The sequence below is a fragment of the Vigna unguiculata genome, chromosome 10 (genome assembly GCF_037176805.1).
Source record: "Vigna unguiculata cultivar grain cowpea cultivar isolate G323 ecotype 2 chromosome 10, ASM3717680v1, whole genome shotgun sequence".
NCBI classification, from domain to species: Eukaryota; Viridiplantae; Streptophyta; class Magnoliopsida; order Fabales; family Fabaceae; genus Vigna; species Vigna unguiculata.
The window spans coordinates 1883692-1953254 of record NC_140801.1 but is presented as its reverse complement, the minus strand read 5'-3'; the positions used below and the strand labels follow the sequence as shown (position 1 = coordinate 1953254).

The 69563-nt window shown below is 32.2% G+C and overlaps 6 protein-coding genes and 1 pseudogene across 6 annotated transcripts; 6 read left to right on the top strand and 1 right to left on the bottom strand.

The window, feature by feature from the left end:
* The first annotated feature begins 8383 nt into the window (after positions 1–8383).
* On the top strand, positions 8384–15378 carry LOC114167201 (hydroquinone glucosyltransferase-like; annotated as a pseudogene).
* Positions 15379–18670: 3292 nt separating this feature from the next.
* LOC146881991 (hydroquinone glucosyltransferase-like) lies at positions 18671–20521 on the top strand. The gene is made up of 2 exons (XM_085667700.1): positions 18671–19366; positions 19451–20521. Exons 1-2 carry the CDS (start codon positions 18712–18714, stop codon positions 20224–20226), a joined length of 1431 nt encoding a protein of 476 aa, XP_085523826.1. The 5' UTR covers positions 18671–18711; the 3' UTR covers positions 20227–20521.
* An 8811-nt stretch (positions 20522–29332) lies between these two features.
* LOC114167518 (transcription factor bHLH18-like) lies at positions 29333–34451 on the top strand. The gene is made up of 4 exons (XM_028052619.2): positions 29333–29488; positions 29629–30207; positions 32777–33145; positions 34258–34451. The coding sequence occupies exons 1-4, from the start codon at positions 29453–29455 to the stop codon at positions 34330–34332; spliced, it is 1059 nt and encodes a 352-aa protein (XP_027908420.1). The 5' UTR covers positions 29333–29452; the 3' UTR covers positions 34333–34451.
* Positions 34452–36184: 1733 nt separating this feature from the next.
* Positions 36185–45715, top strand: LOC114166628 (protein ENHANCED DOWNY MILDEW 2-like). Its single transcript, XM_085668084.1, is given in 19 exon segments — positions 36185–37704; positions 37786–37882; positions 38570–38626; positions 38713–38753; positions 38755–38859; positions 38957–39053; positions 39411–39509; positions 40066–40313; positions 40516–40605; positions 40929–41456; positions 41567–41714; positions 41843–41944; positions 42245–42337; positions 42859–42900; positions 44176–44286; positions 44453–44524; positions 44624–44742; positions 44826–44889; positions 45117–45715. Coding segments are annotated over 19 exon segments (2946 nt in total). The 5' UTR covers positions 36185–37297; the 3' UTR covers positions 45543–45715.
* Positions 45716–46130: 415 nt separating this feature from the next.
* LOC114167289 (ATPase, F1 complex, delta/epsilon subunit) lies at positions 46131–48543 on the top strand. The gene is made up of 2 exons (XM_028052335.2): positions 46131–46485; positions 47969–48543. The coding sequence occupies exons 1-2, from the start codon at positions 46237–46239 to the stop codon at positions 48311–48313; spliced, it is 594 nt and encodes a 197-aa protein (XP_027908136.1). The 5' UTR covers positions 46131–46236; the 3' UTR covers positions 48314–48543.
* Positions 48544–55655: 7112 nt separating this feature from the next.
* LOC114166931 (uncharacterized) lies at positions 55656–56477 on the bottom strand. The gene has a single exon (XM_028051818.1). The coding sequence runs from the start codon at positions 56475–56477 to the stop codon at positions 55656–55658; it is 822 nt and encodes a 273-aa protein (XP_027907619.1).
* A 10366-nt stretch (positions 56478–66843) lies between these two features.
* On the top strand, positions 66844–67383 carry LOC146881990 (uncharacterized). The gene has a single exon (XM_085668128.1). The coding sequence runs from the start codon at positions 66844–66846 to the stop codon at positions 67381–67383; it is 540 nt and encodes a 179-aa protein (XP_085524254.1).
* The last annotated feature ends 2180 nt before the right edge of the window (positions 67384–69563 follow it).

The following is a 69563-nucleotide window of genomic DNA, read 5'->3' as shown; positions in this document are numbered from 1 at the left end:
TTTGACTATTTTAGATATAGTTCTTTAAATTATACATCATTCATCTACCTTATTGATTAATTGATTAAAGAAGTTTCCTTTTCTTGATTGTGAAGTATAGAAGTGCACCTTTTCTTCTAACACACTACAAGAAAAAGTAACTATAGTGATACTAATATTCATTACTAAAAATTATAAATATGTTACTAATACCATATAATAATTAAGATGATACTAATGTCATTATTGTACTTGTGACAATAATATTAAATGTCACTAAAATCAAAGTTTATTGTGACAAAAGTAATTATCACTAATAATTTTATGTAATAGTAACAATAATAAAATATTACAAATATATAAGACAATCGTGATACATTTATTATCACTAGAGTATTATATGTAAGAGGGATAATAACTAGATATCACAAATATAAAAGAAAATGAAAATAAATTGGTTGTCACTATTATTAATTATAAAAATAATAATAGTTATTCTTATTATTATTATTATATCGTAAAACTTTAAGTGATAATTATTTTTAATTATTAATAGTTTATCATTTATCATTAACATAAAATATAAACATAAAGTATCCTTTACATTTAAAATGATAAACTAAAATGTTGAACAATAAACCCAAATAATATGTGAAATGAGACCTAATTGTAACGTAGAACAATTAAATTAAATAGTTACTTAAAAATAACAATAAATGTAGTGTCTTCAAGGATTTTGTTCCTGCAAAATAAAACAAAGTAAATAATTAATATCAATAAAAGAATTAATTAATAATACTTCAGAAATATATAAAGATGAAATTATATACACATTAATTAAAATTTTTAATTATTAATTATACAACTTACTTCATTTTGAGGAAACATTTGATCCACTAAATGATAGGTTTCCTAATAAATTAGTCATTTGACGTTTCATCTCTATTTCAATATCTTCTTCATTTGGTCACGTTGAGTCCTCAAAGCAAGTTCTTGATCTTCAATTAATTGTCGTTGAGATTGTAATTCATCATGAAGTTGAGTGTTGGTTTCCTCTTGATTTTGAATGATGCTATTCAACTTTTGAACTTCTAACTCTAGATCACTTGCTCTTTTTTGTGCAATCTCACTTCATTTTGTACAATTTGTCTCTCTGTATTTTTCTTTGTGATTGATATAGTTTCCATACCTTGTGATTGACATGATAAAGAAAAGAATGGCATAATCAAACAGGAGAGTGTTAAATTGAAGAGAAAAGATCAAAACTTTTTAGTGAGTTATGAAATATGTATTTTTAATTATTTATTTCATGATTTCATGGATTTTGATTATAAGATTTTATTTGTTCTTTACCATGTTTAGTAGGAAGTTTTTTTAACTTGATAATATTTTTTTTTTCATTTGATAGGTTTGGAATTGAATAAAAGTTGGATGGATGCAAACTACTGATCGAACAAAATCTATATATGAGAAAGGAGTTCTCGACTTTATTGAATTTGCATTTACCGATCTTAAGGAGAGTTAATACGTTGTCCATGCAAAAAGTGCAACAATAATCTCTTTCGGTCTAAAAGAATCATATATGAGCACTTGATCACAATTGGGATAAAAAGAGATTATTTTATATGGGATCTTCATGGAGAAGTAGCGAAGAAATGTGAAGAAAATGAACACAGCCAATGAAGCATGCCAAGAAAATGAAGATATTGACTCAATCTCATTTATATCCAATGTGTTTGATAAAGAACACGTCTTTTCTTTGGATAGAAAAGACCTAACCCAATCTACAACTGATGAAAATCCAATGATGCCTATGGAAGTTATTAACAATGATGATAAAGAAAGCAATGATGAAAATATTGATTTAAGGATGAAGAAAATGATATTATTGTTGAAGATGATAGTGATGATAATTTATTATTGTTTTATATAATTTTGTAACACAAACTTTGTTATTAGTTATGTTTATTCTATTTATCTATTTATTTTCATCTATGAAAATATTATTTACTTTATATATAGAGAAGGACATAAGAGATAGGGAGATTGAGAAAATAATGTAGGCACCACTTTATATTTTGCATACTAAATCTAAATTTGTAGTGAATATATTATTTACTAATATTAATAAAAAGTATATTTGATTACTTTATATTTTGCTTACTAAATCCAAAACTTTTTATTATATAATTGTAGTAATGAATTTGTGATATGTATCTTTGATCAATTTTAATAAAATTCAATTTGTCACTATTAACTATATTATTAAAAAATAAAAATAATATTGACTAAAATAACATAAATTTAATACTTTTCCACTTATATCAAATTTGTAAAGTATTATTAATTTGTCTATAATAATAAATAATTATTAGTTATACATATTTAATAATTTTTATATCAATTGTATTCTTATTACAAGAAAACTAATTTTATAATGTAATATTTTTTTAACATATGATTTTTTATTTTTTTGAAATATAATTATTGTGACATTTTTTTGTTTTATCATTATTGTGAAAAATATTTGTGATAAATATAAAATTAGTCACAATTAATATGTAAATAGTGACAATATTTTATTTATCGCTATTAATTGCATTTTCACTAAATAAAATAATAACTAAAAAAAGATTTCACATCTAATTTCGTATACATATATATAATTTCTTTTTAAATATAAAATAAATTCATTATATAAATTATTCAGACAAAGATTTTAGTATTTTAATAAATAATAATTATTAATTTACAAATTACTAAGATGTATTTTAATTTTATAATAAACTTAATGTAACATTTTTTCCATGTAAACAAATAAAAAAATTGTCACAACTAATATATTAATAATGATAAAATGTATCCTCAGCACTTTTGTTTGTTACATAAGGTTATATTTCTTCTGGTGACAGAAACCCCTTCTCAATCAATATAAAGAAGTTCTCTCTAGTTGTGAAGTATATAAGGTTTTTTTTATTATTATTATTTTTTTTTTCGAAAAAAAAAATGTAGAAAACTTAGATTAAAGTACATATGTAAATAACAAGGGTGGATCAAAGAGAAGTTTTTAGGTGAGGCAAGTGTACTGCTGAGGGAGGTTCACGTCTAACAATTACTTTCAACCTAAGACTTGAATTCAATTTAAAAATACAATCATAAAATATGCTTATCTAGTTATACGTGTTACTTAATAGTGAAGGTAGTTGAAAACTCTACAATTCTTCTCATATCATTTATTCAGATTCAGATCCAAAATTACATATTTTAAAGTCAACATTAAATTACTTTAAGAAGAACACATACACATGCATGGAAAGTGTTAGCAATCAGACCACAACCCATGCAAGGCCCAAAAGGATTACTACCACACCAGCTTATCTGAAAGACTACATCCCATAAAAATTCACTACGTCAGCTTGCTTCTAGAAGTGCTCTGTCACAACATTTCTTTGCATAGAATAATTTAGTTATTATTTTCTGTTTGGTAGATTCCTTTTCCTACAAATGAGGAGGACCCTCTGATTGTAACTAATTTTAGTTTTATATGGTTATATATAGCCTTTGGAAGGAATGAAGAAAAGGCAGGCTGAAAATCAAATATTTGTTTCTCTCTCCTATCTTTTCTCAGGGGCTCCCTTAGCCATCAATTAAGGACTAAAATACCTAACAATTTGGTGCTTTCATTGAGTACCTCTATCCCATGGCCAACCGCCCTACCAACGTTGAACGATTAGATGATTTGACCGTCAAAGTTGATTCTATCCTAGAACAACTCTCCCTTTTGATGGTTCGCCCACCCTCCCCACCACCACACATTTCCCCTTCAACCCACACCTCCCCCGACAACTTTCGTCGCCCACACATGAAACTTGAAGTTCCCCGATTTGATGGGAATGACGCCCTTGGTTGGATATTTAAAATTTCCCAATTCTTTGATTACCACAATACACCAGAACAGGAACGCCTTCAAGTAGCCTCCTTTTATATGGACGGACCAGCTCTCAGTTGGTACCAGTGGATGTATCGGAATAATCAGATCCAGACTTGGTTCGGGTTCCTCCGTGCCTTGGAAACCCGTTTCGCTCCGTCACTTTATGATGAACCTTCTGGTGCTTTATTCAAGCTCACACAAAAGGGGACAGTCCAACAATATCTCACGGAGTTTGAACGCCTTGCCAATCGCATAGTGGGTTTACCTGCCCCATTTGCCCTGAACTGCTTCATTTCCGGCCTCACACCGGAAATCCGTCGCGAGGTCCAGGCTCTCCGCCCCGCTTCTCTAGATCATGCAACCCAGCTTGCCAAACTGCAAGAAGACAAAATCGAAGAACGTCGACGTTCTTTCCGTCCCAAATCCCAAGTTCCGACCCCCAGCTTACCTACATCTTCCCCAACTGCCACTACCTCCACCCCCCTCCTACCAGCACCCCCACCCTGTGTCAACTTTCGTCGTCTCAGCTCTGACGACATGGCTGCCCGTCGTGAAAAGGGCCTTTGCTATAACTGTGATGAATTATTCACCCCGTCCCACCGATGCAAAGGAAAATTTTTCCTCTTAACTATCGATGATCCCATCGCGGATGATTTCACACCTGACCCTACTTGGGCCCTAACCCCACCTCCTCAGGAGCCCGTTCTCGAGGACACCCCTTCCCAAGTCAGCTTCCATGCCTTCACTGGCGGTATTGGATCATCCACCATACGTCTCCAAGGTCAGATCGGCAACAAACCTGTTTCCATTCTAGTTGACGGTGGCAGTGACCACAATTTCGTTCAGGATCGGGTAGCCAAATTCCTAGATCTCCCTTCAATCCCTTATAACCCCCTGACTGTTATGGTTGGTAGTGGCAACCTCATGCGATGCGATCGTCTCTGTCCTGACGTCAAAATCAAAATTCAGGATCACACCCTCCATGTTAATTTCTACATCCTCCCTTTGAGGGGTGCCGACATCGTCTTGGGCGCGCCCTGGCTTAAGTCTATTGGGCCTGTCCTCATGGACTACACCCAACTCACAATTTCATTTACCTAACAAGGCCAACCAATTACATTACGAGGAATCCAACACAACCGACCCGCCATAATGTCCAACCCACAACTTAAGCGATGCCTCCAAACCAATAGTGCATCTGAACTTTTTACCATACAAGTCCTACCCATAACCACTCCAAATCCCACCAAAATCCCGCCCAACACCACAACCCTACCCCCTGACATCAAAACACTTCTCCTTCGCTTCGATACCCTCTTTCAACCTTCACCATCACTACCCCCTTCTCGCCCAACGGACCACCGTATCCACCTTTTCCCTAACGCCACACCGGTCAACGTTAAGCCTTATCGTTACCCTCATTCCCAGAAATCTGAACTCGAAAAACAAGTTAAAGAATTGCTTGAAAAGTCCATGATCCAACCAAGCACGAGTCCATTTTCTTCACCGGTCCTACTGGTTCGCAAGAAAGACGGGTCTTGGCGTTGTTGTGTAGATTACAGGGCACTTAATGCCGTCACTATCCGTGACCGTTTTCCGATGCCTACCATTGATGAGTTGTTGGACGAGCTTGGTGGTGCAACTTGGTTTTCCAAGCTCGATCTTCGACAAGGCTTCCACCAGATATTGATGCACCCTGATGATATCGCTAAGACCGCCTTTCGTACTCACCATGGACATTATGAATACCGGGTGATGCCGTTTGGTCTCTGTAACGCTCCTTCAACGTTCCAGGCTACCATGAATACCCTCCTCGGCCCCTTTCTCCGTCATTTTGTTGTGGTATTTTTCGATGATATTCTTGTTTATAGTTCATCTCTTCCACAACATGTTTCCCATTTGCAACAGGTATTTCAATGTTTGTTGGACAATCAGTTTTACCTCAAACTTTCTAAATGCTTATTCGCACAAAGGCAACTCGAATATCTGGGCCATATCATTTCCACTGCTGGGGTTCAACCTGACCCTTCCAAAATCCAGGCAGTGCTGACTTGGCCTCCTCCTGCCAATGTCAAGGCTCTCCGTAGCTTCCTCGGTCTTACTGGGTTCTATAGAAAATTTGTCAAAGGATATGCCACTATAGCCTCCCCCCTTACGGCCCTCCTCAGGAAGGATGCCTTTGCCTGGACTCCGGAAGCCCACCATGCTTTTACCACTCTGAAACAAGCTATGACCCAAGCACCCGTACTCGCCCTGCCATATTTCTCTGTACCTTTCATTGTTGACACAGACGCATCTGGAACAGCTATGGGTGTCGTTCTCATGCAACACAATCGGCCAGTGGCATATTTTAATAAATCATTCAGCCCCAAACTTCTACATTCATCCACTTACGTCAGGGAACTACATGCCATTACTTCAGCCGTCAAGAAATGGCGTCAATACCTTTTGGGATACCCATTTGTTATCAATACCGATCACAAGAGCCTCAAAAAGCTTCTGTCTCAAGTTATCCAGACTCCGGAACAGCAACATTACCTCTCTAAACTACTCGGATACGAGTACACAATCCAGTACAAGCCGGGCCCTCACAATGTTGTTGCGGATGGTCTCTCTCGAAGCCCAGATGTCTCCTCTGGTATATGTTATGTCCTTTCCATGCCTAATTTCATTTTTATGGATCAGTTGAGACAATCAGTGGCAACTAGTTCAGCTTACAATACATTACTTTTGCGTATTCAAAATGATCCTGCCACTCTTCCTGACTATACGTTGCATAATGGATTGATTTTATACAAAAATCGTTTATGGTTGGATCCCGGTAATGCCTTCCGCCTCAAGCTTATTGATGAATACCACAGTACTCCAATTGGTGGCCACATGGGCATAACCAAAACTGTTACTCGATTGTTGGCCAATTTTTATTGGGATGGACTCTGTAACGATGTTAAACTTTTCATCCGACACTGTTCTATCTGTCAACAAGTGAAGTCTGATACACACAAACCCGCTGGTCTTTTGCAACCGTTGCCCGTACCTACAGCTGTGTGGGAAGATTTGTCCCTCGATTTTATCACTGGCTTACCGTCTTCTTAAGGCTTCACTGTTATTCTGGTAATCGTAGACCGATTCTCTAAGGGAGTTCATTTGGGACCATTACCAACACAATATTCTGCTTCTAAGGTGGCCCAACTTTTCCTTGATATTATCTGCAAATATCATGGAATACCACGCAGTCTCGTATCTGACCGCGACCCTATCTTCATTAGTAAGTTTTGGCGCGAATTGTTTCGCTTGAGTGGTACTAAACTCCGCATGAGTACATCTTATCACCCAGAAACGGATGGCCAGACGGAGGTCTTTAACAGAGTTTTGGAGCAATACCTTCGTTCCTTTGTCCATTCCAATCCCCACCAGTGGTCCAAGTACTTGGCTTTGGTTGAATGGTCTTATAACACTTCTACTCACTCTTCCACTGGATATTCACCATTTCATATCATTTACGGCAAACCAGCTCCATCTATCCCTCATTACTTATTGGGTTCATCCTCTGTGGAAGCCGTGGACACATTATTAGCGTCACGCCAAACGCTCTTAGCACAATTGCAGCGAAAACTCCTCAAAGCTCAGGCCACTATGAAGCATTATGCTGACACTAAGCGTCGTGATATATCTTATGATGTGGGTGATTTAGTTTATGTCCGTCTTAGGCCATACCGACAACAGTCTCTCTCTGGTTCCACTTATAACAAACTTTCCAAGAGGTTTTATGGACCCTACAAAATTCTTGCCCGAATCGGTACTGTTGCTTATCAATTGGATTTACCACCTAAATCCACAATCCACCCTGTCTTTCACTGTTCATTGCTGAAACGTCATCATGGCCCTATCTTGGACCCCACTCCAATTCCTTCGGAGGCTTTCAACCATCAGCCAATAATTCGTCCCCTCGCAATTCTGGCTACTCGCATGGATAATTCAACAGATCCCCCGACCAAAATGGTCCTTGTTCAATGGTTCGGACTATCACCAGACGATACTAGTTGGGAAGAATGGGCACAACTCAGGTCTGATTATCACCTTGAGGACAAGGTGATTTTTCCAGAGGTGGACATTGTTAGCAATCAGACCACAACCCATGCAAGGCCCAAAAGGATTACTACCACACCAGCCTATCTGAAAGACTACATCCCATAAAAATTCACTACGTCAGCTTGCTTCTAGAAGTGCTCTGTCACAACATTTCTTTGCATAGAATAATTTAGTTATTATTTTCTGTTTGGTAGATTCCTTTTCCTACAAATGAGGAGGACCCTCTGATTGTAACTAATTTTAGTTTTATATGGTTATATATAGCCTTTGGAAGGAATGAAGAAAAGGCAGGCTGAAAATCAAATATCTGTTTCTCTCTCCTATCTTTTCTCAGGGGCTACTTTAGCCATCAATTAAGGACTAAAATACCTAACAGAAAGCTTCTTCCTTTTCATTCTCATCACAAGCTACAAACAAAACCAAAGATCTCCATGGACAAAACAATACACATTGCAGTTATTCCTGGTCTAGGTTTCTCCCATTTAGCTCCCATTCTCAATTTCTCCAAACTACTTGTTCAGCTTCATCCCCATTTTCATGTCACCTTCATCGTTCCCTCACTTGGCTCTCTCCCAAATGCCTCAAAGGCCATTCTTCAAACTCTTCCTCCAAACATCAACCCCATTTTTCTTCCACCAGTTAACCACAACGACCAGCCACAAGGGACTCCACTAGAACCCCAAATTCATCTCGCAATCACTCGCTCCATGCAATCCATTCGTCACACTCTAAAGTCCATAACTTCCAACACATTGATTCTTTCGCCGCTGAAGCAATAGGTTTCGCTCGGGAGTTCAACATGTTGTGCTACATTTACTTCCCTTGCTCAGTCACCACACTCTCCACCTACCTCTACATGGTAAAGTTGGACGAGGAAACATCATGTGAGTACAAAGATCTGCCACAGCCTGTCCAAGTACCAGGTTGTGTTCCATTTCATGGTCGGGATCTATGTTCCGTAGCACAAGATCGGAGTGCTCTCCCATACAAACTCTTTCTACAACGTGTTAAATGTATCCCTCTTGTTGATGGAGTCCTTGTTAATAGCTTCCTGGAAATGGAAACAGGTCCAATCAGAGCATTCGAAGATGAGGAAAGGGGTTACCCTCCTTTGTATCCTGTTGGACCAATTGTTCAAACTGGGACAGCCACACACTACAAGAAAATAAGGGATTAGCGTCGGCCAAAAACGGACACTAAGGAGCTAAAGCCGACACAAATTCAAATGTATTGTCGGTTCAGTGTCGGATAGAGAACCACGAAAAAACCACCGAAGCTAATTCAAGATGTGTCGGCCAACGGACACTAATTTGAGTCTGCAATAGCGTCGTCCAGCTGACATAAATGAATAGCATTAGCGTGGGTTAGCCAACGCAAAACAATAAAAAAATATAATAAAACATTAATAATAGCGTGGGTTAGAGAACGTTAAGAGCAAATATTATTTTAAAATATTCGGACGAAGTGTGGGCTGACCGACGCAAAATATAAAAGATATTCTAAGGGAGTGTGGGCTAGCCGACACTAAACACATATGGTTGGCACGTGATCGATGTCTATTCTTCATACCATTATTCATCCAAAACATATTCTATCTTTTAAATGCTCCTGTTTCATCTTATACAAACACTTATACTTTATATTCAAATTCATATATCTACAAATCTAAACTACCCAAAGGATCATTATATAAGATTCACAACAAAACTGCAATGGCAACCATTTTCTAAAACTTTGATTCATGCTTTCCCATTCAATTTCCTCCCAGAAAAGATAGAGGATTATGGGTTGTACATTATTAACAAATAAGACATGCATGCCTATATATTCTATGAATGAAAGATTTTAAGTACCAAAATCTATGCATGGCTTAATAATGAAACTCAAGATTTCGGAAAAATACAACCGTGTGTGGTTCTGACATTTTAGAATCACATTTTGAAGGCTAGGAAGGTTATAAAGTTTTGGTGTGTGGTATTTCTTATCCTTCACCTTTTTAGGGGAAACCAATATACTAGAGGCCTATTCTTGGAGTCCTAAAAGAGTCTAAGTCCTAACTGCAGTGTTTTGTTTTCAATTTTATTCACAACTTGTTAACATTTTTTTTGTTCACTCAGAGTATCAGATCAAATAAGATTAGATTTGATTAATCAAAACTAATGATTTTTTAATAATGTTTGTTAACAAAACACCTGCCTTCACTTAACCATACAATTTGAAATTCTTGATGCCAAGAGAAATCAAGAAATCCAACAATAAACCCAGCCCTTAAAAGCATGCCACCATTCCCACATACATTTACATCAATCAATAATCAATAAACCTATGCAAATATATATCAGGGGTTAGGAAGTTACCAAGTTATTTCACAGACCACTGTAATGATGCCAAAAGGGACCAACTTCCTCACCCTTGTGGTCTACACCAAAAACACCACTCCAACATTGCAGGACCACCATTCCAACACTGCAGAAACCTATGCCAAGAGAAATCAAGTAATTTAACAACTGAAATTAGTTTCAGATTAAATCCCAAACACAACATACGGTTCTTCAACATAACATACAACAACAAAAAAACCAACCCTTAAAATGCAACCATTCACATATGCATAAACATCAATCAATAAACCCACATATCATCAATAAACCTATGCAAATATATTAGGAGTTTGTGGAGTTACCAAGTTGTTTCATAGACCACTAGAATGCCAGAAAAAGGGACCAACTTCTTCACTCTTGTTGTTTACACCACAACCACCGCTCCAACATTGCAGTGCCACCGCTCCAACACTATAACGACCTTGTTTTTTCAGTTGGTCTCCCACCACCACGCCTTCACTTGGGAAGATCAAAACATCTGCAAAACAGGGCATTCAATGGGGGCTTAATCAGTTGGAAAAACCAATTTCTTCAATTGATAAACCTAATCAAATATGAGTTATTGAAACTCACTAGCTCATTTCACTATGAACGTGAGAAAACTTCGAAGCCACCAACACTCTTTCGGTGTCCACCAGCCACCACCTCCAACATCGAAGCCACGAACACGAACCCACCACGTCTTCAGGGCGAAAACTCGATAGCTCCATCGCGTCTTCAGCGCCGAACCCACCACATCTTCAAAAACAACGCCTTCACTTTGACTTTGATATCTCAAGCTCCACGTCTTTAGGGCAAAAGTGAGTATTTGGGCTGAGAGCAAATTGAAGAAGAAAGGCAACTCTATCGGTTTGCGAATTGGTCAATGATACTTTGTGGAGAGGGATTAGATGGCAACAAATGAAAATTGAGAGAGAGGAAGAGTTAAGCGCGAGAGATGAACTTGAAAATGAAAATGAAGAGGGAAGTTGAAAATGAAATTGGGAAAGTGAAATTGTCAGCTACTTCTTTCTCTTGGCGTCGGCCATCCGACACATACGATATAAAATAATAGCTTTTAGAATTAGGGCAATCCATCTCACAATGAAATAAATATTTTTTTCTTTTTTAATATTATATTGTGTCGGCTAACCGACCTCTATATTTATAAAATTAATACTATTTTTTGTTCTGTCTCACATTACTTTAATTTTTTATTTATTTCTCTTCATATTGCGTCGGTTAGCGGACAAACAAAATTTTGTTATATTTTTTTAGGATAATGATATTCCAACAAAAATTTTTGACAAGGTTTTGACATAGCTTACGTGGCAGCAGTTTTTTTAATTTTTAATAACTGAAAATCTTTGTTCGCACGTGCAGCTGAGAGGGAAAGAAAAATGAGATTAAATGTCCTTTAGAGAGAGAAAGAGAAGAGAAAAAAGGGGAGAGGTTCGTTCCACAGTGAGAAGTGAAGAGAGAGAAGGTGGAAATACCAACTTGCGACCGGAGTTAGAAAGTGAAGAGATAAAAGGGGGAAAGTGAGGCCTGGGTGGTTTCGAACTCAGAAAGTCAAGACAGAGAAGGGGGAAAGTGAGATTCCGACAACCATTTGGGTTGGTGGTGGTGGTGGGTCGTTATCTGGCAATGCGAGAGTGAGAAGAAGTGGTCGACGATAAGGAATTCGTCAGCCCAAGCGTACAATCGACCCTTTGGCGGAGCCCATTTAATTTGTTTAAGCCAAAGGTAACGTTTTTCGGTCGTATTACGCAGAGGATGTGTATGTGGTTGTTTGGTGTTCTTTTCAAAGATAAACTTCATTCAAAAGCGGGGAGTTATGCATACGTAAGTGGGGAGTAGAGTTTAACTTTTGCAACACTGCTACAATATGGAAGAAAAACTATTCTTAAGTAGCCTCTTCGAACCGTTGACCATGTAGTTGATAGATCACGACGTCTAATTGCCCAATTTAAATTGAATGATCGGAATTAGGTGGATTTAATATGGCCACACAACTGCATAAACAGCTGAGGCCGATGTGGGGAGTAAGGAAGGAGTACGTGGGGAGTTGAAGCAAAGTTTTCTCAACAAAGGTGCAGGACATAGAAAAAAACCTAAGTAAAATGTCGTCAAGCCTTATTCCTATTTCATTCGTAAACAAATAAATTCCTTGGCGTGACTCAAGCGTTAGTCATTTTCAAATAATTTAATTTAATGTGACTGGACCCTCACAGAACCCCAAACATATACTGCATTCAAAAGCGGGGAGTTATGCGTACGTAAGTGGGGAGTAGAGTTTAACTTTTGCAACACTGCTACAATATGGAAGAAAAACTATTCTTAAGTAGCCTCTTCGAACCGTTGACCATGTAGTTGATAAATCACGACGTCTAATTGCCCAATTTAAATTGAATGATCGGAATTAGGTGGATTTAATATGGCCAAACAACTGCATAAACAACTGAGGCCGATGTGGGGAGTAAGGAAGTAGTACGTGGGGAGTTGAAGCAAAGTTTTCTCAACAAAGGTGCAGGACATAGAAAAAAACCTAAGTAAAATGTCGTCAAGCCTTATTCCTATTTCATTCGTTTACAAATAAATTCCTTGGCGTGACTCAAGCGTTAGCCATTTTCAAATAATTTTATTTAAATACCTCATTCATATTTCATGCTTTAAGAAAATAAATATTTGTCATCATCGAACTAAAAAGGGGAGTTACTCACCCGTATGTAGGGAGTACAGTTCGACTATTTCAATAGTGCTTCCACGTTGAATCAAAATTATTCTTTAATCGCCTGAGTCGACCAATGGCCATCATGTAAGTGAACAATGAAGTCAATCACCAAGTCCAGTACAGTAATTAACATTGCATTCGTTTAATTTTGTGCATTGTCAACTACATAAACCGCTAAAAAACATTTCACGCATATATGGGCACTTATGCATACATATGTGGGGAGTAATGGCAAACCTTTTTAACAAAACTGCAGAAAACGTTAACACAATTACTAAAATGTGTAAACACATGATTTGTGTTTCATTTTTCCCAACAAATTTTCCCGTGTATTATCCATTCCAAATGAAGTAATTTGTTTGGATGTAGACTTAGTACATGCAACATTCAAACCTCTGATGGTAAGTGGGGAGTTAGGTGTAACTACTTGTGGAGTGAAGTTGAAATTAATCAGTATTGTACAATGAATTAAAAGTTGTTAAATACGTCTACAATATTGAATTCTGTCACACATATGCTGCATACATTAACTGGGGACTAAATCAGTACTATGTGGGGGACTAGTGCTACCTTTTCCTATTTGCACTGCAATAACTAAAAAACATTTCAACCTGCTGTTGTAACCTGACATACAATTGCCAAAGGGTCGATTGTACGCTTGGGCTGACGAATTCCTTGTCGTCGACCACTTCTTCTCACTCTCGCATTGCCTGATAACGACCCACCACCACCACCAACCCAAATGGTTGCCGGAATCTCACTTTCCCCCTTCTCTGTCTTGACTTTCTCAGTTCGAAACCACCCAGGCCTCACTTTCCCCCTTTTATCTCTTCACTTTCTAACTTCGGCCGCCCCACCCAGGCCTCACTTTCCCCCTTTTATCTCTTCACTTTCTAACTCCGGCCGCAAGTTGGTATTTCCACCTTCTCTCTCTTCACTTCTCATTGCGGAACGAACCTCCTCCCTTTTTTCTCTTCTCTTTCTCTCTCTAAAGGACATTTAATCTCATTTTTCTTTCCCTCTCAACTGCACGTGCGAACAAAGATTTTCAGTTATTAAAAATTAAAAAAACTGCTGCCACGTAAGCTGTGTCAAAACCTTGTCAAAAAATTTTGTTAGAATATCATTATCCATTTTTTTAATATCTGTACCTTCCCCAGTACCACGCTAATATTAGACTAATTTAATTCTTTTATTATTATTTTAAAAATCAAATAGAAGCGTCATTTAGCCGACACTTATGCAAGATAAAATAGTGTCCCATCACCCTTGCTAAGAAAATGATATCATTTTTTATTTAATTTTTTGTTCATGTTGATCAATTAGCGTCCCTAAGCGGATGCTAATGTAAAAATTTTGCGTGAACTAACCAACGCTAAGCCTGATATCTTATTTTGTCTATTTTGTGTCCGTTCTGGGTCATTTTTATGGACTCTAATAGCTTCCAAAAATAAGCCGACGGTAATATTTGGACTCTAACTCAATATATTCTGGTAGTGACAGCTGCTTCGACAACTGGGTTGGAGTGTCTGACATGGTTGGACAAACAACAAGATGGTTCGGTTCTGTATGTTTGTTTTGGGAGTGGTGGAACACTGTCGCAAGAGCAAATGAAAGAGCTGGCATATGGTTTGGAGTTGAGTAAGCACAAGTTCTTATGGGCTGTGAGAGCACCGAATGATGTCGTAAATGCTGGTTATCTTGTTGGAGAAAGAGATGCAGAGCCATTGGAGTTCTTGCCAAGTGGGTTCTTGGAGAGGACAAAAGAACAAGGTATGGTTGTTCCTTCATGGGTACCCCAGAGTGAAATCCTAGGGCATGGTTCAGTTGGTGGGTTTTTGAGTCACTGTGGGTGGAATTCAACGCTGGAGAGTGTGGTGCATGGTGTGCCACTCATCACGTGGCCACTGTTTGCAGAGCAGAGAATGAATGCGGTTTTGATGAGTGAGGGTTTGAAAGTGGGAGTGAGGCGAAGAGTGAGTGAAAATGGGTTGGTGGAAAGGGTGGAAGTTGTTGAGATGATAAAGTGTTTGATGGAAGAAGAAGAAGGAAGAGAAATGAGGAAGAGAATGAAGGAGTTGAAAGAAGATGCTGCTAATGCTATCAAAGAAGATGGATCTTCTACCAAAACCCTTTCTCAGTTAGCATTCATGTGAAAAAGTTTGGCCTGCGAAAACAGGTTTTGCTGAATGCTTTTGGATCTTTGCTTTGTTACTTCTTATGTTTAGTTTTGCTTTGTAATGAATGACACCGATAGTTTTGCTTTGATGATTCATATTTCATATTCATGAATTCTTTCTCCATTATTAATTATCTTGGTATGATGAAATATAAAATATCAATTAATCTTAAGAAAATTATGAGTTCGTTTGCTAATTGATATATATTTTTTTTAATATAATAATCGATCAAGTTTATAATTCATTATATAATCAGTTATCCTATTAAAATATGATATTCATAAAATTCACAATTAATTAATTATCTAAAGCAATTTAAAGAACTGCATTTTTTTTCAAATTAATAATCGGTTGTGATTAATGATAATCTGTTATAATTATTAAAAATAGTTTCTATAATTATTAAAAATAATTTCTAAATTACCATAAAAATATTAATAATTGATTATATTTAAACATAATTTTTAATATCAATAAGCAATTTCAAACTGCTTTAAAAAAACCTTTCGAGTTTTTTAAGAACACTTTTCAATAATTTTATACAGAACTTACTGATTTTCTAAAAAAAAAAATTCTTAGAGTACATTACACATTATATTTTCTTTTCTTGTTGACAAAAAGAAGTGTTCAATATTCATCAAAAATACAATCATGTTATATTTTTTTTTTTCAATTGTAAATTTGTTTTATTCTTATTAATATTTCACTTTTTCTTCTGTATGTTGTATTGATAACTTTGCATGTGCTTGAGTCGTAGGTACACAAAGGAAGAATTTTCATTATTTTGTAAATATTCAAATAGTATTTTAAGGAATGATTTGTATTTTTTGTTATAGTTACGGAAGAGTTCGCTACAAAAAATATTAATTTTAACGATTTATCAACATAAGTTATGATAATCTCTAGTAAGAAATACGTGTACTTTCTCAAACCCCTATATGTGTCAATGTTTTTCTGTAATAAATTGCAATAAATTTTCACATATTCTAATTTTCCACTTCAGTTCCACTTTCTCTCTTTTCTTATTTTTTGTACATTCATTATCGTTGTACTCGAATACCTTAGAATTATTCTAACTCTCTTTGAATCTTCATCTCTCAGTCCCAAGAAAAATTTTGGATGCTTAATTTCCCTTTTCATATAGTGGGGCTTCCAATTGGAAATTGTTTTCCTTTTTTCCTCTTTGGTTTCTCAGTATTTCTTTTCACTTTTCCAATTTCTCACGCTCTAGATCACTTTTTTGCCTAACTTTTAGTGGGTTGTTTGTATTTCTAAAAATATTTGTTCTCCTATATGGTGCGTTTTTCTTTCGATCAAACTTCTTACTGCTTTCAGAAGATCCACTAGAATGGGTTTACTCTACTACCAAACCTCAACTCAACAACACTAATCAAGGGTCATGAACATTTAGATCCACCCATTTTTGATACTATAATGAAATCAATTTCCTAGCAAATATACTAGGTAATTATATAGTACAAGTGTTGTATCTAAATGGATTTGAAAGAATACACAATGTTTAGAACGTCTTTGATATGAATAAAACAATGTTTGAGTTGTATAAAAATGTATTGTAACAGATTTTAAATAAAATATTTGATTTCAATATGATAAAGATGTGTTGAGATTACATTTCACCACTTATCTCTCTCTTGTACTAATTCAGTTTTGATTCCTCTACATGTAATTATTCATATCCTGAGAGTGCTCTTAAGTGTAATTCCAGATTGATTCCTAGCATCTAGAGCCTAAGATCATCAAACTCCAGTATGATTTTTTAGTGATTGTTTGAACGAATCACTTACTTTAAGTTCAGGACTCTATAAGCAATTAAAGCCTTAGATATATTCCTAGAATCTAAAAGTAGGAAGAAAATTAGTTGGACCACAACTTAACCAATGCCCACTCTATCCCAAGCCAGTGAAATAAGATTGGTGATCAATTCATCCAACAACATGTACAAACTAATTCATAAACATGTAAATAAAAGCATACTTAGATAAATAAAATAATACGAGTACAAGAGAGTTCAAAGGGTTACATTAAACCTCAATATAAGAGAGATTAGCTCCTCATGGTGGTTGTAAAGAATACATATAACTTGGGTAGTCATAGCTCTCTTACGCTCTCAAAAAGATATACGATAAATATATAGAAGGATCTTTACAAAGTTCATGGATTAACCTAATTCTCTCTCTAAGATTTCATCTAAAAAGCTATACCAAAAGGCTCTCTCAAAATAGAGTTGCAACTTTATTTTTATAAACTGTCCAGGGTGGTGCTCAGTTACACTTTTGTGGCTCAATAACATATGTTTTCCTTCCATATGTGAGTCTGCTTTGCAGCCCAACCATGCTCATGATGCTCAACTCCTGAAGTAACTTCTCTGGAAAGGAGTATCCATGACTCAACTGCAAGTTTGGTGTTTGAAGTTTTCTACTCATGAAGATTTGCTTTATGTGGCTCAATGCCATTTTTACCACTTAATCACGTCAATTCAGTTTAGCCCAATTTTACAATATTTTTAGTCTAAATCTAACTCTATTGATTTTGAAAAAGAAATGAAAAATGTAATATAACTAGAAAGAGACCTTGCTTAATTGTCTTTTAATTGGAGATTATTTCATATATTAATTCTTTGATAACTAAAACCTTAGTAGTTAATGTTAGAGACCAATTTACTTTTTAAGTCACAATTCAATTATAATTTTTTATTTATAATAGAGACTACTTTAGATACAAATATTTTTTAATATATAAATTTGTATCTAAATTAATTATTTTAGCGACTAATTATTTTTAGACTCTAAATTTAATTATTATTTAATGACCTTTTGTAATGTATTTTTATAAATTCAAATAAATTAAATTTTCAACAATACTATAAAGTAAATGACTTCAATAAAATTTTATCTAGCCAAGTAACTATAGTATTACTTTATTAATATAAAATTTTCTATACTATAAAATTTTCGACACAAGTAAGAATGAATTCAATACTATAAAGTACCTATAAAGTAATATTTAGCCAAGTAATATTGTGTCGAAAATTTTTTGTGTGCAATAAGGACAATGATAGGAGCATAGCATATCATATATAAAAATGGATCTATCAAATAAGATAGACCCGACATGTCGGGTTATTTGGGACGTGCATGATGTAAAAAAACAAAAAGGAAACAACAATGATGATATAAACTTCTTGGTAGTAACCATTGTCGTATATGAGGTTTTCTATATTCTCCATGTGACACCAAAAACAAAAGGAAACAAACTAATAAGTAAAAACCACTCAATTCTATAGCTGTAAAACAGATATTAATTTATTTATCATGTTGTTTGGTTGTAAAAAAAAAAAAAAAAACAAGGTGATGCAATTTTTTTTCTTAATCGTATATATCTTCAATTCTTGGTATAATCTTCTGATCTGCGTGCATGGCAAAAGCAACGCACATAGCAGTGATTCCCAGTGCAGGGTTCAGCCATTTCGTCCCCATTATCAACTTCTCAAAGCTTCTGGTGAACCTTCACCCTCACATTCACCTCACATGCATCATTCCAATACTAGGCTCTCTCCCAGATGCTGCAAAACCCATTCTCCAAACCCTTCCACCAAGAATCTCCACCATTTTTCTTCCGCCGGTGAGCCTCCGTCACCTTCCTCAGGGGGTTCCGGTGGTGCTGCAGATCCAGCACGCCATGACTCTCTCCATGCCCTCCATCCACCACACGCTCAGCTCCATCACCTCCAACACCCCCCACGTGGCCATGGTGGTTGACACCTTCGCACATGAGGCGCTTCATTTTGCTCAAGAGTTCAACATGTTGTCCTACGTTTACTTCCCCTCCGCCGCAACCACTCTCTGCACGCACTTCTACTTGCCCACGCTCGACAGAGAAACGTTCTGCGAGTACAGAGATCTGCCTCACCCCATCACAGTACCAGGGTGCGTGCCCTTTCATGGCAGGGATCTCTATGCTCAAGCACAGGATCGAAAGAGTGAGTTCTACAAAATGTCTCTTAAACGCTACGAATCCTACCGTTTTGTTGATGGAATCTTCATCAACAGCTTCCTGGAATTGGAGACAGGTAAATGCAAATTTATTCTCTTCTGATTCAATTTACTAAAAGGGTCAATTGCAAACTATTTCTGATTTTTTTTTCTGGAAACAGGTCCAATCAGAGCATTCAAAGATGAGGAAAGGGGTTACCCTCCTCTGTATCCTGTTGGACCAATTGTTCAAACTGGGACAGCTACAGCTGATTCGACAACTGGGTTGGAGTGTCTGACATGGTTGGACAAACAACAAGATGGTTCGGTTCTGTATGTTTGTTTTGGGAGTGGTGGAACACTGTCGCAAGAGCAAATGAATGAGCTGGCACATGGTTTGGAGTTGAGCAAGCACAAGTTTTTGTGGGTTGTGAGAGCACCAAGTCATGAGGCCAATGCTGGTTATCTTGGTGGAGAAAAAGATGCGGACCCATTGGAGTTCTTGCCAAGTGGGTTCTTGGAGAGGACCAAAGAACAAGGTATGGTTGTTCCTTCATGGGCACCCCAGATTGAGATCCTAGGGCATGGTTCAGTTGGTGGGTTTTTGAGTCACTGTGGGTGGAATTCGACGCTGGAGAGTGTGGTGCATGGTGTGCCACTCATCACGTGGCCACTGTTTGCAGAGCAGAGAATGAATGCGGTTGTGATGAGTGAGGGTTTGAAAGTGGGAGTGAGGGCAAGAGTGAGTGAAGATGGGTTGGTGGAAAGGGTGGAAATTGTTGAGATGATAAAGTGTTTGATGGAAGAAGAAGAAGGAAGAGAAATGAGGAAGAGAGTGAAGGAGTTGAAAGAAGCTGCCACAAATGCTCTCAAACCAGATGGGGCTGCTACCACGATCCTTTCTCAGGTGGCACACAAGTGGAAAGTTTTGGCAGAGCAAAAGATAAGTTTCGATTAAATGGTTTGGTATGTTCTTTATTAAATAAATTTGTAGTATAGGAAAGACATGCTGAAATTTTCTTCCTTATTCCATGAAGAAAAAAAAAAAATATATATATATATATATATATATATATATATATATATATATATATATATATATATATATATATATATATATAACTTTTTGGATTAGCTAGTTGAGTAGTCATCCGAATATAGGAGGGAAAAGGAAAAGATTTTGGATTATCTTATCTAGTAAAAAGTGACGGTTAACTTACATATCCGTTCATGGAAAATAGGGTTTTTTGCAATGTGGAGTGTTATTTGATTTTCACAATAGAGGTGAAACAGAGAGTATTCAATATTGAGAGAGGAGAAAATATCTTTAATCCATATTAATTCTTGAGTTGTTTTAGTCATTGATCGATACTCAACTTCAGTTAAAAAGGCAGAAACTGTTTGTTATTTATGAGTTTTCCAAGAAATTGGAGTATTACCAAGCTTAATGACAACTTTAACAAAATCTAGACTATGAAATACATATCAAAAGACCACAATTCAAAAAATAGAAAAGCACTAACAAGAAATAAGAACCAAATAAACATAAAAAATGTAAAAAGTAACTTTGGAATTTTTTTTAGCATAAGATCGTCACAAACTCCTATTACAATATGGCACTTTGCCACATCAGCTGCAACTAGCATACAAGTTTCAAACTTTCGTCCACAAAATCCATACCAAGCACAAACCAAATCTTTCCGGAACGAAATACAGCAAACCCTAAGTTTAAAATAAAAACATAAAATACATGATGATTTAATAAGTAAAACTATACCAAGTTGACCCGATAGTGACATTACAAATAGAAAATAAAAAATAAAAAACCAACCATATAACCTTTGATACTTACCTTCACACACCCAGAAGAAACTCAACCCATTCAAAAACTAAGAATGGCAAGATGGGTACCTAGCAAAACAAAGAAGAAACTCAATCCAAAAACTAAAAATACATAGAATCTAAATGAAGAGTTAAGCCAAAAACTAAGAATGGCAAGGATGGGTATATTTTGGAACAAAGCAGAAGAAGAAGAATTAATTTGGATGTTATTATTACACACATAAAAAAAAAAAAAAAAAAAACTTCTTTACGAACGGAAAAGACAAAAACTAAATCAAGACGAAAACCAAATCAAGAAAACCTAATTTGATTAAGAAGATGTAGAGGAAGAACCTTTGATGATGAAGAATAATAAGGCCTTCGATGAAGAAATCATTGTCCGATCAAAGGTTGAACCTTCCAACACTAGTACAAAATTTGCTTTTTATACCTATATATTATATCAGTTTAAATCTTATCAGATATGGAAAAAGAACTTCTTTTTCTATATTTGAATACTAATAAATAAATAAATAAATAATTTTTTTTAGGTGGGTTGGTGAGCCAACCCACTTAACCCACCAACCCGTAGTGGGTTGAGCCGGGTTACAAAATTTCTAGCTCACCATAAAGTGAGCTGGATTGGGTTCACTCATTTTCAACCCGGCTCGTGGTGAGCCAACCCGTGTGAGTCGGGTTGACTCACTTTGACATGTCTAAAAAGAAGTAAGTGCAATCTTATAAATGATATAAGTTCTTTTATACATGTTGAATCTATAAGGGGAATAGATAGTGATCTACTAGCATTTTTTTGACATTGGAGAAGAATTATTATACATGTTAGAAGCTAGAACAAGCATAAACAGTAGTAACATTTTTGGACTGTTCTACATTATAACAGTATAGAATATTTTCTCTGACACTTTGCGCTTCCGACTCACGTTTCGCACTTCACACTCCTTTTGCTCCTCCAAACTTGGTGCTCTCCTTCTTTTGTTCCTTCTCCATTTACTCGCCACATTGGGATCTCATCTAATTCGTCTGTTGTCGTTGAAGTCTTATCGCGTTCGTCGTTTGCTATGACAAGATCGAACCTTCTATATTGTCTGTATCTATATCGATGCTAGAACTGGTATAAAAAATCTTTTTTAACCGGTATAAAAAGCCTATTTTACATTAGTGCAACCTTCAATCGTCAAAATCATCTTCGATTGCCCTCTGCTTTCCATGTTCGACGATGCTTTCATGTTAGCCTTCAACCTTTCAACATAGGGTGCATAAGAAAATGGAAAGGAAAACAAGATTAAAAACCCTAGGGCAAGGGTGGCAAGAAAGAAGATAGTGAGATTGAATAAATGAAAAGAATAAGATTGAAAGAGGGGAATATGTTGATAATGGGAAAAAGATCATAAAACAAACCAGTAGAGAAAATGGAAAAGATGAATACAAGAAGGAGAAAGGTTGAAGGATGGTTCCCTGTCATCCAATACGTAAATCAAAATTGAAATTAAAGGGTTGGAAAAGCGGGAAAGCACACAAATAACGGGAAAAACCCATTGGCTTTATTCTGGAAAAAAAATTACAAACCAAAACAAAGGGTTCAGTGCGTAATTTCCCAAACACCAACTTTAGGAGACCAAAAAGATAAAAAAACAAACAAACAAAAGGACACATGTAAGCATTTCAGACATGGATGTTTGGGTAATATCCCTAGTAGTTTGTTTTCTTAGTTTTTAAGTAGATATGTATTTTTTTTTGTTAGATATGTCTTTAGTCCCTTAACTTTCACTAAAAATTTGAATTAGTCCTTCTTCGAAACTTTGACCCAATTTAGTTTTTCAACTTTAGAAATGCATGAAGTCCTTTGAATTACGAATTTAGTCATTTTAACCAAATTTTGTTAAGTTTATTTAAAGTTTCAAACATGTTTCTCAGCTACATTGAAGTGGAAATGTGTCAAACGGTATAAACAACTCAAATGCTATCATGAAATGCAATTGAAACGTCAAATAAACTTCACAAAATTTGGTTAAAATGACTAAATTCACACATTTTTGAAATTGGAGGACTAAATTGCACAAATTTTTTGAAGAGAGACTAATTCTAATTTTTATTGAAAGTTAAAGATCAAATCATATTTAACTTTTTTTTCAAATCTAAAGTTGTTATTGTTAAATAACATCATCTTGTAAAATTGAAACTTAGACATAATATTATGATATTTTTGGTGTATTTTAAATATAAAAACTTATATTTTTTTAATCTTTAGTATTAGTAATTATATTTATCTAATATTATTTTCTATAATATCTTATTATCGTTATTATTTTCAATTCATTTGCCTATTTAATCATTAAATCTCACTACTAAAAAAACTTCTGCCAATTTTGTTTTGAATTTTTTTTGTAGGAAATACTTATAAATTTTGTTATGAAAAACAATTTGTAGGAAATTGCTATCAATTTTTTTGTAAAATATTTTGTATAAAACACTTTTTGCAACAAGTTTTGTAGGAAATACTTGCGAATTTTATAATTTTGTAGAAAATAATTACTCACGAAGGAATTACTTGCAAATTAAAATTCTTAGAAAAATTAACAGGAAAAAGTCTTTTCTTGCAATTTTTTTAACAAATTTGCAAGAAAATTTCCATGTAATATATGAGAATTTTAAGTAGTGTCTTGAATGACGGTCTTTAACAAATATAATGATTTCAAAATTTAGGATTTTATAATAAGAATTCGCAAGAAAATTCCTATGTAATAAGAGAATTTTTAGTAGTATTTTGAATGATGGTCTACTTAACAAATATAATGTTTTCAAGACTTAGGTTTTTATATCTTCTTGGTAACATGAACAAAAACAAAATATTGAAAATGTTATTAATTATTTTCTTCAAAATTAAAAATAGAAATACACTAAATTATAGAAACTAGAATTATATTTTAATTTTAATAAAGTATTACGATATAATCACCTAAGGGCCTAAACATGATTAATTATGTTTAAATTTTGTATTGATATTCTTGATTTTTATTATAATGAAGATAAGAAAACTTTTCTTTTTCACTAAGGATATTTTCTTAATTTTATCTCATTAATTACTTTAAATATTTGCATGTTGGTCTACTTTTTTTCTTTTTTTAGTGTCACTTGGTACTTTTATCGCCAAGTTATTTTTTAATTAGAAGATAACATTTATTATTCATATCATTCGTTATTCTTAATTTAACTATAGATATTATATTTACTTATTTTTACAAAACTAGACAAAATTAACAACATTTTTAATAAAATTTAAAAAATTATTATAACAATAAGAAGAAGAAAAAAACTATCAAACTTATATAATAAAATAAGTAATCAAAATAATAATTAAAAATATTAATGATAACATAAATATTTAATTTTTTGTATACTTTTACTTATATCATTTATTTCAAAATATTTTTACTTCTCACTTTTTTTTCACACTTTCAGTGTCTATTTTCTAATCCAAATAAAACATTATTTTGTTTATATAATGATAATATGGTATGGTTGCCTATATATAACACTTATGATTCATATTTTTTGCTGATGACATCATTTTTAGTATTTGTATTTTTATCCTGAAAATCATATTAACTACTTGCTAAACTCAAAATTAGTTCAGTATTTGATTTATTTAAACCATGCAAAGTTATTTTTTTAAAAATAATAAAATGTTATTTTAATATTTTTTTCTTAAAAATGAAAAGTATTAATCTTTTTTCCATTCTTAAAAAAATGTGAGTTGTCTTGAATGGAGAAGTCTTGGTAGAAAGGCCACACACATCTGACATTGAAAGCAACAAATGACTCCAAAAAGCTAACAGGCCCAAATCATAAACCATTCAAAATAGAAATACAACCAATCACTTTATAACCATGTTATGTCTTCTATTTATCTGCTAGGAAAGACCAACATAATTTTGTTTTAATGAACGAAATATGTGCTCACTTAGTTTAATCGTTACGTCTATCCATTAAATTTTAATTTGCTAATATTAACTGCAAACTAAAATTTAGAGTTAAATATATTTTTAGTCCCTTAATTTTCAGTAAAATTTAGAATTAGTTTTCTTTTAAAACTTTGGTCTAATTTAATCCTCGAACTTCAAAGATACGTAAATTTAGTTTTTCTTTAACTAAAATTTGTTAAGTTGATTTCACGTTTCAAACGCGTTTCATGATAATATTAAATTGTTTATCTTATTTGACACATTTTCACTACAATATTAAGTGAGAAATGTGTTTGAAACGTCAAATAAACTTAACAAAATATGGTTAAAAGGATTAAATCCACTACTTTCTAAAGATGGAGGACTAAATTGGTTTAAAGTTTTGAAAAAGGGACTAATTCCAATTTTCACCAAAAGTTAAAGGAAAAAAAATTTAGACCTAAAATTTATTGTACCTTCATTCTAGTCTAAAATTGTATATTTTATAAAATTATTAAACTATATTATAATTGTAAATTGTACTTTATTAGATATGGGTAAGATATTATTAAACATTGTTAGTTATAATATTATGTTTTAGTTTTAAATGAAATAGGCTTAGGCTCATTTTTTTGCATTTTTTTAATTTATAAATATATATATATATATATATATATATATATATATATATATATGCTCAACACAATTTTTTTCTATTTTATTATAAAATGGTATATCTAGAGTAAGGGTTACTTTTTTCCTTTTCGATGAACCTACTATTCGTTAGTGTTAATTATTTTTTTCTGGAAATTGTTATTTCTGGCATATAATTAATTGTAGTCATCCCTACCCAAGGTTTGGCCAGAGTTAATCCCAACTAAAGGTTTGCTCGAGTATTCCTTCAAGGAGGGTCATCATGACTCATACCTGAACAAGGGTCAGGCTAAGCCGACCTTGACTAAACGTCGATTGAGTTGACACTGGTCAAAATTCAATCGAGTTGGTCCCGTATGAGGGTTGACCTGAGACGGCATTAACTGAAGGTTGACTGAGTCAGTCCCTGTCGAAATTTGGTTGAGTCAGCCCAGCCTGAAATATGGCCTAGGCAACCCAACCCGAAATTCAATTGAGTCGGATTGGGTTCAAATTCGGTTGAGTCAATCCCAACCACAATGTGGCCCAACCAGCCTCGACTGAATGTCGGGTGAGTCAGTCTTGGTTGATATATATGGAAACATTTATTCAATATGTATTGTTACACCTAGGGATGACAAGAATATCTGTGTCCGTCAGTATCCACAGATAAAATCTATGACGGATAGTTGGTACCCGCGGGTATTTATTACCCACGGGTAGTGTGTAACGGATATTTTAATATTCGCTTATAAGCGGATCGGGTGCAGGTATCATACTATCCATACTTGCATGTACCCGTTACCTGTAAAAAAATAAAATTTGTTTTATTAAGTTAAATTTAATTAAAATTAAAATTAAAATTTAATTTAATTTAATTTGTATTTATATTTTATTTTACATTTTCTTGTAATTTTATTTAATTTTAATTTTAAATATTTATAAAATATATATTTTTTAAAATATTTGCAGTTATCCACGAGTATCCACGGATTTTAAAATACCCGCGTATTTTTAAAATGGATACCCGCGCAGGTAGTAGGGTGGGTAGCGAGTGAATTTTTTTGTTGCGGGTCGAGTTGTGAATAGGCACTATCCATACCCAATTGACCTGTTGCCATCCCTAGTTCCACCCATCTAATCATTATATGGATAGACTGATCTTAATGTGCATTAAGACTCGTTTAATCAAATAATTAATAAAGTCATCTAATGTATTAATAGACTATCTAATATGTGTATGAATAGACTCGTCTAATCAATGTATGAGCAAAAATTGTGACTAAATTGGGAAAATAAAAATACAAGAACTAAATTGAGAATGAGAAAATGACACATAGCATACCAGTGACATGTGACACTGTCACTGTCACATCACACTGTCACTGTCACGTGGCACGATGTTAGCTTGCTGCATGACAATTTTTTATTTTTTTAATCAGAAAATAAATAAATAAATAAAAAAATAAAATAAAAAATAAAATAAAATAAAATAAATTTTAAAAATTTTAAAAAGATCAAAATATTCAGAACCTGACACATGACATCTCCTTAATGCTATTACTACACCATTAATGAAAAAAACTTTATTGCATCAAATTTTTCAAAATAGGAACCAAATTGAGATAAATGAAAATAGAGACCAAATAAATATTTTTTCTATGAAAATGGAGACCAAAGACATAATTTAACCTAAATAAAATTATGCAAAATAAAAAATAATGGAACATGCATTTGTATATTTTTATTAACAAAAAAAAAAGTATAAGACGATTTAATAAACTAATATGAACACACTTAGATAGTTAATAGGTATAAAATCTTCAATTTGGTTTTGTGGAAATATAAAACACTCTCAATTTAATCATTAAAAAAGCACAAAAATATGATTTCGTATACATATATATAATATAAACTAACTTATAAATTAAATATTTTTTATTTTTTTGTCTACCTATAGCATATATATTTTCTTAACATTTTTATAATTTTATTGTTTTTCAAATGCTTTGTTTTCTTATCTTAAATTCATTTAATGTTTCGAGTGTAACATTTTTTTAGACATCATTTTGAGTTGATTATAGTTACATTGAACTATAGTTACATTAATTGAACTCTACACTTCTATGGTCTCATTTTGAATATATAATTTGCTAATTTGAACTCTTGTGCTATTTTTTATGATTTTTAGAAATTGATGTAGGTTTATTGAGAAATTGCAAAGAATAACATGTGGATTAGTTTCTTTTCTTATATTAGCTGACAGAGACTTCATTAGAGTTCAAATTACGTTCAATTAGCTTCATTCATTCAGAGGTTGTATGAAGCTTTTCGTGTACTAAAAATAGAACGTTTTTGCATTATGAAAAGATTATTTCTCAAATTCAAGACCAATTTAAAATTAAAATATTTTCGATGTAATTTAATTTTTAAAATCGTGGTTCATCAGTTTTCATTTTCTGAAGTTTCTTTATTACTCTTTACTATTACTAAAAATAGAAAATTCATGTAATTTAAAATTTCACAATTTATAGAAAATTTATATTCTTTGTCCTTTACAATTTTTTCTTCTTTGATCTTTTTTCGTTATCAACTTATTTATTCACTTTTCAATAACAAGTAATAACAATGAATTGGATCAGATAGGAGAAAGAAGACAAATTAATAATACCAAGAAAACTATCGTACAGTGATCAATTTTATGATAAAAAATTATATTCAGAGATCGATTTAAAAATCAATTTTTAATTATAAACTAATTTAGACATCAATTCTTTTGGTACTTGGTAACTAATGTTATAGTTACCAATTTTAGAAACCAATTCATGATAAAAATTATTTTAGTTATCAATTTAGAAATCAATTATAATTTTTTGAAACTATTTTAGTTATCAATATATTTTAGTTTATATATTGATATCTAAATTAATCACGGTAAAAACTAATATTTTTTATCATTAATAAATTATTTTCTTGAAGTGTAGGATTCAAAACAAAAGAACAAAAGTAATATCCAAATTGTCTATATCTTGATAACATTAGAAGATAATACATATAAACCAAAATAAAAATGGTTAAATATGTTTTTGGTCCCTTAACTTTCAGTAAATTTTGGAATTAGACACATTTTTGCTTTAATGTTAAGTCAAATACTATTATGAAACACGCTTGAAATGTCAAATAAACTTAACAAGATTTGATTTAAAAGACTAAATTCACGTATTTCGAAAGATAAAAGACTAAATTAGTCCAAAGTTTCGAAATAGACTAATTTCAAAATTCACCGAAAGGTAAGAGACCAAAAACATATTTAACCCAAATAAAAATTATTTTAAACACTCAATAAGCAAATTATTTTTAGTAAATATCTGATATAACATTTAAATTTATAAATTTTTAATAATAAAATAGCTTTTGATCTTGTATCATTTTAAAGTGTTTGAGAGAAAAAAAAAAGAATCTAATTCGTGAATCCTCAGAAAGCTGATCTTAAGAGTCTTCACAGCTTATGATTGCATCATGCAGAATGAAGTGAGCCCAATATCTAAATAATTGATTTCCTTAATTTGAAAGAAGACAATGTTGATTTTGGCAACAAGGGTTTGCATCCCCATGACAACATTTTCAACAGATCATCACACTTCATCCAACGGTGGAAATTGTCGTCGCATGAATAACGAGTTCGTCTCTTTTTCCTTGTCTCCATGTTCTTCCGTGTGTACCTTAAAAGACTGAAACCTTGGACTCAGTTCTTCCACTTTTCTTTCAATGGAAGACGCGTGGGAAACTTGGATTTCTTCTTTGGTACTAATCACCCACTTTTTTTTCTTCTTCTTCTTCTATCAGTACAGTGATCAATGATCATCATCACCACATCTTAATCTCAACTTTTTCTGTTATCTTTATCTTCTTTTGACTCTTCTGTTTGGTGTTTTCTGTCATAGGAAATGGCTGAAGAAGACAAATCCACTGCTCAAGATAACGTCCTCTCTGGGATTTTCCTTGAACCACTAGATTTCTCATTTCACAACTCTTCTACCACCACCATGCTCTCATACGATGATAACAACGATGATAACAGTAACAGTAACAATGTTTTTTCCATGGGAAGTAGTTGCTATGGAGATGCAAGCTTTGATGAGAGGCATGGGAAAATGCTCAAGAGTAATAGCTCAAGCTCCATCATTTCTCATGATGTTGCAAACAACAATGCTTCTTCTTCTTCAGCAGCACCATCCTCATCCACCTTCATCTTGTCCTTTGAAAACTCAACCATGGAACCTTCTCATCATTATTATAATAGACCTAATGATCATGGTGGTTGCCCTAGTTATGCCCTATGTTCTTCACTTTTGAGCTCAGAGAATGACCATGTCTTGAGCACCCCAAAGCCCAAACAAGGTGCCAAGAAGTATAGAAGCTCATCTGAGATTCAAGATCACATCATGGCTGAGAGAAAAAGAAGACAGGAACTCACTGAAAGGTTCATAGCACTTTCTGCCACCATACCTGGATTGAAGAAGGTTAGTTTTCTACTCCATTCAATCATCTTGTTCATAAATTTTCTTCTTTGTTTTTCTACAAGTTTTCTCACATTTCAAGGTTTCCATATGTTTTAAGAATCCAATTACACATCTAAATCTCACATCAGATAGAAATGATAAAAGAATTAAACAATACATAACGATAAAATTCATAAATTTATTCTCTTTAAAGTTTGTAGTTGAATGTAATGGTATGCATTTTGGACTCCTATGTTATTGATATTATATTTCTTTGAATATAGACTCATCACAATCATATATATTATTGATAATGGATCTTTTCGATGAATTCTCTTCGAATATAGACCCATTGCAATATAAAAATGTATTTAGTATATCCATAAAATTAATTTTCAAGAACAAAATTTCTAGATTAATTGCATGTAGTGTTACTTGATCTGAACATGTTGTATTAAGAGGAAGACAATGGTGAGACAGCAAAAGAAAAAAACAGATTCTTTGTCTGATTATTACTGAAATTTATTCCCTTTGAGAAGGACTGCTACATATTATTACAGGAGTACACACAGAATATTTTGATTTCATGTGCCAGAACATAATATTATATAATAATAAGTTTTATAATATATGTTAAAAAGAGTATTGATGACATTTTTGTAAAGAAGGTTTGTAGTGTTGATAAAAGACAATGAACTATGAATGATAAAAGTGCATGTGTGCAGAGGACCCATGTTCCATGGTTCCATAGCATAGTTTTGGACTTTCAAAACAAAAGTGCATTGCATAGTATGGTAGAAAGAGAAGTGGTAAAGAAAAAAAAGCTTTGTTTGCAGTGAAAGCAGGACCAGTGTTGCAGAAAAACAAAGCTGTTTTGCTTAGTTTTACAGCACTTTTCGGACCACAATAACTTCATGCACTTTTTCACCTTTTTCAACAAAGAAAATGATATTTTCGCAACTTTATTTCGATAACTTTCTTAAGATCTGCCATTTTTTTAAGTGATTTTTAATTTGTCTATTTTTTTATTTTTCTGTATTCCAATACTACTTAAAAATTATCACTTCATGTTGTAAGAAAACATTATCATAATTTAGTTGTCAAAATATATCTTTGTACTTTCACCAAAGTTTGTGCGCTGTTCATTTGTTTTTTATTCCTTAATTCTAAGAATTGAATCTCTCGTATTTCATCATTAATTGTGGATTAAGTTTCTCAAATATGTATTTTACTGTTTCAAGTTTCAGTTGTATTGATTAAATCTCCTAATTATCATTCTTATATGCTGTCAAAAGTGTGTTACTATTATTTGAATTTGGTCTTTGACATATATAAAATTATATAACTAAAATGTTTTAAAAATTAATTAAGGTCAATAAAAATTAATTAATATAGTCAAATCCTACTAATATCTTGCAACATTACAATATCTAGAGAGCAACAAATACAATTAATTACATGCAGCTTTTAGATTCTTCTGACTATTGTCTAGATCTAAAGTAAAAATATTATTTTAGATACATCATATAGTTATGCTTTGTCTTGTTTAGGGTTTAGTAGAGGGTGAGCATGGAAGAGGAGCATGAATTTAATTGATGTTATTTGATAAAAAAGAAAAATAGAAAAGAAAAGTGATTGAGAATATATAATTAGTATATCAATTTCTAGGTTAAATATGTTTTGATTTTTAAATTATTATAAAATATTATTTTATCTTAAATTAAATTATAAATTATTTTGATCATCAACGTTATGAAAATTGTGTAAAATGTATTTTAATATTATACAAAACTCTTAAATAATGATCCATTTTAGTATAAAAATATGTTTAAACATCGATCTAACGACCTTTTTTTTTTCAATTAGAGATCAATTCTTTTGATAATCAAAACATCGGTAATGGATGTTAATTATTAATTTAGAGACTAATTCATAATATAAACTATTTTAGTTAAGATCAGTTATAATTTTCTTTTAAAACTATTTTAGTTATTAATAAATTTTAATTTATAAATTAGTTACTATAGTAATTAATTATTTTTTATCATTAAAATTTAAAATTATTTAAAAAATTTCTATAATATAACAAATGACATATGAAGTATTTTTTATTAATAAAGGAAGTTCGATCACAAATTACTATATACCATAGTTTCATAGGAAGAGTTACACAGACTGCATCTAGATAACTTAGGAATCAATTATTAATATATATATATATATATATATATATATATATATATATATATATATATATAATATTTTACACAACTTTCATTCAAAGATAAAATAGTTTATAATTAATTTAGTTTACGAACAAAATAAAAAAATTTATAATAATTTAACGATGAAAAATACATTTAATGTGTTTTGTCTTTTTTTTTTGGCAATAAAGTAATGTCTTATTTTTCTAATTTTGATTTGATCAATGTTTTGTTCAGTCTATCTTTTTTATACATATATAATTTCTTGCATCTTATAAATACAGAAGAAAAAAAATGATGTTTAAACTATTGTATGTGATGAAATGTCTTTGCTAATTATAAACACAGTTTACATAACTTTGCTTGTAAACATGAATAATGTATAGACAGACAAGGCCTATGTACTAAGGGAAGCAATGATATACATGAAACAACTTAAAGAGAGAGTGGTTGAGCTAGAAAACCAGAACAAGAGGAAGAGAACAGATTCAAGAATATTGATAAAGAAATATTATTCCCAAGTGTGCTCAAGAGAAGAACAAGAACAAACCAAGTCTCATAGATCAACTCCTCCACTTCCTCAAGTTGAAGCAAGAGTGTTGGAAAAAGAGGTTCTCATTGGAATCCACTGCCACAAACAAAAGGACATTGTGCTCAAAATCATGGCTTTGCTCCAAAATCATCATCTTTCTCTTGCTAGCAGCAGTGTGTTGCCCTTTGGAACTTCCACTCTTAAAGTCACAATCGTTGCTCAGGTAATCACAAATTTCATATACTACCGTTAGGAATTTAAGTATGAGTTGAATATAAATAATCAAGTTAAGTGATATAAGAAAAACAAGGGTCATGAACCTTAAACCTTAGAGATTTTATATGTTGAATATGATGTTAGGTTTCTAATATGGATAACTCATATTTTAAAGGTAGTTAATCATCCTAGTATATCCCAATAAAAAAATTGAACAATATTGAAAATACCTGTGAAAAAAGTTGTATCAAGTATGAGTTGAAAGTGTCATGTCAAATAAAAATGATAAAGTTGAGTATTAAATCTTTTATATAGACAAGTAATACTTTAAAAGTAGACAATCTCCACAGTCTATCAGCGTAAATAAATTCGAAGAATTACGACACACTTTAAACTATTATAATGAATTTATTAAAACAACTCATAAAATAAAATCAATAGTATATGTTAGAAGGGAGTTTTTAGATCTAACTCAACCCCACAAAATCGACTTGCAAGGTAAGGATTGCACTCACTTATATATTGTGAATTGACCTTATCTCTAGTCTATGTGAGACTTCCAACAGTATATAAATTTTTTGGTCATAATTTCTTAAGGTCAATCTTCAATAAGTTTAACTTGAAGAAACATCTTATGTGGTTAAATTCCTTTAGATAAGAGGATAGTAAGTCATTGTCGATTTCAGGTCGTCAAAGCAAATAAAGTATATATAAAAAAAAAAGCCTCAAGTACTGATATATTTCTATTGAATTAATTGTAAAATTATAGTTAAATTAATAAAAATTAATTAAATTATTATAATTGATTATTAATTTTTACAATAAATTATTTTATTAGAAAAAAACATCTGTTTTTAAATTTATTTTAGACCTTTCAAAATTATGATATATTTTAACATAAATAATTTTATCAGGGCTTCAAAATTCTTGAATCGTTGTTATGTTATTGATTAACATTCTTATTTCAGAGTATATTTAGAGAAAAAAAAAACTTATATATTGAGGATGAATTACTGTGAAGAAAAGTTTAAGAAAATCATTGGTGTATGAGAATATCTATTGTCCATGCACAGATAATAATTTTGCTTTCTGAGTTAATTTTCTTTAACTTTGTTGCAGATGGACGAAAAATACTGCATGACAGTGAATAATCTTGTAAAAAGCCTGAGACAAGCTCTTTTAAAAATCACATGACATTAATGTTCCTAAGAGTGTCAAATATATTAAAGTATTTATGAGTGTGAGGTTTGCAGAAATTTTAGTTTTGGCTTCTTAAATTTCAATAAGAGAAAATTATGAGAATTTATGCTTGATGATGATGATGTATTGAGGTATATGCAGAGGTATTATTAAGTAAAATGAACATTGTTTCAACTTTAATTATCTTAACATAACATTTTTAGGATTAATTAATGATATTTTGCATTTTAAAATTTGGAAATCGATATCTATAACAATATATAAAGAGATTCCGTTGTCCACATTTCAAAATACCAATTTTACCCTTTAAAATATAATTATTTATAAATTTTTTTAAAATTAACCGTTATTTTTACAATTTTTTTTCTATTTATCAATACTTATTCTCTCATCTTTTATTATATATTTTACTTTATTTTTAATAAATATAATTTTATTTTATATATTAATTTAATAATATTATATTATCATCATCTATTAATATAATATCACGTATATTTAAAAAATGCGTACACACAGGCGTTGTCGCGCCTATGTGCATGCTAGTTGTTTTTGCATGCTAGTTGTTTTTTAAAGACATTTCAAAAAGATAAAGAAAGAAAAATATGTTTAAATTATTTTTTAATTTTACTTATATATTAAGTTAGATTTATTGAAGGTATTGAAATAATATTCTTTATATGAATTTAGATTGAAAGGTAAAAAATGATAAGAGAACTACGAATATACAGAAATGACATACTCTAATAAAAACAAGAGCAACACGGAAAATCTAAATTTATATTATGTTTACTTTTAATACTAATATTTGATCTTTTATAATTTTACATGACAATAGGTTTTAAAATTAAGAGAGGGTTATTTTTTATTATTTTATAATGAAATTGTTAATGAATTCGTAACGTGTGCAACACAAAATAATAATAGACGGTATTTTTACATTATGTTATGTGATTTATCTCAATGAATTAAAATTTAATATTTATATTTAACTTTTGTAAAATATATGTATTATTATAGGTTTAATGTAAAATTTAAATGAAGCTAATGTTAGAGAGATAATAGAGTTAAGAAAATGAGCTAATAGTGTGTATATCATTATCTTTTTAATGAATGAGTAATTTATTTTTATTACGTTATGTGTTATGTTATTGGTGCATACGTATTTAAATAATTACAAGGCTTACCATATTGTAATTTAAAAATATAATTAAAAACAAAATAACAATATGAAAGATAGAAGTATTCCGTTATCTATATGGTTGACATGATTAAGGAATAATGTTCATAATATATACACTATTATCAATTAAAATCACAGACAAGTTTTCAAAGTGGTTAATTCTCATAAGTTTATCATCGTAAACTTAAATAAAATGATTCTAAGTTATAATAATTTTGATTAAGTGACACATGAATATCTAGAATTTAAATTTCACACAAGAGGCGATGACTATTACATTATGGTGAAAACATGCTCGAATTTTATTTTCTAAGTTCAGAGATTCTTATTATTTTTAAAATAAATATTTGAGACCCTTTAGGATAAATTTTACCCCATACAAAATAAGTTTAAATTATATATATATATATATATATATATATATATATATATATTTTTTTTTTTTTTTTTCATTTTCCGACAACCATGATCTTCCAAAAATGTTGTGTAACATGAAACCGGTGTGAATTGGGAACATGGACTTACCATGCTACTATTCTTGTACACAACAAAAATGAAAATTCCACTAGAAAAATAAATACGTAAATAAAATAAAAGGAAAAATAAAACCATTTTCTCTTATTCCTTCTTCTTTTTCTCACGAGCAACCCAAATTGCAAAGAAAGATTGTGCTCTTACTTAACATTTCTACCATTTTCTGTACTCTAAAATCTGTAAGTTCTCACAGTACACACATACACACACATATACATTATATTTCTTTTTCAAGCTGTGGTTTGTCTGAACTCCAAAAGTATGAATGAAAGGAAATAGTACTGTGAGATTTTTCTTTGTATGTGCGAAAGAGTAGAAGCTGTTTGTGCAAATCCATGTGCCATGCTTGAGGATAAGAATGTGGAAAGTAAAAGCTGGTATTTGGGTGGTTGGGTTTATTTTGATTTTACATTTGATGATTTTGTGAACTGTGAGTAGTTTTGTTTTAGTTTTTTTGGTTTGTGGGAATACCTTGATTTAAAAAAAAAAAATGGGGATTGTTCGGCTAAGTAGTGATTACTTCACCTTTGCTTATATATGGGAAAAAAAAGAAAAGAAAAGGAATGTAACATTCTCTAGTTTCATTTTGTTCTCCTTTGTGCATTTCTTTCTTACCTTAATATTTTGATGTTGGTTTAGGTCCACATATTGACTTCATAACTAAAGTGGTACTGCACAGTGATGATTTTCAGTTCCAGTGTTTGACATGTTTAGTTGTTGGTGATAAGAATGAGTACATGATTGAAAGCAAAGTTGTGTGAATCTGTGTTGTCTTAAGACAGAAAACCCCTTGATTGCTGATCAAAGAAAAAAAGGAAAAAAAATGAACATGGGTTGAAAGTAACATGAGGTGGAGACAATGTGAGACTGAAAAGGTTTTACCTGGGACATGTCACAATGATGCAGGACAATGCACAAGTGGAGTTATAAGTTTAGTTTTTCTTTTTCTTTTTGTCTGATTCTCTTCTATTCTGCATTCCAGCTTTCTAAAATCATGTCAAATACAATCATACAATTTTATAATGACATGTCAACACAGATGGATTGTGTTTACAGTGTTGGAAGCTATAAATTGAATATTTTATTCTGAATGATGTGTTAGTTTTTTTGTGTTCTTAGTTTACTGTCTCTATGTCATATTTTAGGTATGTCAATCTAGGTTGTGCCCTTGGAAAGTGATGGACTACTAAAACTTATATGTTTTTTGTTACACACTTTTTTTAACATAGCTTTGGACATCTAATGGCGTCATCGGATGAAGAGGGTGAAATTATCCCAGTTGTTAGTAGTTATTGGTTTGAAAATGAAAAGAAGGATTTTGTGTCACTTTCTAGTTTGACATTGTTGTTTAGCATTAGTGAGATCGAATGTGACTTGGGAGAAAAAGTATTTTTGCATGGCAAAACCGATGATGGCCTGCATAAAATTTACAAACAGATCATAGGATGGAGATTTGAACTTACCTATGAGCAGCCTGAGATTTCAGTGCTTTCAAAGGACAAGAATTGGATAACACTCCAAAGACCAAGGAAGAGTTTTGAAAGTACAATTAGGACAATCTTAGTCACTGTATATTTTTTACATTTTCTTAGACGGAATCCAGAGGAATCTCACATATCTATTTGGGACAAAGTGAAGAAGGCATTTAGGTGTGAATTTTCTTTTGTCCTTTGTACATTTGTGATCTGTCATATTCCATTCAATTCATTAATGCTATGGATGTTTTGAAGCACATTTGATATCCCACCATCTGAGAATGATATTCTAAATCATGTGAGTTTGATGAGAGAAGCTGTTAAAAGGGACAACGATTTAGCAAAATCAAAGGTACGAAGTCCTGCATTGTTTTTATAAGAATTAGAATACATTATAAGGAATACATTTATTCCATATGCATGCACTAGATGTCAGTATAAACTATGCAGTTGATAGAAGCAACTGATATGCATCCCTCTGTATTTCTAAAATTTGTAGTCATTTGTATTTGTCCCATGATTGAGATTTTATGTTTTATAGTTTGAAAATGTAATTGGTACGATATTTGTCATTGCTGGTAGCAATGTCTGCACCAGATAGCTACAGTTTTAAAAACATCTAATAGTTTCACAACAATTTTGATTATACCTACAAAAAGTAAAAATTCCTCCTATAAAGTGACAGACTTATAGTTGAGTATTGGGTTTTCATTTACCTTTGTGTGAAGTGATTACTACTTTATTTAAAAAAGGCATAATAAAAGGTTGTTTTGGTTCTAGTGCTGCCAAGTTAACTCCTTTGATTTTGTACAATACCTGGTTTGTTTATAAGCCTGAATTCACATGAATATGAATGATTTACCATCTAATTCTTTTATCTTCTAGTGTACTGTGTTGAATTACATCTTATACTACTTTTTGAGCTATGTGTCCACGTTCAATACAAAATACATTATTCTATGTTTAGCTTGCAACATGTATCTTTGAATTCCTTTGTAAATGATATTTATCATAAATGTTTATTTATTTTAATGGACAGTACCTGCATGATTTAATGGAAAAGGGGTGTTCAAACGAAGGCTTTCAAGAGTACAATGTAAAATTTGACCCTTTTTTCCCGTTTTATCTGTATTTGATCTTTGAAATTCTTTCCTGTTCAATGTTAAGTTGGTTAACTAGCAGGATGTTCTTCCTACAATGAAACCAAAATTTATTGTGGACTCAGGATGAGGAGAATGTCCAATCTGATGAACTGAATCCCGATGGACAGCATAATATTGGATATGATACTGTTTGTTCAATATGTGATAATGGTGGTGAAATACTTCCGTATGTCTTTATCATATAACCATGAATAGACTTACAATTAATTAAACCTTTTTGAACTTTTACTTACAAATTATATTTTTTCTGTTTTAATAATCAGTTGTGAAGGAAGTTGTTTGAGATCCTTCCATGCAACCAAAGAGGCTGGTATGGATGCATTTTGTGAATCTCTTGGCTACACCAGTGCTCAAGTTAAGGTAAGTATATAGTGTTTCCCATCCTCTGTTACTATGTTTGAACAGTAAGGAAACAAAAGAGTAATGAAAAAATTAGGAGGGAAGGAGAATAAAGGGGAGACAATTCTCCTCACTCTTGTATAAGAGAGAAAATTCTATTACTCTCCAATTTTGAGCAGAATTGAGTATAAATAAATTATTCTCTGAAAATAATTACCAAACTAATGAGAGTATTAGCATATTCAATTCAAACAATGTGATGATGAATATCTTTCTTTTTCATACCTTTTCCTCACATTTCATTTCCCACTGGTCTCCTTCCCATTTTATAATAAACTCCTTAACTCTATGTCAGCATTATTTTTCATAACTTTGCAGGCCTTTCCAAACTTTTACTGTCGAAATTGTAAATATAAGCAGCATCAGTGCTTTGCATGTGGCAAATTGGGTTCATCTGATGTATCATCGAAAACTGAGGTATAATTCAGATGCATTTTAGCTTTTGTATACATTGGATCCTGTCTTTCTCTACCTCATGTAACATTTCATTTGAATAACATCCAGTGGTGCATGTCATTAGTTTTTCTTTCAGTCAGTTTTCTTTTTTTGATTAGTTAGTGTCCAGAAGATGTTCATCCTTTTTTGTGCAGTAGTAATAAAGCATGATATTGAAAGTTTTAGAACATTTGTTTCATTGGTTTTCAGGCCTGTCAATATTGGAACAATGGGGATGTATATTCTCTTCATATTCCTCTGTGGTTGAATGATTAGTTTCCCACTTGCTCATATGGAGTGATGAGCTCCTTGAATTAATAATCACTCTAAAAGTGACTAAAAAAATGCTTAATCTGATTAAGAATTGTCTGGTATTCAGGCTTAGAGATTATCTGATGGCTTGGTCAAATGACTTTGTCTAATGAGGACCATCGGATAGCTTAATGTAGAGGAAACATTTGTCTTATTAGTCTGATGTGGATCATGTATTCTGAGAGTTCTTAGTCTTTAAAGTCTATCATTGTTTGTTTCTTCTTAGGTATTTCCTTGTGTTACTGCAAATTGCGGTCACTACTACCATCCTGACTGTGTAGCAAGGCTTCTGTCCAATGGCATTGACACTGAACAAGAGGAAATGAGAAGGAAAGTTGCCATTGGCAAAGCATTTGTTTGTCCTCTTCATGCATGCTCTTTATGCAAAAAGGGTGAAGTTAAAAATGTTCATCATTTGCAGTTAGCAATATGTAGACGCTGTCCTAAAGCTTACCACAGAAAGTGTTTACCCAAGTAGGTTATTTTTTTTTTTTTTTCACTTTTCCTTTCATTAATTATTTATGGTTACAGGTATTCATGTCAACAGTATTATTATGTTTATGTTTTATTTGTTGGAATGAAAACGTGCTATATGCTAATGCTATGCTATTATTCCTTCTTTGTGCATGCTCATTCCTGGATCTCTATGTCTCATTGTTTCTATTGCTTTCTTCAGGGAAATTTCCTTCACACTTGATTATGATAAGGGCATTGAGCAGAGGGCTTGGGATGGTTTACTTGACCATCGAATTTTGATATATTGCATGTAAGTTGTAAGTGTTTAAATGATTGGATATTAAAAACAGTGTTTTGATTGTAGATGTATCCTTATTCTATATGATAGGAACTTGGAATTAGAAGTAGAAATTAGGAAAACCAACCTCCTTTCTATCCTAGCACAAGTAGCTCTCTGTTAAGATTGATTTCACAAAGAAAAAGCAGTATAATAAACAAATAACCAGGGAAATTTAGACAAAGGTTGTCACAGACCTTTACAGTTCATATTTATCACCTGTAAGTTAGTCATATTATTCTCAATGTAGTACTCATATGAGGCCTAAAACTTGTTCTCAACCAATTCTTGCTTAGGGACCATGAGATAGATAGCAAACTTGGGACTCCTGCAAGAGATCATCTGGTATTTCCTGATATGAAAGTCAAAATGAAGGTATTATTCAATTACAAATTGTTTGACAAAGGAAAAGATACTACAAATTTGGGTAAAAGTTTTAAAGATCTTCCTCCTAAGGAAACACCGGTACCAAACTGGGTGGCAAAGCAGAGTGTTAGCATTCAAGAAGGGGATGTTGCCAAAGATGTGGAGAAAATATGTTATAAGAAAGATACACTTTTCTCTAGTGCATCAGTCAGGTTTGATAGGGATAGAAAATATTTGAAGGTAAAAAATATGCCTGTGTTGAATCATTCCTCTCCAAGTTCTTCAAAAAAACTGCCTTTGAAGGTTGCTAAGTTGTCGTGTAATTCAAGATTATGTGAAGCTAAATCTCTGCAGAAAAAATTGGTCTGTGGAAGAATTGAAAAAACTGGCTTTGAGAAGCCTCTGGTAAACAAAATCCGAACATCTCTTGACTTTGATAATGCTGAAATGGAAAACAGGTACTTTATGTGCATTGTCATATGTTTTTGTGTTTTTTCTTGGATTAATCAAAGAAAAAAAAATGATTTTAAGTTCTGGTGTTTACATTTATTTATCACTGTCTATGCAGTGTCTTGTCTTTAGTGAAAGAATCCATGTCTACATTTAATGAGCAAGAATTCATTAAGAACCATCAAGCCTTCTCTTCAACATCAGGTTTAACCGAAACTGAATTTCATAAGAACCTTACTCAAGGGAAAGTAGAAGGGTCAATTAAGGTTTATCTTATTTTTCCCTCTTGAATGTAGCATTCGGTATTGATGTTAAGTAGAATCTGAGCATGTTAATATCAAGTGGCCGATTAATTATTAGTGTTCTAGTTAAAGGATCTCTGGATTTCTTGCAGGCTGTTCAAACAGCTTTGCAGAGGTTAGAAGAAGGATGTAGTATTGAAGAAGCAAAAACTATTTGTGACCCAGGGGTTCTCCATCAGCTTTTCATTTGGCAGGTTGAAATACCTATTCAACATTGTTGTTCGAGATGTTTAATGAAAACATTCCTGTATCTTAGCCCTTTCCCTAAAATTTCAACAATATTCGTGACATTTGTTATGCACTTGCAATTGCTACTGATGCAAACACTATTTGGTGGCAATGCAATAGAGTTTACTTATTATGTCTGTATTGGTTTTTATTGTGTTTTATAAAATTTCTGCTATTGTGGAAAATCATATCTATACCTGAATGACTGTTATTTGAAGGAAACAAAAAATATAGAGTCAATTTTCTGAGTACTAATTCACTTGCAGAAGCAGCTCAAGGTCTATCTTGCACCTTTTCTTCATGGCATGCGATATACTTCCTTTGGTCGCCATTTCACTAAAATAGACAAACTAAAGGAGGTAAATACATTAAATTAGATTCTTTTGAAGTATAAGTTGTGAAAAAAAGAGAACATTTATGGCATCTGTTTGGCTCTGTTTCTTTGGTTATGAAGGAAAATTGGTCATTAACTATTATATCAGTGTTTGTGCTTGTGCATGTGCACATTTCATCCCATTTCTTGTCTTATGTTTGGATTTTCTTTTTTTTTGGTTTTCCATTATTGTATAATATAGGAGATCTCATATCAATTAGAATTTACAAGTATCTTATAGTGTAAAAAATCTCATCTTACAAATCAGTTTTGTGAAGTTGAGTTTTACTTAAATTTCACTTTTCAAAATATCATAATGATATCGCTTGTCTCTTTCAAAACAACTCGAACCATGTCATTGTATCTAAATAACAAATCACTAAATTATATGCCTAAATTCTGATTTTGTGAATTAAAATGCTACAAACAATTTAATGATGAACTTTCCTTTGTTTTACTTTTCAATGTTCTAATTAGTAAAGCTCATGTAAGAACTCCCTAATGCAGGTTGTTAATAGGCTCCATTGGTATGTTCAGAACGGAGACACGGTATGTGGTTCAGTAATGGTCCTTCATGCTTTTATATTTTGGTTATACATACCTTGACTGGATCCTAGAATAAAAAATAAAGATATTTAAGCTTTATCTAAAATGCAACAAAAACAAAATCAAAGACTAAGCCTAAATGATAAGAATAAGGTCTTTATCTAAACATGCATTCTAAATATTTGAGACAGTTAATAAATTCCTAAAACCTAAATTATCCATTTTCAAACCACAAATATTTAGGCTTATTTTCAACAAGTTGATTTTCTCCGTCTACTACTTTAACCGACCAAATATTGTAACTAACCAAGTATTCAAATTAACTTTAAACACACTGGCCCAAACATTCCTTGTATTCATTTTTGTTTTATTGATGTGTTATTGATATTAATTAATTAAAGTATATGTCATAATCTTTGAATACCTTTTTGAATGTGTTCATGTGGGAATCCACAACCTGTAATTCTCTGTCAATTCAAATGGGGGCTTTGGATTTTTAGTTATTCCAGTGTGTTTACTTGCAAATCCTTTATTTTCTATCGTGTTCATTTTATTTGGAATGTGGCAGAAAGATTAGTAATTTAGTACAGATGATTATTGCAGATTTATGTATCTTCCACAGCTCTTTCTCCTGATATGAATGCTCTATTTAGTTGAAATTCAGAAATACATGGTTCTTCATTTTTGTTTTGTGATGAAGAAACTTTACTATAGTCCCCTCTTCAAGGGGGGTCATTGGTGAGCATTTGATGTGTCCTTATGAGGATTTGTCAAACATTTGAAGAAAAACAGCGAGGTGACAGTTTTCTGGCAATGAGTATTTTATAATAATACATGAATTGATGATAGACTCATATTTCATGAAATTAGCCATTTGACAGAAATAATAGTCTTGACAAGCACATTCAATAGTCAGGCTTTAGTCCATCAAGTGAAACTTTTGCTGAGATTTGCAACAGTAGACATATCATACACGTTGTTGCATACTATTACTGATGCTACGTTGCTGATCATGATGCTGTCTGAAGCATATATAAATTAATTGGATCCTTTCTAGTGGGTAATGTGAATATATCAGGCCATGTAACTTCCTATGTTTTTGGAACAAATTATGGGAATCAAAATTTTCTAGCATTCAATTTTATCTGCTTGAGAAGCAGATAAAATTTGAGAGATGAGAAATTCATGAATGAATGATAACTGCTGAAAGTTTCTACTGGATTTAGCCTTTTTGCTGACTAACTTGCTCCATCCATGACTTATGTGTATCCTTGCCAGGTTTTGGACTTCTGTTGTGGTTCTAATGACTTCAGTTGTCTAATGAAAACAAAGCTTGAACAGATGGGGAAGTCATGTTCATTCAAGAACTATGATTTATTCCAACCCAAGGTAAGTCTATGTTGCTCAAATGAAAGCATGCATGGCATAGCTTTTGCTTCAGCTTTTGTTTGCCTCCTGCTTCAAATTTAAAACTGCAACCTACTATTGATTTGCTTCTTCCATTTCCCTGTTACAAATTTGCCTTTTATTGCTAATGAAGTCCTGCTGCTTGTAGAATGATTTCAACTTTGAAAAGAGAGATTGGATGAGTGTCAATGCAGAAGAACTACCCCACGGTTCTAAACTTGTAAGAATCTAAAAACCTTTTACTTCATAATTCATGAATACTTCCATGTTTAATATCTTCATTATTATATTTTCCTTTCACCTGTTGATATTTCTCCAGATCATAGGGCTGAATCCTCCTTTTGGGGTGAAGGGTTTTCTTGCTAACAAATTTATTAACAAGGCATTGACTTTCAATCCAAAACTTCTTATTCTAATTGTACCAAAAGTAACCAAAAGGTTAGTATTTGTTTCATTTTATACCCTTGTTTTTTTTCATGTAACCAGAACAAAACTCATCTCTCTACCTACCATGTTTCCAGACTTGACAAAAGGAAAGGTGGATATGATTTAATTTGGGAGAGTGATGAGATGTTTTCAGGAAAGGTGAGTTAGCAAAAGTTCAGTGATTTCAACCCCAACTCTCTAGTCAGGGACGGCTCAAGAATTTGGAAGGCTTAAAGCATGGCCTTCTTATCATAGTTTTATTTAAAATTTATTTTTCTATAGCCTAAGGATTGTACCTGCTTGAACCATAAGTTATAGTCCTGAATGTAACCGAAACAAGGGACATATAAATTAGCTTATCTTCTGCATTTTGTTCATTCTTGCAGTCATTCTATCTTCCTGGTTCTGTTGATGTACGAGACAAGCAATTGGAAGACTGGAACATGAAGCCACCACCTCTCTACCTCTGGAGTCACCCTGATTGGACCACTAAGCACAGGAAAATTGCTCAAGAACATGGCCACATCAAGGAGAAATATGATGTGCATGTGAAGAATTATCTTATGGAGGAGAATCATGACTGTTACCAGGACTATTCTGGATTACATGCACCTGGGGATGTTTTGAGCATATTTGATGATATTCCATATGATAATGATGATGGTGCAGATGAAGTTGCAACATGCAATGCTCAGGGTCAGGTGAAGGGAACAGTGTTTTCTGACTGTGGAAGAGAAATGAAATTGGAGAATAGGTTTCCCTTTGATGAAGCTGAGGATATGTGTATTGATATGGAGTTATCAACTCCCTAGAAATATGTAATGACTGCACATACAGAATGAAGAAATTTTGTGTTCTTTGAAGTAGAAAGTTTGAGATGAATGAAGCTGTCAAATGAAATTTTAGTATATAGGATTGGTTATGGTGTGTTCTTACACTGAGGACCCTATAAACATAACTTTAGGACTTTTACTTCCTGCACCCCACAATTTTTTCATGCACTCCCTTGAACTTTTGAAATGACCATTTTGCTCTTCGGAAGAGTGACTTGACGCTATTCCTTAAGCTTTTTGAAGTTTTCGGAACATTAATTACAAAACGAAATTTTTGGAACAAAATTTTCTGATGGGTTACTACTAAAATAAGGAATTATTAAATATCAATTTTTATCGAGAATAATATTAGATATTATGTTTTTAAGTAAAAGTTCTTTTTCCTGATATTTTAACTGATGATTGTGGAAGATATTAGTTTTAGGACTATTAGATTCAAACAATATTTTAGTAATAATGGGGTGCAGGAAGCATTCATTGGGCTTTGTTAAAGCCCAGTGTTACAGTCAACCCGAAACTCCTAAGCGCAATACTTGCTCCAATGTCCAAACAAAGGTTAAACCATTTCTCTCTTCAAATTTCACCCTTCTCACTCTCTCTCTCTCTACACTCTCCTTCACTCTCTCTCTCTCTCCGACCTAGCGAGACCGAGCGATCCGACTCTAATATCGCGATGCTCCGCCGCGCAACCTCCGCTCTCCTCTCCGGAGTCTCCCGCCGACGCTTCTCCACCGACGTACCGGCAACGCCCTCGGTGGATTCGAGCTTCGTGGAGGCGTGGAAGAAAGTGAGCCCGAATCTGGATCCTCCGAAGACGCCGCTCTCATTCATGAAGGAACGGCCGCAAACTCCCTCGACCCTCCCTACCAAACTCACCGTCAACTTCGTCCTCCCCTACGCTTCCCAATTGTCCGCAAAAGAGGTCACGTTTTTTTCGTATTCTTTAAATCTCTTGAATCTTCTGTTCTGGTTGGTGTGTTCCCGCGTTTCGCACGTGCTGATCTGGGGATGTAGGTGTTGGGTTAACGAGGTTTGTGGTTGCGTTGTTTGGAAATGGAAAAATTACAACCTTTTTGTTTATTTAGGGTGTGTTTGGGACAAATGTGAAAATTAGATATTGTGTTCCGATAAGAGGTTATTGTTGTAATCGATTATGATCAGAATCGGTTTTTTTTTTTGACTTTTCTATAAATGATTATAAAATAATTAATTTTCCTTAGATGCAACAAGTAAATCAGCTTTAGTGTGAGAAAAAAATTAATTTAGTTGATAGGGGAAAAAAATCTGAAAATAGTCATATATTACAAATTTTCGGATTCATAAAAACAATTCATGTTTTAGGGATTTTTTTACTAAGTTTCTGTTGATATATCTCATGTATCTTATTTTATAAATGACTTATTTTTCAATTAAACAACTAAATTTATGGGGAAATAGTTTCCCAAAATGGGCTTATGGTTATGTATGCATGCTGATAACCTATTGCATGACTAAAGAAAACAAGATTTGTGTCTTGGCACTTTCAGCCAGGTGTGAAATGATAAACTGTAGGAAAACTAGGTGATTGGATTTGGCCATCCCTACCATTGATTGACTTTGGGTAATCGATCTCTATACAGTAATGTGCTGCAAGAACCAATAGTGAGAAAACCAAGCATAATTGATTTCATGGAACATAATGAGGCTTCCAATTGAATGAGATACTGATGTCTAATAATTTTATTATATTATAAATTACTTCCTCCGGTCTTTAATGCAAGGTATAAATTCTAAGCAGCCTACATTCCAAAGCACCCCCAGTATTTTCAAAAGTAAATTTTAAGTTGTCTGATTAAACTGGATGTGACTCTTCTAATTAAATTGATCTAAGCTGTTAAATTCAGTGGAATATAGCTGCATGAGATAGTGGTTTTAGTTTGTGGTTTATGTGATTGCATTTAGTTGACATGAAAAGTATGCCTCTAATAGCATTGACAGTCCGGAAAGAATATGGATCAAATAAACAGAAATCATAATTATTTGTGTTTGTTGTAATTTCCAATCTCGTCCACCAAGGGCATGTTTGCTGGTTTCGGATCAGATTATAGGTTAATTAATATGCCATTCTCAATTTCTTATCCTTGTTGTAAATCTCATCAAGAAGATGCAGCATATCAATTTTGTGGAGACTCTCTCCTAAACCTGAGGTGATAAGTAGATTTTAACCCGAATTTCTTTTAACTTATCTTCCATTACAAGTATTTGCAAAGGTCAATGACACATTTGTTTATCTGTTTTTTTTTTTCTTGTTCTGCCATGTGTTACATTGGTTTGATTTGATCCAATCCAAGTTTTGGATATTAGTAAGAGAAAATTCCTTAACTGGATGATGTTCCTTGAAAAGTGACATAATTTGTGTGCAACAGGTTGACATGGTGATTGTACCAGCAACAACTGGGCAGATGGGTGTTCTGCCAGGACATGTAGCAACAATTGCTGAGTTGAAACCTGGTGTCCTCTCTGTTCATGAAGGGAACGATGTGACAAAGTATTTTGTCAGCAGTGGCTTTGCATTCATCCACGCGAACTCTGTTGCTGACATAGTAGCTGTTGAGGCCGTGCCACTAGATCGGATTGATGCAAATCTTGTTCAGAAGGGCCTTCAAGATTTCACCCAGAAGCTCAACTCAGCCTCAACTGACTTGGAGAAAGCTGAGGCTCAGATTGGGGTGGACGTCCACAGCGCTCTCAACTCTGCTCTTACAGGCTGATAAGTACTGTAGTGTTGAGTCCTTTCCTTTTGTATTTGTTTTTCCCCCCCTCCACTGCGTGGCGTTGATTTGTCACGGTGTAATCAAAGTTGCCCAAGAACATTTTCACCATGAATTTCTGTGTTCAAAGTGATTTCATAAAATAATATTTCAACAGCTTCCTTCTAGCTCAAGGATGTTGGGCAAGACCTTCAAATTAGAAACTAAAGCTTCATTTTTGCTTTGGATTATATTATTATAGGCACTACATCATATTATTAGTCATCTAATGCAATTCCATAATAACTTCACTCATGTCTGTCTAGATCATGCATGCTTCATTGTGCTGCTACACATGCATGAAATTTACTCCAGCATAATGATTGTTATGCATGCTTCATTGTGCTGCTACACATGCATGAAATTCACTCCAGCATAATGATTGTTATGCATGCTTCATTGGGCCGGCCCTACGAGAGAAGTTGAAGCATTTTGAGTTAGATTGAGATTTTCACTCTGATAGTGTATATATATCCAGTTCTGTTCTTGAATGGAGCAGATGAAGATCCCATGTTCTAGGCAGTTTCTTCCTGCATCTCCATAACTTTTTTTTTCTGCACCCTCATCAATTCTTTTTTCCATTTTTCCCCCCTTTCGGGATTTTGTACAGTCTGAGTAATTTTTGTTTTCCTAGAAAAAGACTTCCTGATTGTTTAATCTGCGTTAAAAATGATTTTCAGATTATGTAATTTGGAAGTAAAATGACTTTTAAATTGTGTGATTTGAAAATAATTCATTTGAGAGAAAAAATAATTTCTGAATTTCAGAATTTAGAATTTAGTTTTAGGGTTATATAATTGGAAAAAGGTAAAATGGGTGAAATATTTATGGAGATAGAGGAAGTAAATTTGGAAAATGCCTGAAGAAACTGCCATGTTCTAACTATAAGAGTTTAGCACACTCCAACTTATCTTTTTAAGGTTCAGAGAAGCAAGTTAACTGAAACGGGTTTGTGGTCTAAATTTTACCCTTGAACGTGTTGAACTTGTGTACTTTGTTATAAAATGCAAATCAATTTATTTAGTGTTTTTTAAATTTATTGTGGATGTATATTAGGTGTGAGTGGTCTTGATTTATTATTCTTTTAAAATTATTTTGCCTGTTAATTTAACTTTAGAAGATTATAATTCCTAATTTAGATATAGGCAATATCATTTTAAAATTTATTTTATTATACATATAAAACTTTACAGGAAATAAGCAATAATTAATTTTAAATATCGAGTCATTTGTCTTACCTGATGATACTATGTTCATTATATTGGAAGGTTTTTTCTTCCCACACCCGAAGGATTACTATTTACACTCCATGGATCATATATGAATTTGGTTGGATCGTTCAAATCAAATGTCTCTGTCTGGCACAAAAGGTAATAAGGTTGTAAAAAAGTTGTAAGGATCGGGGGTGTCAACGTATCGTCTTAGTAACCCATTCATTTCAGATCTTACACCAAATCCTAAACCAACGTTTCACTTTCTTCTTCTTTTCAAAACCCTTTCACTCTTCCTTCTTCTCAAATCTTTTACTCTCTTCTTCTCCTTTTTCACCATGAAATTTTCAACCATGACAATGAAGGATATCCAACCAAAGCTCCTTTGGCCAACCATCATCACAATATCTGTTATCGTCGTGCTTTTGTTAGTCCTTGAAGTCAATTCTGAAAGCAACAAAAGAGCATACAATGAACAATTCAAGTTCTCTGTGAGAAACGCCACCGTGCACAGCTTCTCCTACAACACCACCACCACCACCTTCACTTACGACCTCCTTCTTTTCTTCATCGTCCCCGACGTCTACGTCTCCCTTCGTTACTTCGATGCCACAGCCTCGTATCTCAATCATAGGTTCGCTTCCAATCCAGATGAAACCTTGGTCCGAGGTTTAGCCGGATTCAGCATGCGCTTCAACGGTCACTATGTCGTGTCTTTCACTGAGGATCAACTTTTGACCTTACACAAGGACCACATGGCAGGGCTTTACAACATCACTGTCACAATAAGGCAATGGGAATACACTCTCTTGTTCAGAACAAGGCCTCTAGGGAAATTTGTTCTATGTGACATTCAAGTTCCTCTTCAATCTAGGGTTTTCTGTGGTTGGACCAAGCATGATTAAGAAGAGGTTCAGTAATAAGGTGATGATTATTGCACTTCCTTTTTATTATTTTTATTTGGTTCATGAACTGAAGCTTCTTATTTACAAGTTTTAGGGTTTTCTGAATTTCTGTTTGATGACTCCTGTCTATTGTATTTTATAAATGACTTATTTTTCAACGAAACAACTAAATTGATGGGGAAATACTCTCCCAAAACGCGCTTATAGTTATGTTTATTAGAACTCGAGTATAATATTAACTTAATTCCATAAAATCGGTGATTATGAGTGGATCTAGAAATGGATGATTCGATAGCGGTGTGATAGCATATGGAACAAAATGTCCAAAAAATCTTGTTAGGTTAGACTTTTTAGTTATAGCTCTAATATCATATTAGAATTGAAGTTTAAGCCTAATTCAGCCTCTACAAAATCAGTTTGTAAGAAAAGATTTATATATCTTATTTTTATATTATAAAATTGTTTTATCTCTAATCGATGTGGAACTTCTAATAATATATGTTATGCATACTTCGTCATTTTGAGTTACATTGGGATTTTCACCCTGAAAGTGTATATATTGATCCAGTTCTGTTCTTGAATGGAGCAGATGAAGACCCCATGCTCCAGCCAATTTCTTCATGCATCTCTATAACTTTATTTCTGCACCCTCATCAATTCTTTTTTCCATTTTGTACAATCTGAAAGTAATTTTTGTTTTCTTAGAAAAAGACTTCCTGATTGTTTCATCTGCATAATCTGAAAGTTAAAAATGCTTTTCAGATTATGTAATTTGGAAGTTAAATGACTTTTAAATTGTGTGATTTGAAAGTAATTCTTTCGAAGGAAAAAAAAAACTTCTGAATTTCAGAATTTAAATGTTATTTTTAGGATTATATAATTCGGAAAAGGTAAAATGGGTAAAATATTTATGGAGATAGAGGAAGTAAATTTGGAAAATGCATGAAGAAACTTCCTTCGAGTGGTCTTGATTTATTGTTCTTTTGAAAATATTGTGCCTCTTAATTTAACTTTTAAAAAATTAAAATGCCTAACTTAGATATAAGCAATATCTTTTTAAAAATTTATTTTATTATACATATTAAACTTTACAGGAAATAAGCATTAATTAATTTTAAATATTGAGTAATTAAAATATTTGTTTAGTAATAAAATGTTTAATAATTTTAAATATTTAGTAATTCTAAACTACAAATTTTATAATTTTTTACAACAAAATTATAGCATCATTTATGAAATAATTAAGAAATATATCTTTATCGCATTCATTCAAATAATATCTCAATCACTAAAATTAAGGAGGAAATCAACTCTTAAATAGACTCTTTTAAGAGTCGATACAAAATTCTTTTCACGTATAGATACTAACAAAACAAATGCAACATAAAAGGTTGAATTGTTGTGTTGCGCACCAATTAGGAAGTATCCGAGTAAAATCCAGCCTTTACATCTTGTGCATATCAAAGTTAGGGGTTGTGATCTATTATGTTCCACCCCTATCAATAAATATCCGAGTCAACTTCATATGAGAAACCTAGGTGATTTTTTGACTATTAAAATTGTTATAGAATTAGCAAGTATATCAAATTGTAGAGCTGTCAAAACGGATAATCCGGCCTGACCCAGTCTGACCCGGCTCGACCCATCACAGGTTGATAATTTAGTGAGCTAACTCACTTTTTAGCGAGCCAAAAAAAAATTGAACCCGGCCCGACCCACCACGGGTTGGCGAGTTAAACAAGTTGGCTCATGGGTTCACTTAATTAAAAAAATACAATTTTTTTTATCTTTTTTCAATCAAAACTAAATTGTAATTCTAATTAAAATCTAAATAAATTTTAATACAATCCAAATACAAACCAAACTAAAAAAAAATACAAATTATTTATGTGTTTGATAAAAAAATAACCTAACATGACCGAAATGTAAAGCCCAACTTAATAAAAATAAATAAAAAACACTTGTGTGACCCTTTTATCTACGGGTTGGTGAGCCAATCCGGCTCACCATAGGTTCAACTCGGGTGAGCCAGGTTCTAGATGAGCCGCGTCAAAAATCAACTCGTATTGAAATTTTTAAAAAAAATTTAACCCAACCTCGTCCGAACTCATGGTGAGCCGGTTTGGCTCGCGGGTTCCAACCCATTTTGACAGCTCTACCAAATTGTATAAGTAATACAGTGAACAAGTTCAGATATCGTATTTCACCAGGACTAATGTGATTTTTAAATTTAAAGGATTTTTTACTAATAAAGGTACAAAGAAAAACATGTTTGGTTTAGGGAAAAATAAATTGAGAATTAAATTGTAAATAATTAAAGGAATTGGCACAATGAAAACAAATAACTTGATTGAAAAAAATATAATATAAAAGCTTCATTGTGATTGAGTTTTTACGATTCCATTCAAAGTAAAAATCAACAAACAATATAATTCAATTTCCATCTCTCGCCCTGACATTGTTTGTAATATGTCTTGATTTCGTCACAAACAAGTCTAAACTAAAATAATAAAAATTCTATGTCTAGTATTTTTTTATCATTATGTTTGCATTAATAACCAGTATGTTGATGCTTAAGAATGACTAATGACCTATGTTGCCCAGATACGGACACGAATATGACACGGACATGGACACAAAGATACGACTAAATTGAAAAAATATAGGACACAAGACACGACGTGTATATACATGAGTATCATAGCCAATGACCACATTTATGTCTAGCATATGAAATCAAAAGTTGTTTTATCCTACTCAAGTTTCCCACACTATCTTTCATATCAATCACTACTCTCACATATGCAAAATATATAGTTAAAACACGAATAAAACATAAGAAGTCGGTACTCCCACATATGCAAAATTCATATACAGTTAAAACACAAATAAAACATAAGAGATGATGGAAAATAATTATATTGAATGAAGAATTCACCTAACCTCGTGAATACTAGACTGATGTTGAGATTGAATGTCTTCACTTCATCCTTCAGAGTGCTCTTCTACCTTTAATTGTAGATATATATATATATATATATATATATATATATATATATATATATATATATATATATATCAAGTTTCTTTCTCTTCACGTGTGTTTTTTTTTACCTGTGTCAAGCCCTCTATTTATTGACTATCATAATTGTATTAGACCTAAAATTTGGACTTGATTTGGTACTTAAATAAATTATAAGAGATAATACTTTATATATATATATATATATATATATGTGTGTGTGTGTGTGTGTGTGTGTGTTTTAATATTTGGAGATTTCATATCTTTGAATTATTCTAACTTGTAATTTAAGTAACCAACTTTGTGGATAACTCATATTGTTGATAATCTTTGACTATTCAATATTTCACTCATTATGTTTATAATCTTCCCAAATATATGACATTTCCACTTATTTGCAAAATATAATTGAAAAATATAATCTACACATTTATCTTTTCTGCTTTTATTTTTAAAACCTGAAATATTAAATAAAATCTAAAAATAAAATATGAAAATAAATAAAATAAAAACATGATAACACTAATTATCAAAGATTTTACATCACCCTTTAAATAAGTTAAATTTAAATTGGGTTTTATTTATTTTTAACTCGTTGTAAGGTGGAGTGAGCTACTAGGTAGGACAACCACCTCAATATCAAATTTGGTTAGACCATTCAAATGTATTTGTCTGAGACATTAGGTAACAAGGTAGTAAAACGGTTGTAGGAATTTGGGTGTCAACAATCGTTTTATAACCCATTCCTTCCAGATCTTACACCAACTCCTAAATCAGCATTTCACTTCTTCCTGTTTTCTCAACCCTTTCACTCTTCCTTCTTCTCCTTTCATCATGACATGTTCAACCATGACAATGAAGGGTATCAAATGAAAGCTCTTCTTGCTAGCCATTCTAATCTCAATATTTGTCCTCTTGCTTTTATTTGCCTTTTTTGTCAATTCCAATCACAAAATGGAAGAAAGAGAGAACTCCTTTTAATCTTTTAAAAGAGGTCTCTACATGGATCTTCAATGAGTCTGCCTTGGCTAAGTAGGCTCTTAGCAAGGACTTCCTGGATTTACAAGGTCAACACTACTAAAAAAACTCATAGTTCCTCCCAGTTTTGTTTTGAATTTTTTTTTGTAGGAAATACTTATAAATTTTGTTATGAAAAAAAAATGCAGGAAATTGCTGCCAATTTTTTTGCAAAATAGTTTGTATAAAACACTTTTCGCAACAAATTTTGTAGAAAATACTTGCGAATTTTATAATTTTGTAGGAAATAATTACCAATGAAGGAATTACTTGCCAATTAAAATTCTTAGAAAAAATAGCAGGAAAAAGTCTTTTCTTACAATTTTTTTTAACAAATTTGCAAGAAAATTCTCATTTAATATGAGAATTTTTAGTAGTGCAATATGGTAGAGGAAGTCTCTACATGGGTCTTCAATGAGCTCATGTCTCTATCAAAGATCTTAAACGCGAGTATTATTAGCTAAGTTGGTTCTTAGCAAGAACTAGTTTAAACTTTGTAGAGGATGTCCTTACAAAAGTTCTTAAATGCAAGTAATCCTTAGCTAAATTGATTATGACAAGAATTGGTTACACTTTGTAGAGGATGTCTCTACAATGGTTTTGAACGTGAGTTATTTTTAGCTAAAATGATCCTTTGTAGGGAATGTGTCTGCAAAAGTTCTTGAACACAAGTTTTCCTTAGTTTAGTGGGCTTTTCGCGTGGATTTGTGAAACTCTGTAGAAAAGGTCTCTATAGATGTCTTTGAATGTATGTGCACCTTAGCTAAGTAGGCTCTTAGCAGGGACTCATTAAACTCTCTAGAGAAGGTCTCTACAAAGGTCTTTGCACATAAGTCTACCTTAGCTAAGGAGGCTCTTAGCAGGGACTTGTGAAACTCTGTAGAGAATGTATCTACAGAGGTCTTTGAACGTAAGTCTACCTTAGCTAAGAAGACTCTTAGCAAGGACTCATTAAACTATGTAGAGAAGGTCTTTATAGAGGTCTTTGAACATAAGTCTACCTTAGCTATGTAAGCTCTTAGCAGGGTAGAGAAAGTCTTTGCAGAGGTCTTTGAACATATGTCTATCTTATGACATAGAACAAATACATCTCAGCATAGGTATGTCAAACAAAGACATGTAAGAACTATAGTAACCGCGATAGCACATTAACTCAATCCATCACTCTTTCTTCCATTTGCATGCCAAATAAGGTTTTTTGCATCATTAACATTGGCAAATAAACGTTTAAATCGTGGTATGATTGGAAGATACCATAACACTTTTGCAGGAGGACCCTTCTTCATGTTATCTTCATCCACGTCATCATCCTTCACTTTGAATCGTGATACCCCGCATCTTGGACACTTAGTCAATGTTTCAAACTGCTTTCTATATAATATACAATCATTTGGACAAGCATGTATTTTCTGGTACTCCATACCCATCGGACATAGTATCTCCTGCCGGGTTAGCAACATATTCCCCTCTGGGAGCATTTCATGCAATAATTCAAGCAATTCAGTGAAACTTCTATCGGTCCACCCATTTCTTGCCTTGATGTTAAATAATTTTAATATTGCTGACAAACGCATGAATCTTGTACAACCGGGATATAAAGATTTTTCTGAATCATCTTTCAATGAATCATACACTTGTGCGCTTTTAAAATTGTCTTCTCCAATATCATCAATCATATCCTCCATGCGATCTTCATGATATACATTCGACTCTTGAGATTGAGGTATGCTTGAGAGGTTTACAACTTCACCATGCCAGGTCCACGTTCTATAACTCTTTAAGAAACCGTCACAAAGGAGATGTTCTCGTATCAACTCAATTGATTGGCGTCTCACATTCAAACAATTACAAGGGCAGTAATATTTTCCATTCACGAGTGTTGCATTTCGCTGAGCAGATTGAAGAAACTCTTCAACACCATTCTCATACACATCAGTGATTCGACTAGCATGCACCCAACTCCGATCCATTACTACACAACATAAAAAGCTCGTTTATACTTGCATTCAATATTCTCCAACTGTCCAAATGAACAGTTGAAGTTTATAAGAATGATTTTCTTGATGATTGAAAAACATCTTTAAATCATTTGATTCTTTAAATCATTGATTGAAACCACTAAATCTAATTTTTAAAAACATTGTCGAGGGTCGGACACCTTCGGACTCAACCAACACGTTCAATAATAATCGTAAACATACAACAACAAATACATCTTAATTAAGTATTCAATTCAAATTTAATTTTAATTTTAATTCTAATAAATATAAGAAATTAAAATTATATCAAATTTTAAAAAACTAACCGTTAGAAGCTGAAAATTTTTGCGTGTTTGAACCTTCAGACCAGCAATGCAACAGTTAGTAAACGGGAAGCGATGGCAGCAGCGGGAAGCGATGGCAGCAACGGGAAGCGATGGCAGCAACGGGAAGCGGTGGCAGCAGCGACAGCAGCAGTAAACGGGAACCACCAACGTCAGAGAACCCTCGACGACGCAGCGGTGCGATGGAAGGAAGGCAGTGTGAGGGCAAGCGACAAGAGGAAGGGGTGTGACGCTCTCACCAAGCCACCACGCTAATGCTCCCCCGCACAACTGTTAGGGCTTTGGGAGGCCACTATGGGCGGACGGAGCTCGCAAGAGGTGGCCCAACAACAACGTGGCAGTTCGAACGGAGCGGAGAGCGGCTCCATCAATGGTGCCCCGACATTTGCAGCGCGAAAGAGGATTTTTGAATAGCGAACGGCTGCGCGGAGGTGCGGCTGGCGGAGGAGCGGCTGCGCAGAGGAGCAGTTACGGTGGCTGTGCGGAAGAGTGGAGTGGATGATGGTGGTGGTGTGGAATGCAGTGTGAAGAAGAAAACACAGAGAAGAGAGAAAGAAGAAAGAAGCACGAAGACGAAATAGAGAAAATGAGGGGAAACCCAGCTGGGAAAAAGGGTTGTACTACATCGATTTTATGGAGCAATTGATGTAGTATATGTGTTCTATGCAGAATATCTAGCTTTTTTTCTTTTTTTTTTTGAAAAATGGGTTACATCGGTTTTATGGGACAACCGATGTAATAAAGTTCGCAGAAATTTCAAAAATGCCACCACGCACTGTGTTACATCAATTTTCGTGCAAATGTTGTAATATCTTGTTGTAATATGCTATTTCTGCACTAGTGACAATGACATTCATTAGCATTCATGGAAGAATCCAAGTGTAGTGTTACTCAAAGTAATTAGTAAAAGATAAGTATATAACGTAGTTCAGGCTACAACCTACAGGTAAGGGATATGTAAACTCAATCTTATGCTTGTTATCTTTATATATTCTGCTCTAACTAACTTGAGTGTCAGAGTACTTGCAGGTACCCGCTCCCCTATGGTGCATTGTATCAAACTTGACGAGGATATTTCAATCTTGAAAGCAAAACATATCCCAACAAGTAATAGGAAAATAACAACTATATGTTGTATGACAATTTGGTTCCATATAAAAACATAAATATATAGAAATACAATAATAAAATAATAATATCAATAATAATAATAATATTAATATTAATAATAATAATAATAATAATAATTTTTCGATTTTTATCAACATTTTTTATTTCCAAACAAATATAAAAATATTTTAAAATAAAAAATAATTCTGGTTCTCTTTAAAAACAACATTTAGAAAACAAAACAAAAAATATATCTTTTTCATTTGTATTTGTAAGACTGTTTTATTTATCTTAAGATTATATTTTTATGGATTTTCTTCTCCCTATTGTTTTTATTTTTATTAGATGTCGACTTTTAACTCGGAGATTTTTAACTATAATAATTCTTATTTATACAGATAAATAAGTTTTATAAAGTAAAGATAATAATATGGTCCAATTATTTTAGTTTCTTTTTTTAATTTAATATTGTATTTGATTAACTTAACTTAAATATGATTCGTCCACATTAAAGCAGTTTGGGTTGAATTAATTTTAAGTTTTAATCTTATTTTTTCATTTCCATGGTTAAATTATCAATTAAATTAAAAGATATATATTAAATATATATATATATATATATATATATATATATATATATATATATATATATATATATATATATATATATATATATATAAAGCTAAATATATTATTCATCAAGTGTAATATAACTAATAGTCATATAACTCTTTCGATATATTAACAATAAATCTAATCTACTCTTATCATTAAAAAAATATATCTAACTAAACTAATATATGTTCTTCTCAAACAATAACAAGACATTTTCTGAACCTAAATAACTAAACTAATATATGTTCTTCTCAAACTATAATAAGACATTTTCTGAACCTAAATTTAATAGCAAATAAAGTTTCTCTAATATGATTTTTCGTTCTGTATAGTAAATTTTAATAATAATAATAATAATTCCTCAGTTTTATTTATCATCACAACAATATTTTTTATTTAAAAAAAATATAAAAGTATTTTAAATTAATAAAAAAATATATATCACTTTTTCATTTGTATGATTGTTTTGTTTATCTTAAATTTAAATATCTTATCTTTATCTTTATCTTTCTTATCTATTACCCTAATTTACAATATTGAATTGAGTCTTAGGTTTCCAACAACACATTAATAAACCCTAACCCCTCACTTCCTAAATCAAACGTCTCATTTTCTTCTTGTTTTCTCAAACCTTTCACTCTCTTCTTCTCAAATCTTCCACTTTCTTCTCCTTTCATCATGACATCTTCAACCACGATAATGAACGGTATCAAATCAAACTTCCTCCCAGGCATCTTTATCACACTATCTGTTGTCCTCGTGCTTATGTTTGTCTTTTCCCATCACAAAACGGAAGAAAGAGAAAACTTCTCTGTGAGCAACTCCACCGTGTTCAGCTTCTCCTACAACACCACCACCACCACCTTCTCTTACGACCTCCTTCTTTTCGTCTACTTCCCCTACTCCTACGTCTCCTTCGACTATGTCCAAGCCACGGCCTCGTACCTTAATCATACGTTTGCTTCCAAACCAGATGAAACCTTGGTCCAAGGTTTCACCGGACAACTCATCATGCGCTTCAACGGTCACTATGTCGCGCTTTTCACTGAGGATCAACTTTTGACCTTACACAAGGACCACATGGCAGGGCTTTACAACATCACTGTCACAATATGGCCATCGGATATAGACTCCAACAATGGCAAAACAGGGGTTCTAAACAACGTTGTTCTATGTTACATACAAGTTCCTCTTCAATCTAGGGTTTTCTGTCGTAGAACCAATGATGATTGTTAAGAAGAGTTGCAGAAAAGTGATGATTTTTACACTTCATTTTTACTATTTTTATTTGGTTCATGGATTAAAGGTTCTTGTGTAGAAGTTTTGGGGTTTTCTGAATGTTAATTAATTGCTATCATGCAATGTAAACCAATTATTTTTGTTCTTTTTCTGGTGCAAGAGTTTGGAAATCACATAAACTGTGTTACTGCATTTGTTTGTTCATCAACGATCTTAGGTTAGGATTTGAGATTTTGTGAAGATAAGCTATATATTATTGGTATGAAACTTAAGGTTTAGATATGATTAGGGTTCTACCAGATTTTTGTCGATGTTGATTGAGATTTCTTTTTGAATCATAACTTGATAGGATTAGGTAGGTACAGTTTTCTTTAACTAATATGTTTCGAGAAAATTACAAAATATATATATATATATATATATATATATATATATATATATATATATATATATATATATATATATATATATATATATATATATATATATATATATATATACACGAAAACACATATCTGGTGTTCGTAATTTTTAATTTTTATCAAAATTTGAATTAATTTCTAAAAAAGAAATATATATATATATATATATATATATATAAAATAAACTTTTAAAATAGTTATTAAATAAAATAATTTTTAAAAGTAAAATAAATTGTTAGAATAATGGTTAAAGATAAACTATTTTTAAAATAATAAGTAAAATTTTAAAAAAATATATATACGAAAAAAATAAATTTTTAATATAATTTTTAAAATAAAAGAGGTTTTTAAAATAAAAATTAAAAATAAACTATTTATAAAATAATAATTAAGAATAAAATTGAAAAAAAATTCTTTATATATTGTTATATATATATATATATATATATATATATATATATATATATATATATATATATATATATATATATATAATGTTATCGTAACTTTTTAGTTTTGAGTATAATACTTTTTATAAAGTTTTTAAAATAGAAAAAATTACATATCATAATTGTTAACTATAACTACAAATTTTACAAATTTTATGTTTATCATGATCACTGTCATATTACTTTTTTCTTATATTTTTAATATATACAGATATTAAATATATGGTGAGAACTCTATAGACCGGGTAACTTTTTATGTTTTATTATGAATAGAAATATACAAGTAAAAAGTACGCATTTTCATCTAATTAAAAGAAAATAATTAGGAATTAGTTTTATATTATTATATTTAGGAGACAAAAAGGTAGTTGAAATAAAATGAGATCTATTACTTATCTTGTGAGCAGTGTTATTTATACTACTTGGATGGACTTAGTTATACATGATTATGTCGTCTTAGAATTTTTTTAATATGTTTATTTATCCTTAATCACTCTGTGATTTGTCTTTTGCCTAGCGTGTGTGGCCCTTTGGTCTAGGTTGAGACATCATTAACCTTCTAGTTGTAAGGACATACTCGGCCAATATGTGTACACTAACCCTCTAGTGTTGAGATATTCTTAGTCGAGTGTTTTAGTGAAGTTGTTATTATTTCATATTGTCCTTAAGGAAGTTGAGGTATCTTCACCTTTCTCTATGGTCTTAGCATACTTGCTTCATGTTTCCAAAGTTGTTGTGTTAGTTTCAAACTTCGTCGAAACGTCTTTGACTTCTTAAGTGTTCTGATGTTTCCAATAAGAAAAATTCATGTTTTGGTGTGTTGCCCTCTTGGGCTATATCGGCATAGGGTACACTAGTCCCCCAACCTTGAAGACATGCAATGGATGAAAAGGCTGAAAAGTGACAAGTCTTGTATGGGTCTGGTACAAAGTGAGAAGAGATCCTAGAATAATAGATGTTTGGAGTTAGAAGAGAAAGCAACCTTCCTGAGAGCTAGCCAAAAGTGACTCATTTATCGAAGGAAATGAAGGTTTCCTATGACAACCTCAACAAGGAGGTTTGGGACTTAAAAGGAATGGTGGTTTTTAAGCAAGAGTTAGTTAGGCTTTCGAAAGTCTACTCTCCAGGATCTTGCATCTCCACGAAGTCGAGGATAACTCAATAATGGTTCAAGATTGCAGATCGCGAATTATGTGAGAATATAAACAGAAGCACTTGGTTAGTTTAGCAAGTTGGATATTTTAAAAGATATTTTAGGTATTTAAGAAGATTCTTTGAGTTTATTGTTAGGAAAGGATATGTTGGTTGTGATTTGGTAGTTATCTTGTAGAGGTATTATTTTACAGCAACTGATTATGTAAATCTGCTAAAGTTGTAACGGATTCACCTATAAATAAGAACTTTACTCCCATGGTCAAGGGGCGCAATTATTTTAACCTAACCGAGTTATTAGCTAAGGTTAAAATACTTCTTTCAAATGTCTTTAGTCTAAGGTTATTTTACCCCTTTTTTTACCAGAACATTGGCGCCTACCGTGGGGTCCGGTAAAACTCGATCCCAACTCCACTTACCATAAGAAATTTACCACAATAAGGAATAGAAAAAACAACTCCAACCACCAAGAGGAGAATGAGAACGACAACACTCCCAATAATGCAGCAGATTCCGCCTCTGCAATACTCAAAGAAACTTTTGACATATTCAAGTCATGAGAAGATGACCGATCTATCCTCAGTCTCCATTTACAAATCAACAATTAATCCTTCGATCTAAACTTACGCTCTTTCTCGATACAGGTAAAAAAAAAAAACCAAAGTTCCAAGTATGTTTCTATTTTTTTTTTTACATAAAAAAGTTAATAATAAAATTGGGCAAAAATAACAAACCAAAAAATCTAAATGATTTCCTGATCACATAGTCATAAATTATTCTAATCTTCTTGTATTATCTAAGTTCACAAGCATAAATTTAATAGTTTTACAAATTGGATTAAATGATTTCTTTAGGGCACTAAAAATAAAAAGTCGGAACGATTAATTTAAAGAAAATATTAAATTTTGTAATTTATAAAATATATGTTTAGCATGAATATTTTGTTTAATATTATTAAATAAATATTTTTTAGTGTGAAGTATTTTATATTTGGAGAAGTTTTAAGTAAGATATTCTTAATAGAATAATTTAGGAAGAACTAATCTACCATAAAGTTGTTTCAAAATCTCAATATAATTATTTTATATGGCGTTGGAATCATAAAATAAGATTGTTTAAATGTATAGACTAAGATTTCGATAGATATGATAAACTGTGAATATTTTAGTAAATATTGTTAGTTGATATCTTTAGAATAAATTTATTATTACTAGATTTAAATATTTTTTTAGTATAAATATTTTCTGCTGCTACTTTATTCTAATAATAAACATAATTATTTTATTACCGTATGTTATTTTAATCAGTTTAAAAATTTCTATGATAATTCTGGGTCCCAATGCTCGAAGACAAATTCGAGCCATGACGCTCGAAGACAAATTCGAGCCATGACGCTCGATGATAATTTTGGGCCCCAATACTCAAAGACAAATCTGAGTCACGACGCTCGATGATAATTACGGGCCCCGATGCTCAAAGACAAATCAAAGCCACAACACTCGATGATAATTTTGGGTCCCAATGCTCGAAGACAATTCCGGACCCCGATGCTCGATGACAATTCTGGACCTTGATACTCGATGATAATTCCGGACCCCGATGCTCGATGATAATTTCGGACCCCGATGCTCGATGACAAATCCAAACCACGACACTTGATGTCGAGCCATGTTCCTCAATGATTTATGCAGGTAACTAGTGAGTTAATCTCTTTGTTTAAGAGATTAACAACTGGACGTAGGATCTTTTGATCTGAACCAGTATAAATATCAGTGTGCATCTTTCTCCTTTAAACTCTTTATTTATCTGCACTTGCATTTAAAGTAACTGTGATTTTAAGTTAATCATTTAAATTTTGAGAAAAAATTTTAAAACCTGTTAAGACTTATAAAAATCCAATTCACCTCCCCTCTTGATTTTTGAACATAGTTTAAATATTCCATTGCGCAATACCAACAACTAGGATTGTAAGTGCAGCCAAAATGGAGAAGATTAGTTCCTTTCTGATGACTATGTAATTAGGTTAAGGTGTTAAAAGATTTTATTTGATTATGTTGAATTGAGAGCTCGTTTTTCAACCGACACTCTTATTATAATTGATGATAAGTGCATTACAAGTATTGAGAGCTCGTTTCTCAACTGATACTCTTATTATAATTGATGATAAGTGCATTGTAAGAACTGAGACCTCCTCTTTTTGCCAACCTGCTTAGTACAATTGTGTTAAATAATCTGATATTAAGAACTCATCTTTTTGCTGACCTCTTCAGCACGACTGATTTTACACAGAATCGGATACGGAGAGCTCACTCTATAACCGAGTGTTCTATTGTTCACGTGGTAATCAATTTGTAGGATTGAGAGCTCGGTTTATGAACGAGTGTTTAATTGCTTTAGTATTATAATCAATTTGCAGGACTGAGAGCTCAGTCTATAACTGAGTGTTCTATTGTTTGGTAATCAATTTGCAGGATTCAAAGCTCGATTTATGAACAAGTGGTTAATTGCTTTAATATTATAATTAATTTGCAGGACTGAGAGCTCGGTCAGAACCGAGTGTTCTTGTTTACATGATAATCAATTTGCAAGATTGGGAGCTCAGTTTATGAATGAGTGTGACTTGCTTTAGCAGTGATAACCAACAATAATAAATGCAGATAAGCCAATAAACAAGGAGGTATTAACTATGAAGACAAGGGAGCAAATCTGTAATGCTAAATAACAAAGAAGAGATAGGGGAAGTACTTGGAAAAAGAAGGAGTAGCAGAAGAAGGGGAGTAGCGGAATGAGTGAGGAAGAAATGAGAAAAGGAAAAGGTGATTTAGGTATGATAACTGCAGAAGTGAGTGGGAGGGGATTCATGCTAATCGTGGTTTGAAAAAGGGTCATTGGATGAGAAACACGTGGTAGGGGGTAGGTGAGAAGTCGTGATGATGGATAGGTAGTGGGGAGAAGCAATTATTGAAGAGACAACTTCTAAGTTCCTCATCTCGAGAAGAGGAAACTCAAAAGTTGGAGAGCTATATACTCTTCAGGATCCTGCATCTCCATAAAGCCGAGGATAACTCAATAATGGTTCAAGATTGCATATCGCAGATTATGTGAGAATATAAACATAAACACTTGGTTAGTTTAGTAAGTTAGATATTTTAAAAGATATTTTAGGTATTTAAGAAGATTCTTTTAGTTTATTGTTAGGAAAGGATATGTTGGTTGTGATTTGGTAGTTATCTTGTAGAGGTATTATTTTACAACAACTGATTATGTAAATCTCCTAAAGTTGTAACTGATTCACAAGAACTTTACTCCCATGATCAAGGGACGGAATTATTTTGGCCTAAATGATTTATTAGCTAAGGTTAAAATATCTTTTTTTTTGTTTTCAGTCTAAGGTTATTTTACATCTTTTTTTATCGGAACGGAAAGTCTTTATGATGTTTCTTTGGAGGACAAGCGCCTTGATGTTTAGGAGGTCTCTACAGGGATGATTTAACTTTACAAATATATGTATTGGGGAACCATCTAGATCACTGTTTTATAAGCTGAATTTTATGGAAAATTATATTTTGATAAAAAAAAATTGACAAATTTTGACAAAATTTTCATAAATAGAATTAAAGTAAATAATGTTTTTTAATCAAAATAAAATAATAAAGTTGTACTTTTTTTTACCCAAATTGATAATTTATCAAAATTTATTAAAAAAAACTTTGTTGAAGTATATTTTATGAATTTTATATCAGCAAAGTTAGAGAGTAACATTCTTAACTTTAAAGATTAAAGATGAGACTTGTATTTAAATTATTCTTACTTCTATTTTGAAGTGACGTGAATGATCGGATGTATTTGAACAAGAATTATTTCATTTAAAATCATTAGTTCTCCATTAATTATTATATTTTTTTAACAATTTTATTATTTCTTAATTATTTTTAAACATTTTCTATTTACCTTTTAAAAAAGTTTAATTAAAATAATTATTTTATCAGTATCATATTTTAAGCAACAATTTATTTAAATTTAACAATTTTTTTTTATTTTACCATTTTTTAACTTAATTATTTTTTTAATTAAAAAATTACCTATAAAATAAATAAAAGTTCTTTACAATAAAATTGTGAAAATTATTTAATTTTTTTATTTTATAATTAAAATAATAACAATAATAATTTTACTATCTTTTATTATCATAAAAAAATAACACATTCACATGTTTTCACTAGTATAATTAATAGTATATAACTCTTGATATATTATCAATATATTTAATAACTGCTTTTCTCAAACTAATAAGACATTTTATCTGAACCTAAATTTAAGAATAAATTGTAGAAAAGAAATAAATATACGAAGAACGATGATATATTATTGAATGTGTATAAATTATTATAAAAAAATATTTTATATACACACAAAATTAATCTTATATGATACAAAAATAAATGGGTCTGAAACATGAGTTTAAAGAATAGATCTTGTTTGTGTTAATACAATAATAATTTTTTAATATAACTTTTATTTTAATATAATAAATACTAATAATAATAATTCTTATTTTTTATTTATTTAGAAAAATGATATTTTGACAAATAATTATCTTTTATAAAAAAAGATATTAAAACTTCAAGACTTTATCTTTGTAACTTCCATTAAAAGATAAAAAGTTTATTCTATTCAGTAACTTTATCCATTTTATCAACAAAATTATTGTAAAAAAAAATCATAATTTTCGTTTTATTTATCTTCGCAACAATATTTTTATTTCCAAACATAAATAAAAGTATTTTAAATCAAAAAAAAAATATAAGTTTTTAATATTTGTATGGATGTTTTATTTACCCTAAATTTAAACATCTTATCGTTATCTTCATTTCTTCTCATCATCTTTTATCTTTATCTTTTCCTCTAATTTAGAATCTTCAAAAACATTAACCCATCCTTTCTAGATCTTACACCAAACCACAAATCATCAAAAAACATTTCACTCTCTTCTTCTCCTTTCATCATGACATGTTCAAGCAGAACAATGGAGTGTTTCAAATCAAAGTACTTTTGGGTATACATCATCACCATAATTGTTTTCCTCTTGCTCTATTTCGTCTTTGAAAGCAACCGTGACGATGACGACGACGGTGATCACAACTTCTCTGTCAACAACTCCACCGTGCTCAGCTTCTCCTACAACGCCACCACCGCCACCTTCTCTTACAACCTCCTTCTTTTCGTCGCCATCCCCGACATCTACGTCTCCCTCGGTTACGTCAATGCCACAGTCTCGTATCTCGATCATAGGTTCGCTTCCAAACCAGATGAAACCTTGGTCCGAGGTTTCACCGGATTCAGAATGCGCTTCAATGGTGACTATGTCGTGCCTTTCACTCAGGATCAACTTTCGGCGTTACAAAAGGACCACGTGGCAGGACTTTACAACATCACTGTCAGAATATGGCCGTCGAACCCGATCAACAACCATAGGAAAATTGGGCTTCTAAAGCCACTTGTTCTATGTGATATACAAGTTCCTCTTCAATCTAGGGTTTCGTGTGATTGGATCACAGAGGATTAGGAATAGTTGCATAACAGTGAAGATTATTACACTTTTTTTTTTTTGTTCATGGATTAAAGGTTCTTGTTTAGAAGTTTTGGTTTTTTTTTTTTTAATGTAAATTAATTACTATTACTATTAGCATACAATGGAAACGAATTGTTTCTCGTACAAGAGTTTGGAAATCACATAGAGTGTATTACTGCATTTATTTGTTCATAATGATACCCAGTTTTCAGATTAGGATTTGAGATTAAGTGAAGATAAGATATTATTGGTATGAAACGTAAGGTTTAGAGTGTGATTAGGGTTGTGTGAGATTTTTTCAATGTTGATTGAAGTTCCTTTATTGAATGATGACTTGTTAGGATTAGGTTTGTATGATATATCAAAGTCAGAGAGTATATTATGGCAAGATAATCTCTTCTAGTTTTCTTTAACTATTATGTTTCCAGAAAATTAATATATATATATATATATATATATATATATATATATATATAATTTACTTTTTAGTTTTGAGTATAATACTTTTTATATTATTTTATATATCAAATCATAACCTTTGAACCATTATACTTTTAAATAGAAAAAATTACATCATAATTATTGACTATAATTAATACTTTATATTTATGTTTATCGTGATCGCTATCATAATTACTTGTTTCTTATATTTTTGTAGTAAATTTATAACTTATTTGATAATTAAAAGCATGGTGGGATCTAATGGTGGTGAGGTTGACGAATGGGACCAACTTCTATTTCAAAAATATAAGAATTCAATTCAGGAAAAAGAAATAGAAAGACAAAAATGAATTATAATGATCAACTTAGTAATTAAGTTTTATTCTTTTTAAAGACTTGTTAATTAGATCTAATTAGTGATTGATTTTATAAGTACAATGTTCACATTATAAAAAAAATGTAAAATTATTTATTATGCAATTCAGTTACGGTGACATGACCACATTATATAACATTTAGACATTTAAAGAAAAAATATATATTTAATATTATATTTATAAAAAGGGATATTTTTTATCTTTCAAAATGCATAAAAAATTATGAAAACGATATAAAGTAAGACTAATGAAAGTAAATCACTAATGCAAAAAGGGTTTTTAACATCACCATTTAAACGTTAGGTATAGTGATATCCAACATTAAAAATGCATTATAACAATTTTGTAAATAATTCGCCAATTAACATCAGCCCACTATATATCTGATGTCAATTTCAAAATTGACGTCAACCCACCCTAACTCTAACGTCACCATTTAGATGTCAGGCACAGTGATATCCAATGTTAAAAATGCATGATAACAATTTTGTAAATAATTCGTCAATTGACGTCAGTCCACCATATATTTGATGTCAATTTCAAAATTGATGTTAGCCCACCCTAGCTCTGACATCAAATTGTTATTTTAGAAAAGTGTAAGAAACAACGTGAGCCTCATTTTCTCTTCACTTTTCTCTTCGTGCAAGCTTCAATTGAGTTCACCCAGCAAATGCAGTGATGACAAGGATGTCCAACGTGGTTTTCGTTTCATTTTCACTCACGTTAATGTTATTTCGCTGCCCTCTATAACAATTTTTCTTGTTCTCACATTGATTTTCGTGTAGCATTCCCAAGTGTGTTTTCAAGGTTCCAAGGTTACCCAATGGCAGCATCATTAAGGTTGTTGTGTTTTCATCTTCTTCCTTATTTTAGGGTTCTGTAGAGTGTTCATGTTTGAGATATTTCTCATAACTTCAAAGTTATCAAGATTTATTAGTGAAAAACTTCAAATAATCATAAATTTTGTTACGAATCTCAAATGTATACACTCCAAAAATTATAGTTGTAGGAAATGACGAAAGTTGTAGCAAATGGGGTAACGAACGCGTTAGCCAATACCTAAAGGGGATTGAGGTTCTAGAATTTTATAAAATTCATCGTTTAAGGCATATTTTTTTCCAATTTCTCCATACTTTACAGTTTTATTTGAGATACACATAGTATTTAGACAATTCTAGAAATTTTTGTGGTACATTCTTGTATTACATATTGATTCTTCATGATTTTGGTGGAGGAAAATATTGATGAATTTAAAAAAAACCTAAAATTATCGTATGTCATCCTTACAAAAAAGTCAATGTTCAGAGATAACGTACATCAATTTAACGTGTCTTGTTATGACGCCAAACCTTCAAC

What these genes read in the sequence shown, in the direction of transcription:
- LOC146881991 (XM_085667700.1), top strand. Translation starts at nt 18,712, where the DNA reads ATGGCAAAAGCAACGCACATAGCAGTGATTCCCAGTGCAGGGTTCAGC. An exon ending in CTTCCTGGAATTGGAGACAG is followed by an intron (nt 19,367 to 19,450) that starts GTAAATGCAAAT and finishes TTCTGGAAACAG; the next exon opens with GTCCAATCAGAGCATTCAAA.
- LOC114167518 (XM_028052619.2), top strand. Translation starts at nt 29,453, where the DNA reads ATGGAAGACGCGTGGGAAACTTGGATTTCTTCTTTG. An exon ending in AAACTTGGATTTCTTCTTTG is followed by an intron (nt 29,489 to 29,628) that starts GTACTAATCACC and finishes TTTCTGTCATAG; the next exon opens with GAAATGGCTGAAGAAGACAA. An exon ending in AAGTCACAATCGTTGCTCAG is followed by an intron (nt 33,146 to 34,257) that starts GTAATCACAAAT and finishes ACTTTGTTGCAG; the next exon opens with ATGGACGAAAAATACTGCAT.
- LOC114167289 (XM_028052335.2), top strand. Translation starts at nt 46,237, where the DNA reads ATGCTCCGCCGCGCAACCTCCGCTCTCCTCTCCGGAGTCTCCCGCCGA. An exon ending in CCCAATTGTCCGCAAAAGAG is followed by an intron (nt 46,486 to 47,968) that starts GTCACGTTTTTT and finishes TGTGTGCAACAG; the next exon opens with GTTGACATGGTGATTGTACC.
- LOC114166931 (XM_028051818.1), bottom strand. Translation starts at nt 56,477, where the DNA reads ATGGATCGGAGTTGGGTGCATGCTAGTCGAATCACTGATGTGTATGAG.
- LOC146881990 (XM_085668128.1), top strand. Translation starts at nt 66,844, where the DNA reads ATGGAGTGTTTCAAATCAAAGTACTTTTGGGTATACATCATCACCATA.